This window comes from Quercus lobata, chromosome 6, assembly GCF_001633185.2.
Source record: "Quercus lobata isolate SW786 chromosome 6, ValleyOak3.0 Primary Assembly, whole genome shotgun sequence".
Lineage (NCBI taxonomy): Eukaryota > Viridiplantae > Streptophyta > Magnoliopsida > Fagales > Fagaceae > Quercus > Quercus lobata.
This window is the reverse complement of record NC_044909.1, coordinates 11263482-11335570: the sequence shown is the minus strand read 5'-3', so window position 1 is coordinate 11335570 and position 72089 is coordinate 11263482. Positions and strand designations below refer to the sequence as shown.

Sequence of the window (72089 nt, the reverse complement as noted above, 5' to 3'; positions counted from 1 at the left end):
CAAATTTCAAGACTAGACAAACGAACACTACAAACAGATGCAAGCGATGAATATTGGATAGCAACCCTTTTTGAAGAAAATGATGGAAAGATGAACATTTGTGGATATAAAAGTGGTGCATTCAAGACCTTAGAACTTCATTACCATTCCACATTCAAAGAAATACTTGCGGTAAAGCATGGAATTGAAAAGTTCCAATTTCATCTCCTTAGGCATAATTTTCTACTAGAAATGGACATGTCCTCCTTTTCAAAAATGCTTCAGTTCAAAAGGAAAATGCTCTCACATCCCTAGTTACTCAGATGGTCAAATTGGTTTTCACAGTGGTCCTTCCAAGTCAAGAATATTAAAGGAAGAGATAATTTGATCACCGACTATCTTTCTAGAAAATCCCCAACTATTAATACTACAGTCATTTCTTCACCCTTGTGTGTATACCCTATCACAGACCCATCCTCATCCTCACATTCATATTCCATAACTGTTATGGTAGAAAGTCTTCCCTCAGATATAAAAGACCATATAAAAAACCTGACCCTTGAAGCTAGATCCAAAAGAATTATCAGAGTCCTCCATGATAACCTTAAACAACATTACAACCATTTTCTTGCCATTTACCCTAATCCTGACCAGCCATGGAAAGCACCTTTCGCCTTTTGGACATCTAATTGAACTGTGTTCCATTACCTGTACATGTGGTATCTGCTCAATGAGTTTTATTTATGCCTTCATTTTGAACCAAGATTTTACAAGCTCCTTTTCCCTCACAATAATAAATATTTTAAAAATTCTAGTTTGAAATCCTAAAAAATGATGCTCATAATGGAGATTTAAACCACCCCAGTTCATCCAAGATTTGGACACAAAATTATCACAGGATCTATGATTGTCAAGCTTAATTCAAAAAATGATGTTCAAGCAGAAGGAATCTTCCACCAGCCAGAAGTCCATTGGCTCACTAATCCAAATAACTCTCTCCATGTGCATGTGGACCCTTCTTGGTCATGTTGGCATAAAGCACTTAGGTGGATAGAAACTCTCAACACAGGAATTGAAAATTCGAATCAACCAGGTCAAAGTACTCTAGAAGTCTATCATCAACAATTGCCATGCGTTGAGTCTTGGGAGCTACCCAATCCTCTTCAAGTAGGCCACTATTTTGCATTCAATGGCCCTTATTATGACAACCATGAGCCAGACGTGGATCTTGATGATGATTGGTACCAAGGAAGAGATGGATGGAACTAATAGTGTTCAACACTTAAGAAAAGAAAAGATTTCATCCTCATCCAAATCTGTTGACAGCTTTTATCATTCCCACCTATGTCAGAAGCTTTTATCATTCCCAACAAATCCTACCAGAAGATATGAGGGCACTCCGAAGGAGATTTGTCCATTACCAAACACATACAGTCTACTGTATTGTCGGCAAAGAACTGTTTGTAAATTATGTTTGATTTTAGTTTGAGTTCCATCACCTAAAAATTTTTTACGCTCCTCAATATTTTACATACCAAACACAGGATAATGCGACCTTGAGGTGTGTTAATATTTTCACCTTAAAGATATTTCACTGTAAAATATTTTTCTTTACGTAAAAAAACTAAAAATGACTGATTACAATTATCACCTTAAAGATAGTGTTAATTTTCCTCTCCAAAAAAAAACGATAGTGTTAATTAATACAAGCCTCAAGGTTGCATTATCTTTTGGATAAAGTCCTACCCATTTTCCTTGACATTAGTTGCTTCAATATTGACATAATTACAATATTGAAAAAAATTTCTATTCTGTTTTTTTTAGTATAGGCACTAAATATTGAGAACTTCATTATCAAATCAAATCATACACAATTAATTCCTAATCAAGCTCAACTTGAATTAAATAACTGGTGGGTTTACATCTTAATATAACATTACTTAGTGTATAACTTGTGCATATACATGGTACAATTAAAAACAATCACAATTACATACACATATGAGTTTAAATTATACCTAGTGTAAGAGTTAAACATTTTTTAAGCCATAGATATATACATGAGTTTTACTCTCGTTTTTGTTTATTGGATTTTTCATGATTTATTTATATTAAACTCTATGTCTTTTGCATAACATTAACTAACCTAAAACAAAACTTTAAAAAACTGAGATAGAACACATGACAAAAAATTAGTCAACAATTGGAATTCAATATAAAATCTAATTGAATTTTTAATCAACTTTGAATTTATATATAGATTATGGCCTTACTTTATTTGAATGGGAAATAGAGAAAGAGGAAAGGTAGTCGAATAATAAATTAGTATAATTCAATCACTCATCTACTCTCCTGTCCTTCTATTGAGCTCTTCGTTTCAAACATACACTTAACCATCTCGTTCTTTAGAGCATTAACATTCGAGTATGCAAAAATTAACCTATTTTGCAACCTCAAACACTACTTTATCTATTTACCAACCCATTTTACAACTCACCATATATCCCAGTTTTTATTTTTACATATAATCCAATAAAATAATATATAAAAACTCATTTCTCTCCTCTCTCATCTCTCTTTTTCAGTTTTTCCTCTCTTCCTCTGTCTCTATCTCTCCAGCAAACATCTAGCCAAATCATCGAAGCTCAGCCATCTAGCAAATACCCAGCATCAAAGCTCAAGCACCACCACCACCACCACCCAATCACCAAAAATTGAACTAACCAACCACCATCACCACCACCCAAATCCCAACCCAACTACCTAGAATCAAAACCCACCCACCACCACATACACCCTAGTAGCCACCAGCCAAAAAAAAAAAAAGCAACCCCACCCCACCACCGCTGCACTACACACCACCACCATCAACAACCCACAAATCATCCACCATCATCAATAAACCCATCACTCAAAAAAAAAAAAAAAAAAAAAAAAACCATAACCCCGAGGTCCCCACCACCGTTGCACCATACACACACCACCACCACCTCCAACACACAAAAACCCACAAATCCACCACCACTAAACCCATAAATCCACCATGAACCACCACCAACAACAAACAAAGCAACCCCAAAACACATTAAACCCACAACACCATCAACACAACCAAAACCACCACCATCAACCCACTACCACCAATCACCAAATCCATCTCAAAATTAGGAAAAAAAAAACACTGATATCTTCACTAGATCATCCAAAATCAAATTTTTATCTTCTGCCAGATCATCCCAACATTCCATTGGCCCTCTCATTATCCAACTTGAAACTCACTTATCAGATCCTCCAAGTCAAAAACAATCTAGGTCTTCCTCAGAATCTGATATCTCCACTCTTTCTTTCCTCTTCGAAATGATATCTTCCCTTGCACAGCTTGAGACAAAATCTTCCCAAAATCACAGTTCCTAGAACAACACCAGGTAACCAACAACCTAATTTGATGAAGGTAGAAAGGTGAGAGAGGTAAGAGATGGAGTAAGAAAGGTGAGAGAGTAAAGAAAAGATAGGGCAGTGAGAGAGGAGAGAGAAGCAAGAGGGACACAAACAAGAGAAGTGGGGAGTCAGAGATGAGAGAGGGAAAAGTAAGGGGAAAAAAAAAAACCTAAGTGATTGCTACAGTAAGGTTGTATTTATACAACCATAGAGTATCAGCATCCAGGGATGCAAAAAAAAAAAATCATTCTCAAACACCATTTTATCTATTTTACCAACCCATTTCATAACTCATCCTACATCCCAATTTTTACTTTTACTTACAACACAACAAAATAATATAACTACCTAATAAAATAATTATAGAAAAACTCATTTCTCTCTCCTCTCCCATTTCTCTCTTTCCTCTCTTTCTTTGTCTCTATCTCTATCTCTCTGGTCTATCTCTATCTCTCCAGCAAACTAGTAGCAACCACCACTACCCCACAACTACACACCCTAGCATGGCAACAACCACCAATAAAAATAAAATAAAAATAAAAAACCTAGCACCCAAACACCAATCACAACCACCACCCAAACACCAAACCACCACTAATCCGACCACCCAAACACAAACCCACAACCACTCAAACACCAAACCACCACCAATCCGGTGACCTAAACACCATACCAACACCAATTCAACCACCTAAACACCAATCCATAGCCCATCCCACACCCATCAAGATCCACCAAAACCCATGATCACTAGAAACCCATAGATCACATCTCCACCACAGCCCTATCTAACCCACAACCCACAACTCACGTCTCCACCACAACCCCACCCGACCCACAACCCACAACCAACAAAAAAAATACCAGCAAATCGAGAGAGAAGGATGAAGAAAGAATAGAAAAGAGAGGAGTTGGAGAGTGAAATAATTAAAACACAATAAAATAATATAACTACCTAATAAAATAATTGTAAAAAAAAGAAAAAAACTCACTTCTTTCTCCTCTCCCATTTCTCTATTTCCTCTCTTTCTTTGTCTCTGTCTCTATCTCTTTGGTCTATCTCTATCTCTATCTCTCCAACAAACTAGTAGCAACCATCACCACCCCACCAACACACACACACCAACAAGGCAACAACCACTAAAAAAAAAAGGCCAGCACCCAAACACTAATCACCAATCACAACCACCACCTAAACACCATACCAACACCGATTCGGCCACCTAAACATGAACCCACAGCCCATCCCTCACCCACCAAGATCCACCAAAACCCATAGCTCATCCAACCCACAATCCCCACATTGCTACCATCGCATCACCCACAACCACTAGAAACCCACAAATCACGTCTCCACCATAGCCCTATTTGACTCAACCCATAACTCCACCCGACCCACAACCCACAACCAACAAAAAAAAAAATACCACCAAATCGAGAGAGAAAGATGAAGAAAGAATAGAAAAGAGAGAAGAGTTGGAGAGTGAGAGAAGAATCGAAGATAGAGAGTGAAAGTGAGAGAAAAAGAAAAGAAGAAGAGAGAGAGAGAGGAGAGAAAGAAAGAGTCAGAGACTGAGAAGAAAGAGAAGAGAGAGGAAAGAAAATTTATTATTTTAATTATCCATCCTTACTACAGTATGGTTCTATATACCCATATTTATGAGTTTGGTGAGTAAAATAGCAACTTGGAGGGTTTTACACCCCCCAATGCTAATGTTCTTACTGTAGCTGAGTTGCAAAAATTTTTAGAAATAACAACCCAATTGGAGCTTTTTTTTATGGGTTTGGTGGGTAAAATAGTAACTTGGGGGGTCCCCCAATGCTAGTGCTCTTAGAAAGTTAATCATAATCATAGCATCTTCAATATCAAATTAGGTCACATACAACCATCAACCAACATCTCACTTTGAGTCAAATCTTTGGTGGGTTTACATGTTGATGATGTTATAAGATTACCCCCTAGATCTAGGCCCAAAACTTTACTAAAGGGTTCCAAGGCCCCACATTGGGGAAAAAAAGCCCTAACAATAAAAAAGTCTATATAAATCCAATCCAATTAACATCCATGTATTGTTTCACCAAAAGAGAGTTGTTAAATTTTTTTTTTTTAAATTATCATCTTATTAGATCTCAAAACTGACAAACTGTATTGAACCGATGATCATATTTGCTCTATGCTAGGATTAAAAAAAAAAAAAAAAAAAAAAAAAAAAAAAAAAAAAAGCAAAAGAGGAGGAAAGGTGCATGGTATATTAAAATTGATATATTATGATCACACTTCCCCTCTCCTTTACCTCCATCCAAATCAGCCCATCCATCAAAACTCTTTAAAAGTGCACTCCATGAGACCAGTAGAAAGTAAATTTTTTCTTAATTTTTCCAATTTTTTTATCTTAAAGAGTGCATAGCAATTGCTCTGTTAAAATGTGAATTGATCCGAGTTTTGACATGAGATTCATCTAGAATACACCTTTAAGAGTTGCACTCCAAATAAAAAAGAAGAAACAAAGTGCTTACTTTTCTTTTTCTTTTTCTTTTTTGGGCTGAACAAAGAAAGACCTTGCTTAATTAATTAAAACATAATCGAGATAATAAATATCACATGGTGTTGGAGGGTGCCAATCTTAAGTGGAGATCAAGTTCATCTCCTCCTTTCACTTCTTCTGTCATTGACAAGGCTTTCCTACGGCCCAGATCAGCTGGGCCCACAACAGGAAGCTCACGCGGCCGTCCAACGTACATATGATAAGGGTTCACTGCTGGGAACCGAGCCACACCAACAGGTCCAACAAAGCTTGGTGACCCACAACTACTTGAGGAAACGAACGGTCCTGATCTTCCTGCATGGGCAACGATAATTGGAACAGCTACAAACCGCTGATGATGATCATGATCATTTGGAAATTGGGCCCGCTTGGCTCGTTCACGTTCTCTCTTATGCGCGTTTTGATGGCCACCAAGTGCTTGAGAATTTGAGAACTCTCGGTGACAATACTGGCACTCAAAAGCTCTCTTATTCTTGCTATCACATGGTTCTGTTGCGGGCACATCGTCACAGCCCGTTACAGGAAACCCAAATAGCTTTAACACAGAGGAGCTTCTTGGTTTTTTGTCTGACTCAGAGTCAGACTCAGACCCATATGGGTTAGCATTATCTAAAGCACTCATGCTAGTTGTTCTAGAAAAAACCCTTGTGGCAGTTTTTGGTATGAGTTAAGAGTCTTACTCTTAGAGATGCGTGGGGAAGTGAAATTCTAAAATGGTTGTTTATATAGACAACGTGTGCCATGCATAATAAAAACACGGGTTGCCTCAAACAGTGAACACTGAACAATATGGTGTAGAATCCAAAACTGACCAATAGCAAAGAATCTAAGTGCATCAAAAGCTACAGTTTTGAGAGTAAAGGTACCCAAAAAGCTTTATTAACTGTTAATTTTGTTTGTCGTCTTTTGCTATGAGAGACAGACTGATAGTGAGTCTTGCACTCACGCTAGCTAAACCTAGACCAAGATATCTGCTGAAAAAATAAAGGTTTATTAGCTTTCAACATATATATGAAATATTCCTTTCATACGTTTGAAATTAATTACTTTTGTTAGTTCTACATTTCAGAACTATTTAGGACTAAGGATTGACTGTTGTTATTGTCATTTTTAGTTTTCCATCTATTCAATTCTCCTGGGCCACCCAACAAAAAAGAAAAATGAAAATCGTACTGTCTGCTAGCTCTGCTATAAATATATATATATATATATATATATATCTTATATTGAAGTATAAAGTGATCAAATAATAACATTGAAAATAGATTGGGATCTCTGTGTGTATAAGCTTAAATGGATGTCTTTTTAATGGTTTTGGCAATATATATCTGTCTAACAAAGTATGAACCACATTCTGGTTTTTGTGCCACGGGAAATTGGCCACACATACAGTACTGCAAAATGATCGATGATGGTAATGACAGAAAGTGACTGTCGGCACTAACTATTTTTTTTGGGACGGGTTTGCAAATTGCAATATTCGTATTCCCTGTACGCTTAGATGATGACCCTGTTCCCCGCAATCCAAGCTCATTTGACTTCAACAAAGGCTCGGGTTTTGTGGAACGCTGGGACTTCAATGAGAGACCATTGGAAAAAGGTGTGCATATTCAAGTAGAATCCTTTGAAAGATCCTTCTTCTAAAGAGCCATGATAATGAACCTTTACTTATCACCATTTCCCATCAAAAACTGTACTATATCATGCCATACACACCAAAAAAACTTAATAGTAGCATACGAAGGGCCTTTGTTTTTATCAAGGTTTGGCAATACCCTGGCCATGGAATTATATGCATGATTAATGACCACATAGCAATATATCTGTGTGTGTTTGGATTATCGAAATGTTTGTGTGTATCTGTGTGTAATGCACTAAACTAAAAGACATGAATTTTGTTTGTGTGAAACATCAATTAATTCATGTTTCATTTCATATACGACTTATCCTTAGTCTCAAGGTGTTTGGTATGAATCCAATTCACAGCATTAAGCCAATGGCTTGAAAGCTATTATCATTCTAGTACACCTATTGGCCCACTAATGTGCTTGATAATTTGAATTTCGTGATGATTCCTTTGTCCTTTTATCTTGCCATTGAAAAGTATGATGAATAGAGAATTTCATATCTAGACCAGGGACATTTCTTTCTTGGACTTGACGATAAACCAAAAAGTTGATACACATATATTTTAAGCTGGTGGGGGACGGCTCGTCACAGAAAAGGTAGAAGGGCACCTGGGCATGCCAAGGACTAGTGATTTGTGTTATGTTGATGAAGCAAGGCCATTCATTCAAAAATGCTAATTGTTAAATCATGTCACTCACCTTTTTGTCTGTCTCGTATTACAATTGAGACCTCTGAATGTTAAAAAGGATAAATCATCTACAGTTCTCAAAATAATTTTAGTGTGGAGCGCTTAAAAATATTTTTTCATTTTTGTTTGTTTTAAAATAAGTGCATTAGAATTTAAAACATTGTTAATAATGATGTCAAAAATCGTTAATGAGCTGCACAGTCCTCATGTGCTCTAGACAGAACCTAAGATCTTGCAGAGAGTACCAGTGTGGTATTGGCCAAATACCCTCTGAAGATTAAGTTAGAGAATTTTTACAATTCTAGAGTGCTAGAACTGGGAGAAATTACACATACCTTGATTTGTGAGGGCTTTGGGGTTTTATAGTAGTGCGGAGTTGACCTTAATTTCTTGGTGGAAAATGTATTTGCTTGTAGAGAAGATCCCCATTAATACTCGTAATTTACGGGATTCTTTTCTTATAAGGCTTCCTTCGATTGTAGTTGGGCGTGGATTGCAAGATATTTTCAGTCTAGGATTCTTGGAGACCACTCACGCCACAAAGGTGACGCGTGGGTGCCACGAAGGTGACACGTGGCTTTAGTTGATTGTCTAGCTTTGGTCCGTCTGCCTCGAGGGATCCACCCGTCGCACCTTCTCTCCGTCCATGTCACACGTCCATCTACTTCAAGGAATACAACCTTCGTGTCTCTCATCCATCCAAGTTGTGAGCCCATCCTCTAGTTTTTAGAATGCCAAGACTGTCTATTTTCGCAACTCCGTGAATAATGTTTACTCTCGTTATTTATATCCATCTATTTGGGGATTTTATCCCTATTAGTTAATATCAAAATGTTGCCAGTAAAATTGTTTTAAATGCTGATGACATGGTAAAATAAAATCTAATCTACTCACTTTAAAATGAATGAATAAGATTTTAAGATTTCATATGCAGTAGAGTTATTCTTAAGGGCCCTCATCTTTCTCTATATCCAAAAATATATAGGATAAAATTAATTTTACATGCCAAACTCTTTCATTAGCATTGGTAGTTAGTATCATAGATCTGAGGTTTATTTTTGTTTAATCGGCCCTTGATGGTGTTCCTTGCATATACGAGGTGTCGTTTTAGCAAAAAGTTTTTTTGCCTTTGATCTCAACTTTTTCAGACAACATCTTCACAATTTAAACACACAAAAATCCACACATTGCGCCATTAGGACGAGCTAGCATTTCATGCCCCCACTAGTGCATGTTCTCCTCTCCGATCATATGCACATGGCTAGGGCTTGCATGTGAGACATGTCTTTGTGAGAGGGCACTCTAAATGCCTGTGGTGCCTTCACAAATCTTCTCCACTAGGAAGTTTTTATTTGTAGTCTTATCTAGCAATTTTTTTTGGGATAGTGACAATAAAAATAATTAGTGTAATACTATAATTATAGAAGGTGAAGATACTGCATTGTGAGTTACACACATTTTAGAGGCTTAGAATTTCTGACATTAAATATAAAATCTTTTGTGGATTATTCATATATGCTTGACATAACTTTTGGAAGACCATAAACAGGAATGGAGTTAGGAAATTTTGTTTGGGGTTCTCGACTATAATATCAAAATATATTTAATTAGCATCTACATATTAACTTACATAAATACACAAATATATATATATATATATATATTTTTTTTTTTTTTTTGTGTGTGTGTGAAGATTTCATGCCTTCTAAGAAAAGACAATATCAACATCATAGAGAAGGCTCTTGATTCAATTTCTCTTTTAGACTTCTTAACATTATAAGTTTTAATTAAATGTCACCATTTCATCATTTTCATGTAAGTCAGATAAGCTCTTTTCATATATTTAGCATGTAAAATTGTATAAGCTCAATGAAATTAACAATATTTATAACTTAATAAAGACTTAATTTTTATATACTAGAAAAAAAATTAATATGAATTGGACATCGACATTCGTATCAATTCTATGGGAAATTATTATGTACTCTCGGAATATCATAAATGCGTACTCCCTCCTCTCATATGAATGGCGGGTCCTACTAATTAAATTCATGGTGGGACCCACTATTCATATAAGAGGAGGGAGTACGCATTTATAGTACTCCGGGAGTACCTAATAATTTTCCCAATTTTTCTATGATATATTTATAACTTTATTCTTATTTTATGATAAAGTTTTGAATTAAATGGTTTTTTTTTTCTTTTGAGAGGCAGGAGCTCATAACCCATGGGGTCCACGTACCAAAAAATTAACTTTTATTTATAAAGTTATTCTAAATATACTTTCAAAAAATTTGGGGTCTATGGCCCCCCCCCCCCCCCCTCTCCCAGCATCGACCTCAAAATCTAGCTCAGCCCATGATTGCTAAATCACAAGTATGGTGTACCGTTTTACTTTTACCACTTAATATATTGGTCCACTTCTTGCCATTCACCATCGAATGTGATTTATCGTTGTCTTGTTTGTGCCTTTTGTAGTGCGAAGCTAGCTAGTTAAGGACCTAACCCTATGATAAAGTTTTGTTTTTTATGGTAAGGTCGTCAAACATATCATAGAAATTAAAATTTTTTTGTGCAAATATATAAAGATGTATATTGAAGTACAATGCTTAATGGAGGTAGCTCATTCATTATGTGACAGAATGATGCATTTTTGGAAGGGTAAGCAAAAGTATGTGACATTCTGTACGTGCCACATGGTCACTTAAATAAATCATGTCCCACTAACATATCATGTTACTCTATATCGCAATATTGGGAGAATACTATCATTTTGTACAATGGTGGAGCAAAAAAAAAAAAAAAAAAAAATCTGGGGGACCAAATCAAATATATTAAAAATATTAAATCTAAAAAATAACCTATGAATCACACACACCCATATATATTACTTATGCATAAAGTGTGTCAATAACATGATTTAATATATATTATTTCTTATATATAACAAAAATATTTATATAAAGTTAATCTTTCCATAATTCAAACCTTTTTTTTTATTTCTTTTTCAAATCAGTTTATAAACTATGAAGTATCTTTTAAATTATATTAATCATAATTGATATTCTTAAAATATTTTATATCAAGATTTTTTTTGGTAAAATAAAATAGAAATTACATAGTTATAGTATACTAATAGTTTTTAAAAATATGAAACATATAAATTTAATCAACTTTAACTCATTTAAGTAATAAGTGTCACTTTGCATGCCTATACATGTAGTACAAATCAATATAAGGAAAATAAAACAATAATAAAAAATAAAGGAAAACCTTATTTTTCATGAATGACAAATGCAATAATTTTTTTTTTCTTCTAAATCCTAACTACAAAAACTACAATTTTCTTTCTTCTAATAATAAAAGTATAGTAATGTTACAATCATAAACTATTTTACAATATTTTTATAACTGTTAATATAGCTAACTTATTATTAGTTTTCATCTAGACCCATCATTAACATAAAAGTAAAAAGTAGTATCCCTATCTCTCTACTTGTCCATATAAAAAAAATTGTTTCTTTTAGAAAACAAAGAGGGCTTTAATTAAGAAAATTTACTTATATATTTTTAAGAACATATATATTGAATATGCTTTGGTTTGATAAACTATTTATGTATGGTTAAAAGAGTAATAAATGGAAAAATGATACATTAATAATTTACATAAACTTGCCCATTGAGTTTTATAGCTCAATTGACACCTCTTAGTTTCCAACTGAATATACAAGCTTCAATTTCTCCCTCCCTCAACTATTGAATTATCAAAAAAAAAAATTATACACATAAACTTATATATTTTTTAGGACATAATAAGCTTTGTTTTAATGCTAGGTTTGGTGTAAGAGGAAATAAATGATGCATTTGTATAATTTCTTTAAAATCTAAGGGGGAATTAGTTAAATTAATATTTATAAAAAATATATAGGAGAGCATGGAAATTTTCAAAACCCAAAGGACCATGGCCTCCCTCACTCCACCATTGTTTTTGTATCTTGCAACATAAGAAGATTACATGATGCGACACATAAAAAGATAAAGATGTAGTTAATCAATAAGAAAATACTAGCTTGTTAAGAGTCTTATGACTTAGGGTCCGTTTGGATACAACTGAAAACTGAAAACTGAAAAATATTGTAGCAAAATAATTTTTAAATGTGTGAATAGTATCGTGGAACCCATTTTTAATGAAAAAATTGCTGAAAAGTATATTTTGTGGGACCCATAAACAGTACATAAAAGCACTGTTCACAAAAGAAAAGTCAAAAAGTTACGGCTTGACAAAAAAAAAATTTCTGAAACGTAAACGTGCGTCTGGGAAGCGCAAAACGCGCTTCCCAAACGCACTCTTAGTGACATTACTTGTCTTATTTATGGGAAGAATATGAGTTTAAATCCTCCCAACTTGTAAAAGTAAAAGCAAAAAAAAAAAAAGTTTGAAAATACCAAAGCATTATAATTTTTTTTTTTTCTGAAAGCATTATAAAATTCATATTATCATGAATTGTAAAGCACAAGTGCTTGAGTCAAGTTTTAAGAACCACGACTTATGCAAAAATACTAAAACATAGAATTGTAATCTAAACACCCCTCTCAAAATCCCAGTTAAAGGAGATCAGCACTTATTAACTTCATAAAAAATGATATTGAGATGTAGAACCATAATCCAATCACCTCTATTAGGATTTCACCTAAAACTATGATTAGAAGTTTGCAGGAAAAGGAGATGATAGGAAGATAGGAGGGAGAGGAGTGAAGAGTATAGTAGATATCCCTCAATTTGTTAGAAGTTTTAAAAATTAAAAGAGGGGAGAGGAGAGTAAAGATCACTCCCCTTATTCAGTTTTTTTTTTTGAGAAAGACCCCTTATTCAGTTTTTTTTTTGAGAAAGACCCCTTATTCAGTTGTAGAATGGAAAATAGAGGAAAAGATATAATAAAGAGACAGATGATTATAAAAATTCATTTATTGAATTCTATATATAATATTCATTAAGGGAAAAATTGGAAGTCCATACTAATCAATAAAGTGGGCAAAATTTGCTGAATAGTACTTTTCTCCCTCCAAATTGGCAAATTACCCCACTTTGGAGGAATTGAAAATAAAGAGTTTGAAAGGGTAATGTACCCCTTCAAACCCCTTTAAATCTTTTCTCCTTCACTTTAAAAAAAGCTTTGAAACAAGGGGAATGTAAATCCTCACACCCTCCCCCATACTTCCTTTTCTCTCTTCTCATCCAAACACACTTTAAATTAGATAAGCACTTATTAATGACCATTTTAAATTAGATAAGCATGATATGAATGCTTGCCTCTAGTTTATAATTTGACTTGGTCTTTTCTTTTCTATTTTCCTAAGCATTGATGCTCATGATGATGGCCAAGAGTACGTTTTTCTGTATTTGAAATTTCTAAATAACATGATAGTGCATAATATCATCATGCTTCATGTTGGATAATTACAATTTACTCCATTGTAGTTTGACATAATCACAATTAATCCACAAACTTTTAAATTTTCTGTTGCGATACTTAATTCCCTATGGTTTGGACTAACACTCCGTTTGTTTCAATGAAAAACATTGTATAAAGATAATTTTCCGTGTTTTTCAGTATTTGATAGTATCAGAAAAACGAGTTAAAAGAAAACTACTTTTGGTCAACAGAAAAAGTATAACTTATTTTTAAAAATTGTTTTCCACTAATTTTTTTTGGAAAACAACTCTATTTCATAGTAAGCTAAATAAGAGAAGTTAAAAGATTGTTTTTTAACTCATTTAAGGTTACTACCAAACATAAAAGAATGAGATAGTTTTATAGAAAATATTTTTTGGAAAATGACTCATTTTTTAGAAAATATTATTACCGAAACAAACAAAGCGTAAAATGAAATTGTTAAGGTTTCACCTAAAGTACCTCCAATGATTTCATTTAAGGGAAAAGTTAATGGATCCCCTAAAAACATTGGTTTATGAAAATTTTTTAGAAATTTTTTATGGGAAAAGAAAAAAACAACTGACTTTGTTTTACAACTTTTTATATTCTCATCAAAGTGGTATTAAAACTTTCCTTAAATAATTAATTAAAAAAATTCCCCAATGGCACCTATTAACCGGATCCTTCATTTAATCCAAACTTAGGAGAGAAAATGTAACAAATTTTTTTGAAAAAAAAAAAATTCTCGTGGCACTAAACTATTGTTTAATCAAATCACATTAGGGGTAATTTGTTTGTCTAAACAAGGCAAAATTTAGTAATTTGGAGCAATTCTAATAGTTTCATTTTAATCCAAAATTTATTAATTTAGATAGAATCTTAACCATTTTATTTTAATCCAAATTTTAGAGGGTTAAATGTATTTATTGAAAATGTATGGACGAAATTATAATTGTAAACCACACAAGAGGATGATTTGTAATTTTTTTCCCTTTTAATAAATATATAAAAAATATGAGTAAATAAAATTTGTAGGTGTATACTTTTAAACCTGTCCAAAAAAAGAAATATTATGCTAAAGTCTCTAACCATCATTTTTGGTAATATTACTAAATGTGTACTGTACCTCTTTTCTTTTCCATTTTTGTTAGAACTAATGGACAATGTACGTAGCCACTAGTGGGAGGCTAGCTAGACCGAAGGACAGACCCAAATTTATTCTTTTTTGTCAAGTCTTGTGGAAAATGCTGCAAGTCACTTGTCACAGAGGAGGGTGGAGAAATTTTCTCGATTCAAATTGATTTCAAGTCATGAAACTTATTGTGTAGTGTCTTGGAAAGGAAATTTTGAAGACGTGGAGAGAATTAAGTAATGATACTGAGCCACATGAATATTATCTTTTGACTGTAACACGTACGTGCATAATTAGTCCATTGGAGAATACTATTGTCACCAAAATTTTCACAATAAAATTATATACAATATAAGTTCACATCCAAATTATATCATCTCAAATACTATATAATAAAAATTATGTTCTACTGGCTGTAATTTCACCCTCTCCTTTTTTTATTAAGTTTTTAATTTATTTCTCCTTACTTTTGCAAAAAACACGACCCAACGGTGTTAAAATGAGTCAAAAAATGGTTACTCAATTGACAATACTCTACTTTCGCTTTGAAGGTTTTATATTTGGAGTCATCATTTGATTATTTTATAATAAAATCACAATTTAAAAATTTTTTTTTTTTTTAAAAAAAAAAACATTTTTACTTGAATGAACTTCTAGATTACATTGTCTTTCTTGAAAATTCATAAAAACAAAAAATTACATGGCCTGTTTTCCTAGTTACAATCAAAAAATAAATACAACACTTTTACTCCTAATTACATTCTAAAAATAGAAAGTTACATAAATAGGTCACTAATTTAGACTCCAAACCAAAGTTCGAAAGATAAATAAAAAGATTAGAATGTATTAGACACCCACCCAGCCTACTCAAAAGTTGATCTTTTAGGAATCACTGGTCATATCATTTTATGAACAAGTAATTCATTTCATATTATCTTTACACAAACATGTAAATTCATCAAATTATTGTCAAAGAAAACATAACATTTACAAGCCATTAGTCCAAGAATCATGTTCATCAAGTTTGCATAATAATCTAAAAAATTCTTTTCATACAAAGATCATGGATATTCACATTGCAATTTCATTCATGCATGTTCATTTTTGGATGTTAACTTATTATTATCATGTCACATCCATAACCTAAGAGCATGCTCATTCGAGCTAACAATTTAGCCAATGTCATCAAAAGAAAACACATTACTTGCAAGAATTAAATAGTGTAGATTTTTTTTAAAGGGTTAGAACATTATATGTGCATGCACTAGCTCTTGAAAGGAATATGATAACGGATTACCTTTAAGGATGGACTAAACTCCACTCGAGATGGTGCTATTCCTCACTACCTTTCTTGTCAATCCACGGACTACTTTTCTTTACCTCCAAATAAGGAAGTTGTACCTTCAATCCTCATATATTGGTTTGGTGAAATTTCATATTTATCCTCCACGATAATAAGATAAGAGTACGTTTGGATTGGGCTGATTTCCAGCGCGTCTGCGTCTGCGTTTTTCCCTTCTTCTTTTTTTCACGCGTTTTTGAGACTTGCGGCTACTGTTCATGCACTGTTCAATGAACAGTAGCCGCAAAGTTTGATTTTTCTAACTTTTTTCAGCCAATTAGTGCACATCGTGTACTGTTCACGGGCCCACAAATTTCACTTTTCAGCAACTTTTTTATTAAAAATGGGTCCCATAGTACTATTCACATATTTAAAAATTATTTTGCTACAATGTTTTTCAGTTTTCAGTTTCAGTTTTCATTTTTCAACTGTATCCAAACGGACCCTAAGAGTGGAAAACAGAAAACCAAGCAAAGCGTTTGAAATTTGAGAATTTAAAGGTTGAAGAAATACCAATCTTTTTTCTTTTTGAGAAACAAAGAAGTACCAATCTAAGAGCTCCTTTTCCCAATCAACACTTTGACTTCCAATGCCACTTTTCATTTTTATCTGATTTTGCTTCAATTTTCTGGCTTGCTTTGGGATAATTACGAGTTTTAATCCACCTTTTAAGCCACCTATTGATCATATTATCCTAAGATATAATTAGGATTTTATATATATATATATATATATATATACAAGATAAAAATTCTACTCTAATTTAATCTAATCTAAGTGTATATGTATGTGAAGCTCCTTCCTGGAGACTTAAATCTTGGCCCTTGCCCCCCACACTCCATAAACACTTATACTTACAATTAATTATCCATTTTTACCAGATAATTAATTAAATATTCAAAGATGGCCATTATATATTAGAATTATCCAATGCACACCTATACATTTTTGCATTTAAGCTTGAACCAGTGAGATTTTAGTACATAATTAATTAAAATTGATTCTTTTTGAGAACCATACTTAATTAATTATTCACAACCACATGTTTTTAAATCCAATTACAAGAATGTCTCTTGTATGCTTAAACTTGATGTGACTTGATCTTTTAATCCGATGGTCCTATTTTCATATGCAATGTGTTATTTTAAAATTTAGGAATTTTAATGATGTCTGAACTTAATTATTTACTCATCTTAATATTCTTTCCATAATCTCTAAAAAAATCTTTAATTTCATGTGTGACTGATAGTTTCGTACCTATTCAACTCATTTGTGTCCCTTTTTTTTTTAATTTTATATATAAATGTAATGGTTGGGACTAAACACATGAAATTTTCTCATTCTAAAAATAGTACCACTTACTTAAACATGCAAGATAGATGATAAAGAGAGTGGAGTTAACATGCAAGATAAAAATAGTAAGTGTAGGGCTAAGGGCCCAAATCATATATTGGGCCTTGGGCCTAGTCCGAGAGCATTAGCAGTCCAAGGAGGAGCAAATAGTAATGAATGATTCAGGTTCAAGGTTTAGTGAGCAAGATATGAACGGGAAGTTGGTCCGAGGAGGAATAACTCCTCGGATACGATAAGTACAATTCATATATGTACTCCAACAATTAAGGTGACCTTCTAAGAAACTCTATCGATAGGGACGTGCATCATGAACATACGAAAATGAGGGGAACCCAAAAATATCTAAGGGAAAGCTATTACCACCGCATTGAATGCACTACAGCTACTTTTCTGGACGCATTTATGTGAAGAATACCCCTAAATAGTGCTACCTTGGCCACTACAACTCATAGAAAGCCAGAGAGAGTATTTGATGGGACAGATACTCAAGTAAGGGCTCAAATGACCAACAAGTGTAGGATCAAGATGATCTGAGGGGAACTATATAATGTAAGGGACCTTCCATGAGGAGGGGGATCGGAAAAATAGAAAGAGAACACTGTAGCAATCTAAATTGTCTTTGTATCCAATTGTGATCAATTTATACAAGTGTGACCTCCTCAGACTGAAAGTCCATTGATATCAGAACCTCTTATTTGTGTTTGATCGTCATTTAATTCAATACTAGCCGTTGTCCAACTCATTAGGGCCTAGTTCTTTGACCCACTCTCTACAAATTTATTGTACTGAGCTCATTAGGCCAAGATCCCATACATCTTGGACTTGGGCTGTAAACCGTGTCCTTACAGTAAGTATATCATTTTTCTTAATAATATAGGGATAGAAAAACAAACTTTAAGAAAACTTTAGGGAGGAGAAAAATATTTTTAGGCAAAAATACAATTTACACTCTATAAATTCAGTGAATTGTTATTTTAGTCCACTAAATTTAAAATTGACATTTTAGTCCGTCAACTTTGACAACACTATTGTTTTATTCCTTTCATGTCCATTACCATTTGAAAACACATTAACTCTCTCAAAACAATGTTGTTTTTAAATCATTTTTTTATGCTTCAAATGTGAAACAATATCATTTTAGGAGAGAAAACATCAATAGAAGAATGACTAAAGTAAAAGCATTGTCAAAGTTAAAGGACTAAAATGACAAAATTTAAACTTATTAAACTAAAAGGAAAATTCTCCAAGCCTATAAGATGTTTTTTATTTTTACCATATCATTTATATTTATATATATATATATATAAAGCTAAAATACAAATTGCACCCTTTAAGTTTGACTGAAATTCATTTCAATCATTTAACGTTACTTTTGCTCAATTAAATCCTCTAAGTTTCAAATTTATTCAATTCAAGCCATTCATATTTCGTTAAAAAATTGCCATTAAAAAATATTTTTCTCACATGAAAAAAATTAATAAAAACATTTTTTTATATAGATTTTTTATGTAAGATTTATTTTTTCATTAGTTAATTGCATATTTAATAGCAATTTTTTTAACAAAATTGGATTAAAATCCTAAATTGAATAAATTTGAAACTTAAAAAAATCAATTGAATAAAGTAAAATTAGAAAATTGAAATGAATTTTAGTCAAATTTAGAATGTGCAATTTACATTTTAGCCCAAAAAAATTATACTAAGAAACAAAGATCAACCTTAGACTCTTGCTAGGAGAGGTGCCTTAGGCTGTTTGGATGAATTTTTTTCATCACTCAATTTCCGTCACTCAATTTCCATTACTCATAACTCATCACTCATCACTCATCACTTAATTTTTCACACCCGTTTGGCACCATCACTCACTTTCCATCACTCAATATTTTTCACACTATTTGTGGGTCCCATAACTGTCACTCGATGCAGCTTTTTTTTTTTTTTTTTTTTTTTTTCAGTAGCCAAACTCATCGAACCCAGAGAAAAAAAAAATCTGAACGCAGAAAAACCCAGCCAAAAAAAGAACCCAGTGAAAGAACAAAAAAAAAAAAAAAAGAGAAAGAATTGAACCCAGAAAAACCCAGCCAAAAAAAGAACCCAGTGAGAAAAAAAAAAAAAAAAAAAAAAAAAAAAAAAGACGAAGAACTGAACCTAGTGAAGAACATGAAGAAGCCACTAGTGTGAAAGGAAAGAAAAGAAAAAGAACATGAACACACGCACCGAACCCAGTGAAGAAAAAAAAAAAAAAAAAAGATGGTCAAAAGTTACGGCTTTGACTAACAGTGGGTCCCTCCATGTAGTGTTATTTACGGAAATTTCATTGAGTTATGAGTTATGGAAACTAAAAACAGCTAAAATGTGTTTTTAGTTTCCATAACTCATAACTCAAAAATCAGAGAATTGAGTGATGGAAACAGAGTTATCGTGCGCTAAACGGATATTGAGCTATGAGTCCCACCATTTTTGAGTTATGAGTTATAGAAACTGAAAGTTGAGTTACGGAAATAGGCCATCCAAACAGCCTCTACTTCCTCAAGATTTTGTAATTTTCCATTCACTGATGTTGCTCTCTTAGTTGGCCTTGATGCTGTGGGAACCATGTATGAACGGCTCCAAGTATATGATGTTTCTTAGTTAATCTCAATTGCCCTGTTTACCAAAAAAGAGAAAGAAAAAAAGATCAACCTTTTTTTGAGAGAAAAAAAAAAAAAAAGGATCAACCTTAGACCAAATTCTAGTGATAAAAAAATGTGAGCCCAAAAACAAAAAAGGACCAAATGATTTGATTGGGCCTTTGGGCCAGACTTCAATATATGTTCTACATAGATCTCATATCCAGCCCAATTCTTAATAAAAAGTTAATTAAAAAAACAACAAAAACAAAAACAAAAAACTAGGGTTAAGTCTAACGTACGCCGCTGAGGTCTCTTTTTATTGGTTCGTGCCAGCCGTTCGTTTACCCACAAATCACGGGTTTCCCAAAAGAACCCAGTTTTTAGATCCAACGGCTGAAAATCACTTGTGGGTACTCGATAACCTGGTGCACCCACACGGCGCACGATAGCTATCCCTCCCTTGAAAACAGTTCTTCGTTCTCCCTAGTATGCGCCTTACTCCTCCCCGCCAGTTTCCAACACTCTCTCATTGGTTTTTTGACAGTTAAAAAAACAGTTATTCAGCTGCTCAGATCAAACCCAGGTGTGCATAACTGTATCTATCAATAATTTTGATTTTTTTTTTAGTAGTAAATGTACTCATTCTTCATGTTCGTGTGTGTGGGGATGCGTGTTTTTTTTTTTTTTTTTTTAAATACAGTTTTTCAGGTGCTGAGATCAAATCCAGCTGAGTATGACTGTCTCTTAAAGAAAGTACATTTTTTTTAGGATTTTTTTTTTTTTTTTTTTTTTTGGGGATGAATTTTTACTTGGAAATGTAGCTCATTTTTCATGTTTGTGACTTTTATTTTTGAAAATTGTGGTGGGTTTTTTAAAAGGGTAAAATTTATGGGGATTGGTGATATGATATTGGAATTTGGATCTTGTTGGAGGTTGGAATTGGATGGATCATATTTGTGAGATTAAATGAATTTGTGGGGTTTGATTTATTTTGTGAGAGACCCATATGAGATTGGGATTTAAATGAGATGGAGATCCAAAGCTGCATTCTTTGATACAGTTTTTGTTAATGTAAAGTTCAGTGGGTTCTGTTTTCAGCTGTGTTTGATTGTGTGTTTTGATCCTAAATCATATCTGAACATTGGGTCTTTCTTTTTTCTTTTTTCTGTTGGGAAATCAAATGTTGGACATGATTGGTTAGGAAGTAATTATGGGACCTGTGTTTTTGAGGAATTGTTGAACATTGGGGCATATCTTATGAAAGCTTGTCTTCCTCTATTTCCCTTGTGAGATGCATTAAAAGCATACTCTTGTTGTCCTATTGAAGTAAAAGTTTCACTTGTCAAGGGAGTAGCACACACTTTTTAAGGAAACATATAAGCTCATTAACGTTGCTGCTACCTTCTTGTCTTTAGCTTGTGTACTGAAAGAACACGATTCATTGATGCCACCAGAGTGTGTGAAAATTGGAATATGTGCTTAAAAAAAAAAAGATTGAAGAGCTTTCTTGATCAATTTCTGATACCAAAGAATGTTAGGATGTATAAAAGAAATTTAAGTGGCAAGTCACTCTGACTTGTTTTTCTTTTTGCATATCATATTCTTAAGCTGCATTTTTTTTTTTTTGGTTAAGCTGTTATGTTTGTCCTCACAGGTGCTTAATCTGCAAATTCAGTCATCTGTAGAGGAAAGAATGTCGGAAGGGACAAGTGTAGTGATGGAATCTTCTGAAAATGGCACAGATTTGTCTCAAGATGATATTGGCACCATAGAGGAAACACCCGACAATACAATTTTGTCACGACAGACTTCTGTGAACCTTGTTCCATTTATAGGCCAAAGATTTGTTTCTCAGGAAGCCGCTTATGAATTTTATTGCAGTTTTGCAAAGCAATGTGGCTTTTCAATCAGACGTCATCGAACTCGTGGCAAGGATGGGGTCGGTCGGGGAGTTACAAGAAGGGATTTCACTTGCCATCGTGGTGGATATCCACAGTTGAAACCGTCTGAAGATGGAAAGATGCAGAGAAACCGCAAATCATCACGCTGTGGTTGTCAAGCATATTTACGCATTGTTAAGCGGGCAGATTTTGACCTCCCTGAATGGCGTGTTACAGGATTTAGCAATATCCACAACCATGAACTTTTAAAACCACAACAAGTTCGTCTCCTTCCTGCCTATTGTACAATATCTCCAGATGACAAAAGTCGGATTTGCATGTTTGCAAAAGCTGGAATGTCAGTGCGGCAAATGTTAAGATTGTTGGAGCTAGAGAAAGGTGTTAAGTTGGGCTGTCTACCATTTACAGAAATAGATGTGAGAAATCTTTTACAATCTTTTAGAAATGTTGATAGAGATAGTGATGCTATTGATCTTATCGCAATGTGCAAGAAACTGAAAGATGAAAATCCTAACTTCAAGTATGACTTCAAAATAGACTGCCATAACAGGCTGGAGCATATTGCATGGTCTTATGCTTCATCAGTTCAATTGTACGAGGCATTTGGAGATGCAGTGGTTTTTGACACAACACACCGTCTGGATGCCTATGATATGCTATTAGGCATTTGGCTTGGAGTGGACAATCATGGAATGACATGTTTTTTCAGTTGTGTGCTTCTACAGGATGAAAATATGCACTCTTTTTCCTGGGCACTGAAGGTAAGAAGTTTATGGACGTACATATGAAGAAACTGAGGACCATCATCTTTTCCTGCTCTATTTCCTCATTTTGCACGTAAGCCCTAAGTATGAATGTTTGACAAAGGGCTAACTTTAGAATGGGCCATAAAATAGACAGTTAATGTACTTGGCCTTTATCTTCCAAATAGATTTAAACTTAATGCTGGCTTTTGAATGGGGTGCAAAATACAAAATTAAAAGGCATAAGAAAAAGATTTGTGCTTTTTTTTTGCCTTAGGAGTGTGTCTGATCCCGTGCTTTTTTGATATGTTACTTTGCAGCATCTGTGGTATAATGAAGTTGTATTTGATTCCCCCCAACCCCCCCCCCCCCCAAAAAAAAAAAAAAAAAAGATTTCCACCATGTTATCTTATAAGATTCTTGGTTAAATTGAACTTGTTTTCGCTAAGCTTAGTTCATTTCTGGAATGCAGACGTTCTTGGGCTTCATGAAAGGAAAGGCCCCACAGACAATATTAACTGACCATAACATGTGGTTGAAAGATGCTATTGCTATTGAAATGCCTGAAACCAAACATGCCTTTTGCATTTGGCACATCATTGCAAAGTTCTCAGATTGGTTTTCTATACTGCTTGGATCACATTATGATGATTGGAAAGATGAGTTTCATCGGCTCTATAATATGGAATTTGTGGAAGATTTTGAAGGGGGGTGGAGAGAAATGGTGAATAAATATGGATTTCATGCAAATAAGCATATTATCAGCTTATATGCATTACGATCATTTTGGGCTTTGTCATTCTTGCATCGGTACTTCTTTGCAGGAATGATGGGTACATGTCAGTTAGAGTCAATTAATGCTTTCATCCAACGGTTTATGAGTGCACAGTCTCAACTGGATCATTTTGTAGAGCAAGTGGGTAACGTTTATTTCATTTTCTTCCATTCTTTAATTATTTAATAAGCCTAGCTCATTAAAAAAATTTTCCCCACCTCAGGTAGCTGATATTGTTGATTTCAATGACCGGGTTGGAGCAAAGCAAAAGATGCAACGGAAATTGCAGAAAGTCAGCCTGAAAACAGGTTCACCAATTGAATCTCATGCTGCCACTCTTCTTACTCCCTATGCCTTTAGTAAACTCCAAGAGGAGCTTGTGTTGGCTCCGCAGTATGCGTCTCTTCTGGTTGATGAAGGTTGTTTCCAGGTTAGACACCATACCCAGATAGATGGAGGGTGCAACGTGATATGGATTCCTTGTCAAGAGCACATCAGCTGTAGCTGCCATCAGTTTGAGTTTTCAGGCATACTCTGTAGACATGTCCTACGTGTCCTGTCAACTAATAACTGCTTTCACATTCCAGATCGATATCTACCTAACCGTTGGCGTAGTGTCAATTCATCTTGCTCCAACCCCTTCCGGACTGCAACTACAAGGGAGCATTCTGAGAGGATTCAGTTATTAGAGTCCATGGCTTCAACACTTGTGACAGAATCAATTGAAACGGAGGAAAGGCTTGATGTTGCTTGTGAGCAAATGGCCATGGTGTTATCACGTATTAAAGATCTTTCTAGGTCAACACATAGCATGAATGAAATTGCGTATAATTGCCCATCTGACTCGTTGATTCTACCAGAAGTGGAAGATGCTGATGGAATTGTTCAGAGTTTTACAATTGGGAATCCTCATGATAATATCACTTTGGGAAAGCTTAAAGAGAGAAGGCCAAGAGATGGGATTGATACCATTAGAAAGCGGAGGCATTGTCCGGGGCCTTGCTGTGGGCATTTTGGACACGATGGATCAGCCTGTTCATTAATAGGAGATGATGATTTGCCTGAAGATGCACTAGGGTATTTGTAGTTCAACAAGTGGGAACTGGTACTAGATGTACAAAGCAATAGTATCACCTTTGTAAACGTCCATTACCTTTCTTTTTTTCTCTTTTTGATGAATCAGAAAATTACATTAATGCAAACACCATATGTTACACCACTCTCAGCAAGAAGCTGTTTACCCTGCCAGTACAACCCTTACACAATAGAACTATCAAGCACAAAGAGATGTGCTGGCATGCAGTAAGACATGCTCATTTACCAATAGATTATAACTGCTTTAACTTAGCAAAAAAATATTACAACTAATTTTGAACAGATGTCCAAAACCTTCGCATGGTGTTTTTTTTTTAGTCTTTTTCCTCTCATTCTCTCTCTCTCCATTCCAGATTCAATAATACTAAAAAAATTGTCACTCTTTACTAAAGATGTGAGCTATATTGTAATTGCATGTATAAACTCTTCAAGGTTTAGCTTAACATTCATGATACTGCGACTTCCACATTTACACTGCTTGAATAAATAAAATATTGAAATGAAACATTTTTGCTTCTATTTTTGCAATCATGGCCTTCATGAACAAGTTGAGTTTTTCTTGCAATCATCAGTTGACGCAATATTAGTTATTTCCATATTAAACTTTACTCTGTGGAAAGTAATAGGTGTTGCCTGTAATGTGTTTTCTCAGTATTTTGCTTTGCTTATGCTCTGTTGCACACAATTGCACTTTAACCTTGCTTTGCTATAGGAATTGGGGACCCAGGACTCTGTAGTTCAGATTATTAGAGAAGACTAAAAATTTCCATTTGTTCTAATTTTTTTATTGTTGTCATGTATAAGTTCAAATTACTGCAGATAGAATGGTTGTTTATATTTTTTTATCTAATCTGTGTCTATACTCTTTCTTGATAACATCTTCATGGTGTTGCGTCCCATATTTGCTCCTGAGTCCCAATTCCTTGTAAGTGCATTTGGTCGGGTTTTGTGTTGAATGGGACGGACATGGCAATTTCCCTTGACACTAAAAGTATGGCAGAAATTCTTATACATGTATGAAATGGGAATATGATATATCAATACTTTACATGGCAATTTTCCATAACACTAAGGTTACAGCTCTTTTCTAAATCCTTACAAACTTCATGCTTTAATTGAGCTGTCAAATATGGTTCTGCCTGTTGTTTCTCTGACAAGTGTACAAAAGTATATCTTTATTGAAGTTATACCTGCTTACATACATGTAAAATTTCTACAATTCATTACTTCTTCTACATCACAACAGTAAAGGACCAAACTTTTGCATTTTGTGGTCTTTGAGGACAAACAGAGATTTTTATATTCAAAATGGTGCAAAAGCTATACCTTAGTCAACTGAATCTTCAGCCAAAGAAACTTTGCTTAGCCTGCTTGGAAGCGATTTAGCACTGCTGTTTGCAAATTTTCTTCTCCCAACACGATGATTCTGCGACCCAGAAAGTGCTCTCTGTGCCAATGCTTTCCCTAAATTGGTGTTGGTTGTGCCTTTTGTGTTAGGCTTTTTGTCTGATGTTTTTGCTTGGTTGCTGCTGGTGCAGGCATCAAGATCATTGGCATTGGCCTTTTCAGAAGCCATTTTTTACAAGTTGAAGAACTGCAACGAGGAAGGAACTCTTAGAAAAGGCTTTTATGGTAAAAGTGCGAGTTTTAATGGGTGGCAACCAAAAGAATATGTTAGAAGCAAGTGGGTGGAGGAGGAGTTATCTTTTTGTGTTGCAGAAAGAATCCCCAAAAATATTCTTGCTCTTGGAATAAGTTTGTGCTGTCTTGTCTTTTAAGAAATCAAAGATGCATCCAAGAGACCATCCAATCTTTCCTTAAGAGTTTCCAGAGAAGATTGCTATTCCCTTGTGCAGTGCAGTATGTTATATTTGATTTGTGGAAAAGAGATCTTTATAGTTGTAATGCTGCACTGTATCAGATTCAATTTCTGCGGTTTGCACTGGCATTCTGAAAAGACATATAGTGAAATATTTGATTTGGGGTGCATGAGGCAAGTCATGGTCAATAGTGCTATCTTTTATGGATTCCTGTAACACAAATCTTTAAAAGCATGATATAGCTCAACACCTGAACTAGACTCATGACAAAGATACTCTTACAGTTGCAGTACATGTTATTGAATGGAGAACTAAATAGAGACAGGCATGTTGTGCTTACTGCATGCACAAATTTATCTGCAACGTGTCAACGTTTCTGCTTGCTTATTTTGCTATTTAATTACTTTTTATGTGAATTTTCTACTTCCAGATTAGAAAAGTTTGTCTGATTTAGGCCTTTACCTCTTAAAGGACAAGTAGAATATCATTTGGCTTGGATGTTCAGGGCAACTTGGTTTTATAGAGATCACTTTCTAACATGAATCAGTTTGAAATGTTCAATTGGACAGGGAAAAAAAAGGCTTTAAAAAGTTCTACAATAAAAAATAGCTATAAGCTATTGGGGAAAAAAAAAACTAATTCTAATTTATTTATATATTTCTAAAAGTTGAAGTGTAGCATTTATTATTACCACACTTTAATTGAGCCACATTAGCATTCATGTCATTATCTTCTTTTTCTTTTTTTATCCAAATTTCCTATAATTGTTTTTAACATTTATTTTTTTAATATTTACACTTTTCCAACCTTTCTCCCTCCCTTACTTCTTCATCTCCCCACTACTTCTCCAGCCTTTCTCCCTTCCTTATCTTTTCATCTCCCCACTACCCTCTAAATTAATATCATTCTTTCTCTTTCCCCCCATCTTCCTTTATTTTTGTTTTTTTTTATTCATACCCTCTTACTATAAATTTGTCGCTATCTCTTCCATTCTATGCATAGTTTTCCCTTACAACAAAAATGTTGTTTCTCTCTCTCTCTCAAATTTTTGGTGGATTTTTTATTTTTCTTGCATATCTGTTTTGTGTTGATAATTTTTTTTATATTCTTTAAAACTCTACTTTGGGTTAATGTGATTTGGCTTTGTTTTTTATTTATTTATTTATTGTGTTCTCTTTGATTGTTAAATGTTATCCTATTGCGTTATAAAGAATTATATATAACATTTAAAAATATAATATTATTCTATTACATAGTATGATTTGAATAATTTGTTATTTATTGTAAATTGATATTTCTTTTACTACATAGCATGATTTTTTTATAGTGCTCAATTTAAATGTTAAACTATGAGACTTTACTAATTTTTGTTTATTCTTTAATCCTTTGTGGTTGACAAAGTACTCTTAATAGTTGTATTAAAAATACATTATAATGTCATTTATTTAGAGAAAAACAAAGGTTAACCAAACGAAAATAATCGGATAGGGAACAAATTTAAGCTTTTGCAATTTTATTTTAATTATTATTATTATTTTATTACAATGCATATATAGAAATTTAATTATTAGATTTTGCTAATAACTGCTTATTTGATAATATGTTTTGGTTGACAAAGTACTCTTAATAGTTGTATTAGAAGTACATTATAATGTCATTTATTTAGAGAAAAGCAAAGGTTAACTAAACGAAAATAATCGGATGGGTGACAAATTTAAGCTTTTGCAATTTTATTTTTTTTATTATTATTATTTTATTACAATGCATATATAGAAATTTAATTATTAGATTTAGCTAATAACTACTTGTAAGGACACAATTCTCTGGCGGCCCAATAAGGATGTTGGGCTCGCGTACGAAAGATCCCTCACAATATGATTTGTAGAGAGTGGGCTTGAAAAGCTAGCCGCTGGTCACGGGGCGATGTCCGATCCTGGCTTTATAGGAATTCAGGTAGAAAAAGGAGTTGGGCCTGAACATTTAAGCCCTAAGACGTCGCATCCTATGGGATGGGACTCCTCGGAGTTGATCCGAGGACCATTGAGGCCTTCCCCCGGTTATCCAACGACGGACTTTCTTCAGTGAAGTCCGGTGTTGTTGAGATGTTCTCCCCCATGTGATCTTTCTTTCTTTTGGAGGTCAGATTGGATCCCCTTTAGATTTATTTACTTTCTTCTTTTATACTCGTCCGTGTTCATTGTCCTTCGTCCACGTGTAGGGTCAATCTTTACAAGACTGATATTTGTCCCATCAGTCTAATCCCAGAATTGTTGGGTATGGTTGATAAGGCTGCAGAGTACGGCTCTGTCATGTGTTGGGTCTTATCTGGAAGGGTAGTAAGGATAACTTCCCCAAGATATTTTGGATCTCCTTACAAATTCGTCCCTATACCAGTTTTATCCCTTCATTTCGGTGGGATTCAGGATCTGCCGAGGACCAAACTGTCCTCGGCTGCCTTCCAAAATTGTTTTGTGCTCTGTACTGTAGAGCTTGGGCCACAGCTCTCCTCGGATTGGGCCTTCGGATTTTCCAGGAGCAATTGGGCTTGGTCCTTAAATTATTGGGCCCCACACTACTTATTTGATAATATGTTTTGGGTGGATGAAATTACAACAAATCGTTTTCCTAATTGGTCCAATTAATCATTGTTAAGTTTTATTAATTTTCTTAGTTACATTTTTCGGTATTTTGGATTGTAGGCAGAAAAAATAAGGTTTGAGAAAATTTGTTTAAAACTAAAAGAATAATTTCCAAATTTTATATTCTTTTTAATGATTCACAAAATGTTATAAATAAATTTTATTAAAAAATGAATGTTTTTGTTAACTTGTTTTTTGAATTTCTGAGAAAAATTGTATTGTTTTGATTTTGGTACGATAAAATTTATATTTATGATTTATAATTGTTCTTATAATAAATAAAAATATGATTACGATTTACGAAATACATTACTCTTTATTAAATTAGCTTAAATTGTAAAAAAAAAAAAATTAATAAAATCACCATAAAATAATTATCATGTGTATCGCGTGGATTCATGGTTAATTTTGATTAAAGTTGAGCTTGTTGAAAATTAATACTCCAACCAAATTTTGGAGCATTCACAACCACTAGATTCTTCACCATATTTATCATGCTCAAACCTTAGCAATAATTTAGGGAAACCACCCCACCCACATACCGACGTCTAATATTCTTCATATGTCAATTCTGTCATTTGCAATTAGCTAATAGTACTTCTGCCTTTACTTCCATCCCACAAAATGCACTTTTCAACTTGATGCCTTGCTCTGTCCACATTTGAAGGCTTAAAATTAAAGAATATCTTATTCCTATGAGCAACAATAATCGTCCATTCATTTTGACTAGCCACTAAACTTGGTCAAGCAAGAAGCTAGATTGACCTTGAGGCCATCCTCTTGTTACTTTCACTTGGAAGTGAGAAGTAAACCAATGGATGTTGGCTGCCAACTATGTGGAGGGTGCAGTGACTAGAAATAGGATTAGATAATCAACCCGTATGATGAAAAGAAAAATGTTAAGATATACAACATTTTCATAATTTGTTGAGGAGGTAAGTTGTAGTTGGAGCAACATTATCTTTATATAGACATATAACTAGAATTCCAAAAATTAGAGATTATTTTTATTTATTTAAAGTAGATAATAGAAAAATGGTAGATGAGATTTGAACCACAGATATGGAATACAATAAAAAATGCTATTAACTCTTTGCTATCACTTTGAATCCCAAAACTATGTATAATTTCGAGTAGCCAATAATTCTACTATTGCTACACTTAAACTATTTACCATATGAATTGAAGCCTGCTTGTTTGTTAAAATTGGGATTCAAAACCACATACGATGGGAGCACCATTTCATAACAAACTTAAAAATAAAAATCCCCCTCAAAAAAAATAAAAATAAATAACTTAAAAATAAAAATAAATCTGACTAATCACCAACATGGTCGACCTGTTTTAGAGACAACATTCTTGAAAGTTTCTGAACCATTAAAAAGAAAGGTGGGCTGGGAACAGAATGGTTTGATTATGAAAATGATGGAGCTCACTTTTTGACATTTCAATGTTGTTTTCTTTGACTATAGAGATCTGTGGTATTAATCGGTTCCCACTTGTTGTTGCAACAAAGTCAGGCTAGAAAAATTTTCAGAAAATTTGAGTGGTATAGAGCTGTTCCCCAAAGTCTTTAGTAACATATAAACAGTACAATAACCAATTTAACATCATTCCAGAATGTACTTAGAGCCCAAAAAAGACAAAATAGAAAAAGGGGATCTTTAGATGTACACGTGTCTGTCCAATTCATGTGCAACAATTCGGAGACTTATCTTTAATGAGCAGCAACAACTTTAGCCTTTAAGCAAAATTTTAGGACCAGAAATCGTACTTTGTGTGAATACTTAACATTAAAGACCAGACCCCTCGAATCTTTGGCACCCCAAGCAACCTTTGGTTCAAGCAATTCTACAATTCTCTCAATGTGTCTCTCTCTTTTTAACTCAAAAAATCCCAAACCCCATGTTGTCTTTCTTCTTGGGGTTACATGAATTGTAGCTATTGTGGACATACAGAATGCCAGGCAAAATGGCAGTCACACATGCTGACCTTGAACCAAGCCGTCGAAGCACAGACTTGGGTAGCAAAATTGGGGTCCTTCTTATGATCTTAACCATTCTCTGTGGCTTGTTTTGCTTCATTCTCTGCCTCGTCTCAGAAGCCACACGTTCTGAGGTATATATTTAATGTTTGAGCCAACTATGATCTGAACAACCATATAGTTTGATAGTACAAAGTTTAATACTTTGTGTTGAATTTTATTGCAGGTCACATGGGTGGGGACTAATGAAAAAGGAAAAGGAGCGAAATATGAATGTGTATATAGTGGCAGTGGGAAAACACCATTGTTGTGTGCTGCTGCTGCATTTGTTGGACTAGCAGTTGCCATGGTGATAGAACATACCTACATTTTGATTGCAGTCACTAATTCTCCACCTCCAGCTTTGGTTTCATGGGACCCTGACTCTGCTCCTGCCAATTATCTAACATGGCAAGCCGGCTTTTTCTTTGTTACAACTTGGTAATAATAATTTTTCATTATCCTATCTTCATCATGTTAAAGATGTCAATTTGCATACCTAGGATGAGTGGTCCAGTAACAAAGTCTTATTCTCAGTTTGCAACTTGGCATGACAAGTCATGTGCATTTTGCTTTTACTTTTCTGAAAAATCAACATGTTAAGAACAATTTTCTTGGGTTTGACAGCAAATGAACATTTATTTTCAGCTTTCAAAACCAAGTGCATTCAAATGCTTATCCAACAGTATACCAACAATAACAACGAGCCTTAGTTCCATAATTTTTGAATTGGCTATGGATTCTTAACTGTCTAATCAGGATCCGTCATTTGTATTTTTTTCCATCCTTCTATTTTATCCAAAGTTACACTATTTTATACATTTTTAATTGACATGCCCTTTTTAACTACTTCTATAAATGTTATCCGACTAACTGAACTTAATTTAGCTTTTATAATGTTTTTAACGATTTTGAATCTCAAAAATAGCAGCAGTATGAACATATAACATGTGCAGCGATTATGACACAGCCATCAAAGAAATCTTTGCATTATTATTTGTCAAATACTAGTCAAAATATATATCTATATCAATTGTCACTAACAAAAATTTATCTGGGTTCTTATAGGATTTGTTTTGCTGTTGGTGAGATTTTGTTGTTGATTGGATTAAGTGTAGAGTCAGGCCATCTCAAAAATTGGAATAGGCCAAGACCAAATTGCCTAATTCTCCGAGAAGGCTTATTCTCTGCAGCTGGAGTTTTTTCATTGACTACAGTCTTCCTTGCTGCTGGTCTATACTTGACAGCATTGCGTGCCCAAATAATATCCCAAGAGCTAGCAAATGTCCAGCGTGAAGTGCTTGAGGCCTCGGCCCTGTACGCGACTCCACCATCTTCACCCCCACATGGAATCACAACCATTGCAAGGGAGAATCCCATTACTAGAGAGAATCATGATCAGCAACCATTGTTTGTCTTTCCACAGGCTTTTAGCAAGCACTCAAATTTAGTGTGAAGCAAGCAAAGGATAGTTTGTGCCTCTAGCTAAGCTAAAGGCACAAGTTAGGTCTACATCTTATACAAGTGCAATGGAGAAGCTAAATGTTCATAATCATAACTATGTAATTACAATTCATTTAATTTTGTAAATTAACTTTTGTAAAGTTAACAGAGATTTGTTGAGATAAGAATATATTGTTACCATTCTCAGCCTTTTGGCTAAGATCAACTCCAACATAAAGTTCTATATATTTTTCCAGAGGAAAATGTACACCTTAATAATTATTTGTCCAATAATGTAATAAGGTTTTGATCCTTGTGTTTGAATGGTTGCCAACTAAACATATACGCAAGGTATTATATATTTAGCAGCTAATGCTTCCTTGCATGATCAAAATGGAATGGCCTGGCCCTGATTTTATAGGGACATACAACATTATTTCAACCAATATAGTTGGTTAATGTCTTATGGCAAAGCAAAAATGGCTTTTATTCTCTCACACGTCCACTTTTCAAATCACGTTACAGTTTTGTTCCACATTATTAAATTAGTACAGACAGCAGCCCATTCACTTCCATATTTTCGTCCAGCAAGTTTGTTTTGGGGTTAAAAAAAAAAAAAACCTGAGACAACTCCACTTTTTTCCAAAAGCATATGAAAATTTTAATTGCCCTTAAACAGACCTACACATTAACGACTTAACATAGTCCAAAATATATGGATTAAACATTCTTTTTCAAACATATGAATAATTTTAATATACCATCAACGCCCCAAGAGTCTTGAATTTATTAATGTTTCCAACAAAGACGTTAAGGGTTCAAATATCACCTATCCAACCGTCAAATTATCATAAATATACTACCAATATACACTTGAATTGAGATTGCTAGCTTTTACACACACACAGGTGCTAGCTTTTTTCTATCAATTGTCCAATACTTTATATAGGTCTCTTAATATACCATCAGTGCCAAGAGTCTTGAATTTATTGATGTTTCCAACAGAGACGTTAAGAGTTCAAATATAACCTCTCCCACTATCAAATTATCATAAATATATTATCGTTATCCACTTGAATTGAGAATGCTAGCTTTTACACACACAGGTGCTAGCTTTTTTCTATCAATTGTCCAATACTTTATATAGGTCCCTTAACTATATTGTTAAACTGTAAGTCGAAAGAATGAGTCACACCACTAAACCCTTTCAGATCTAATAATCACTACATTTGTTGTAAGTTGTAAGTATGCAAGCAATGTTTTCAAAAAAAAAAAAAAAAAAAACTATGCAACCTATGAATAGTCAAACCAAATTAATGGGATGTTGGGAACTAAATCTAACACTTCGGAGGGAAAAAAAAAATCTTCAATAATCACATAAATCACATTGTAAATCTGAATAACAAAGAATTATCGATTAACATGTGCCTAAAATCAATTACTAGCCAAGATCCAACAGCGTGGATCATATTAAATTAAAAAAAAAAAATTAATGTCCTAATTACAGGAAAATTCCGTTAAAAAAATTACTGGTCAAATGGTTAAAACCTTAAATTCAAAGCACTGGAGAGTAGAGAGAGAGAGAGAGAGAGAGAGTAAAGATGAAGAAGCAGAAGAACTAATTGAAGTTGGGCATGGGCATCGTTAGATTGAGTTATTATTGTCTAGTCCAAAAATGATTGGAACTAGGAAAATCAATCCAGCCAAGCAGGCCTAAGACAATCAACCCAACAAGATAATGGGTCCGAAACCTCATGTCAATGTTGAAGGGGCTGGCTGGGCATGACTATCTCTAACCAACCACCCAGGCTCCAACACAAACTCCAAAACGGGGTCTCAAATCGTTTAATTATATTTACTTGGATACAACTTATTTTAGTTGAAATTGAAAACTGAAAATATTATAATAAAATAATTTTTAAATATGTAAAAATTTTACTATTCACCTATTTTTTACTGTTCATATGCCTTGGTGCACTGTTCATGTCCCATGAACAGTACACCAAGCGCTGGTTTTAAAAAAAAAAAATTTGAAAGAAACGCAAAACATGTGTTTGGGAAGCGCAAAACGCGCTTCCCAAACGCACACTCAAAATATCTATTACAGCAAGAAGATTGTAAATAAGGCTACGTTTGGTTCATGTAAAATATTTTTCGAAAATGCTATTTTCAAGAAAGGGAAATATTTTCAAGTGTTTGATTGCATTTCAAAAAATGCTTTGGAAAATATTTTCTAATGTTTGGTTGTTTTGCTGAAAATGCTCTAGAAAACCCATTTTTATCATGTTTCTCACATTTTCTTAAGATCCAAACAAATATTATTACATAGAATCAAAATATATAAACAACACAAGAAACAAAAAATCAAAACAAAAATATCATTTATTCAAAAATTCAGTGAGAGGGGGAAGAAAGAGTGAGAGATTGAGGGAAAGAGAGATCTGGAAAGAGAGAATCGGAGTGGATGGAGGCGGCGGCGGTCAGATCGGGTGGGTTTGGGGGTGGAGTGGAGTGGGCTGGTGGTCGGTGGCGGCCAAATCAGCGATCGGTGGTGGCGGCCAGTGCGTTGGAGAACCTAGTGGAGCACAGCCTGCGGTCAGTTGTCAAGATTGGAGCTCGTCGGTGCATGGCTGGCGATCGAAGAGGTGGATCGGTGATGAGGGAGGGGTGGGCTGAGATCTGGGTGGACCGGTGTTTGTGGGTCTTGGGTGTTTGGCCGACGCATGATCTGGGCAGTGGACCGGCGTGATCAAAACTTAGCTGGGCTAGCCGGAGCTTGGCTGAGGTGAGGCATGATCTGGGTTTTGTGGGTGTGCTCATGCTCGAGCTCTCTCTCTCTCTCTCTTTGTGCGTGAGTTCGAAAATGGTTTGAAGTGAAAATTTTGACTGAAACCAATTTCCAGGTCAAAGCCATTAAAACACACAGTCAACTGAAAATATTTTCAAAAAAATTTATTTTCCATGCGCAACCAAACACCCGCATTTACAGAAAAGCATTTTCGGAAGTGATTTGAAGCCAAAACAAACACAGCCTAAGAAGAAGAAACAAAAGCTCAGAATGTTTAGAAATTACACCCATTCTTGCAAGAGCACCAGCTGCTCTTATCTCCCAAAAGCAGTGTTGGGGCTTGAATTCCTATAAAATTTGGAGAATGTTCCTAAATTTAGCCACAATAGGTTTGGTTTTAGTCTATTAAAAGCAGAGCTATTTGTTACAAGAGTATGTACATCATTGGCATCTAACTACACAAGAAGCTTGGAAATTCCAAGCGTACTTCTAAGTTCTAACCATAGCTAAACCATCCCACAAAGCCCAAAGTTCAGCATCAAGCCTGGTGGTGATTCTGATTGCTTTAGAGAACCCACAAATCCAAACCCCATTTGAATTTTGGAGAAGCCTCCTCCTCTTACTAGACCCGAATTTTGTAGAGCGAAACCATCTGTATTGAGTTTACACCAACCTAAAGGCGATTTAACCCACTTAAGGCCATGAAGAAGTTTTTGGGAAGGAAAGAAAATGAAACTCTAAAGCCTTTAAAGTACACTCCTTATGTAGATGCGAGTTAGGCTCTTTGGAATTGAAATGAATTTTGTTCTATTTAGCCATCCCATAAGTACCACAACCCCCATTAAGAAAGACAATACACCAAGGTATATTGTGGTGTTGGGAAGTACTAGTGGAAGTGCCATTTAAATGAAGCCAATTAGGGAGAGGCTTAGAGAATGAGGAGATTATCAATTATGCCGAGAGGCATAGGAATTCAATTCTAGAAGGTCATCGAGAAATGGCAATCATGTAAGAGTTGGACGATAGATTCAGAACCCTAGTTGCAAACAAGGCAGTGTAAGTGTTGATTAAGGTTCAAACCCCTTGTACCCAAAACTTCTCATTGGATATTGTTGTAAGCACAAAGTCAATTCTCTAAATTGAGTAGCTTTCCATTAGATGAGAAAGTTTTAAGGAGTTTGAACCTTAGTTGAGACTAGAGAGAGAGAGATTGATCCAATTAGGTGAGAGCTTAAGGTTGTATAAATAGGGCTGTAAACGAGCCGAGCTTTGTCGAGTAGTGAATTTTAAAGCTCGGTTCGACAACAAAAGTAGAATGTTCAAGCTTGGCTTGAATTTGATATAAGCCTACAAATAATGTTCAAGTTTGAGCTTGTTATAAAGTATAAAAGATTGAGCTCGGCTTGGTTTGGCTTGGCTTGGCTTGGCTTAGCTTGATTCATTGGTCAAGCCAAGTTTGAGCTTAATATTAAGCCCAAACTCAAGCTCAATATCATGTTTTTGAGCTTAAGATCCAACAGAAGTATATTATCAAACCTATATCAAGTTTATTATTTAGCCTATTTGGTTTAGATGAGTGGTCTCAACTTATAATTAATTAAAGTCTTGGAAGGATATGAGTTTACTTGTCAAGCTCATATCAATTTTCTTACCAAACTCATAAATAAGCCTAGGCTCAATTTGTTTTGTTACTTTTGTATTGAGCCTTGGTGTTCACAAGCTTGTTCACGAACAATATTTTTTACTTGGGCTCGGCTCGTTTATTAAACAAGCCTAAAACTAAAACTTTAGCTTGACTTGTTTATAAACAAACATGAACGAGCTTTTTATTGAGCCAAGCCCAAGCTATTTATGAATGGATTGGTTCATTTATAGCCTTAGTTGTAAAGTTTGATCCAAGCTCTTCATTTTGAGACTTATCTAAGCACATTATTATCTTTTTCAATGTGAAAGGACCACATAAAAAATAACAACTTTAATCACAACCGTTCACGTGGTAAACAGCAAATGGTAGGAAAAAAGTAGTAGATTTATATGAAAGCCAACTAATCACAATAAACTACGTAGGATAGTTATGATAAAAATTGTGATTTTTTTTTTTTGTACTAGAATTACTCAAATTACTAAAATATTTGAGCTGAGGTAGCTAATAAGTCAAAATCTCAGTTGTTGGTCCCCTAGTCAAAGCTTTTACACTTTGACAACTAGACCACTTTTTCATCTCAATTTTTTTTAATCATCTGACAAGTTAAAATGCTCCCATCCCCATATATCAATGTATAAAAAGTAAAAACAAAGAAAGTCGAGACACACCTAGCTCCACACCTAAATCTACAACATGCTTAAGTGTCATATTGTTATTGGTGCACTTAATTTTTTTATTTATTAAGTTTTTCTGATGGTCCTATGTTTAAGTACTAAATCCAATCACAAAATGACACTCAAGCAAGTTGTGAAATTGGGTGTAGTAATAGACGCTTTGATATAAAATAATAAAAAAATTAAGAGCATTAGTATGGAATGCTCTAAAAAAATCATACTTTAACACACCAAAAAGTTAATTTACATATTTTAATATATGATTTAACACATTAAAATAATATTTACTCAAAACAAAACCCAAAACAAATGAATTAAAAAAAAAAAAACTCATTTCTCTCTCTTCTCACATCTCTCTCTTTCCTCTTTTTCTCTATCTCTATCTCTCTAGCAACCGCCAAAAAGATGAGTTCAACCACCTAACGATGAACTCAAACCATAGCACCGCCGATCTACCCAGACCCAAACTTCGCCACCTCCATGGACCCACCATGCTCAGCCCCCCAAAATTTTGAAAAATTTTAAAATATATATATAATTATTTTAATGTTTTCAAAATTTAGTCTACAAAAATAAGAATAGACCCCCCAAGTATTTGAATTAGTCTAATGATGCTTTTAAAAAAAATAATTGGTTTAATAGTTATAGGGACATAACTTTATTTTTCGCAATTCTATTTTTTATTATAAAATGTGCTCTTATATCTGTTAAATATTTGAAAGTTTGGCACCAAACATGTTTGAATTTATATTTTTCAACCCATTATGCGGCGATTTACTAGTCATTGACTCATTAAAAAAAATATTGTCACTAAAACTACACATGAAATGTATTTTTAGTTGCCACAGAATGGGTTAAAACAAGATAACTTCAAATATGTTTGGAGCATAACTTGTTGCTCCAAGTTTTGAATCATTCATGTTTTTTAAAATTTCATTAATTCATTTGAATGATTTTTTACTTACATTAGTATAAAATCTGATAATTTGTATAAAAAATGAAACTTTTTAAGAATTTCACTATGAAAATGGTAAAAATGAATTTTATTAATTTTATGAAAGATCTCCATTAAACATAATTTTGATTGAAAGTACTAAGCTTTTTTGTTGTTGTTGTTGTTGTTGTTGTTGAGTGTGTGTATATATATATAACTTATCAAATAAAAAAATGTGTATATAATAAAAAAAGCGTGTGTATATATGTGTGTAGGGGGTTGTCTTGATAAATATATTAATGCTACAACTTGGCCCTCCCAAACAAAAATTCCTGGCTCCACCCTTGTGCTCAGCCACATCTACACAGAGCAAGGTCTGAGAAAGTGAGAAAAAGAGCGGCCAATCTACCCGGACTCAAACTTTGCCACCTCCATGGACCCACAATGCTTAGCCACCATCGATTTACATAGAGTAAGGTCTAAGAAAAGAAGAACCAGAGTTGCCAATCTACCCAAACCCAAACTTCGCCACCTCCACGAACCCACCATGCTCAGCCATCACCAATTTATGCAACGCAAGGTTTGATCCGGTGGTTGGTGGTTGGAGAGAGAGAGAATAAGATTTTACTTATTTATTTGGAGAGAAAGTGAAAATAAAATATTATTTTTTGTTTTACATCCTCAGCTACAGTGGATTCTATATTTAAGAACTAGGGGTGTGCAGAAAACTCACCGACCCGCCAAATCCGACCCGACCCGACCCGCCGGGTTGGGTCGGTTTTTAAGGCTTGGTGGGTTGGGTTGGGTTACAAAATTTTTTTTAATGGCGGGTCGGGTTGGGTTTGGGTCATAAAATTACAAACCCGCCAAACCCGACCCGACCCACCCATATTTAATATATATTTAAAATATATTTTATATTTAATAATTTTTTTTAAATCAATTGTAGGGCACTTATATATATATATATATTATATTTAATAATTAAAAAAAAAAGCTGTAGAGAAGCATTTCCTCAATTCCTCCTACTAATACTAATTTAATATATATAAAAAATATATTATATAAATAATAAATTTTTTCAAATAGTCAGTTCTTCCTATTTTATATAAAAGTCAATTAGTTCACACAAATCCTAATAAATTACTATTGTTATTTTGTTATTAGTATTGTTTGCCTTTAAAGAGTTACATTGATACTAATATTAAGGTTTTTTTTAATATATTAATATTTTTTTTTCTACTCAATTTAATAATAATACTAAAAAAATTTGTCAAACCCATGGGTTCAACCCGACCCATGTGGGTTGGGTTGGGTTGGGTTGAACTTATATGATGGGTTGGGTCGGGTTGAATTTTTTTTGACCTACCATAGTGGATTGGGTCAAAAAATCCCCTCAACCCGACCCAATCCGACCCATGCACACCCCTATTAAGAACCCACCATTCACACATACCAGGATGGGGCTAAAATTTGGCTTGTTGGTGGGTAAAATAGCAACAGGACGGTTTTACTTTTTACGCCCATGCTCTCAATGTGCTAGCTCAAATGTAGCACTTGTATATTTAGCCTTTATAATCATCCTTGTCCCAAAAAATAAATACAAACCTTCTCACAGCTCCGTCAATCTGTGTCTCATCATCATCCTTGTGCCACACGCCTTTCAATCAAAATTCAAATCCCTCTCTCTCTCTCTCTCTCTACTAGGGTTTTTCTTTCTTCATCCCCAATTTCAATACCTATATCCATACACTCAAAACCTATATATACACATACACAACACATATATCTATTTACACCGATACATATATATATATAGAGAGAGAGAGAGAGAGAGAGAGAGAGAGAGAGAAAGAGAGTAGTAGTAGCGCTAGGGTTTTTGAAAGAATCCAGAAGCAAAGCCTTAGTAGCCATGTCGCTGAGGCCAAACGAGAGAACCGAGGTCCGCCGTAACCGATACAAGGTGGCGGTGGACGCCGATGAGGGTCGCCGGAGACGCGAGGACAACATGGTGGAGATCCGCAAGAGCAAGCGCGAGGAGAGCTTGCAGAAGAAGCGCCGCGAAGGCCTTCAAGCCACTCACCAGCAATCCTTCTCTTCCTCTCTCCACGCCTCCGCCACCACCACCGTCGAAAAGAAGGTAACTTCTTCTACTGCTACATCTCATCCAATTCAATGTTGTTGATGATGATCCGTGCTTTTCTAGGGTTTCACTGTGTTTGATCTTTTCTAGGGGTTTTGGGTTTCTGGGTTTTGATTAAAAACGCTGCGTTTTTGGTTTTGATTGTTGTGGTACAGTTGGAGAGTCTTCCTTCGATGGTTTCTGGGGTCTGGTCTACTGATAACAACTTGCAATTGGAGGCCACTACTCAGTTTCGGAAGCTGCTTTCTATTGGTATTTTTTATTTATGTATTCTTATTGATTGTTTTTCTAATGTAAAATAATGAATGTGATTTGATAATATATATATATATTTTGTGAAATTATGGAATTACAGAAAGAAGCCCTCCAATTGAGGAAGTAATTCAATCTGGGGTTGTTCCTAGGTTTGTCGAGTTTCTAGTCAGGGAGGACTTTCCTCAACTTCAGGTTTGTATGGGATTTTTTTGTTGTTGTTTGTAATTTGTGTGGAGGATGTGTATCTTCTTTTTTTGTTTTTGCTTACTCATTTATATATATATATATATATATATATTGTTTTCTGGGTTTGTTGTGTAGTTTGAGGCTGCTTGGGCACTTACAAACATTGCATCAGGAACTTCGGAGAACACGAAGGTGGTGATTGACCATGGGGCAGTTCCGATCTTTGTTAAGTTACTGGGCTCTCCTAGTGATGATGTTAGGGAGCAGGTATATATATTGGAATGAATGAATTTTTTCTAATTTTTTAAAGCATAGGTTGTGTATTGTTTGAGGCTTTATCTGAGCCCTTGTGGAACCTGTGTATTTGTGACTGTAGGCTGTGTGGGCATTGGGAAATGTTGCGGGGGATTCGCCTAGGTGCCGTGATCTTGTACTTGGTCATGGAGCCTTGATTCCATTGCTGGGGCAGTTGAATGAGCATGCAAAGCTTTCAATGCTAAGAAATGCTACTTGGACTCTGTCTAACTTCTGCAGGGGCAAGCCACAGCCGTCATTCGATCAGGTAGTTTTCTCATCCTGTTCATCTGATTTCAAGCATAGCTCTGTCTTTGGCAATTTATAACCTTTTAATTTTGATGGGCAGGTGAAGCCAGCACTTCCTGCTCTTGAGCGTCTTGTCCATTCAAATGATGAAGAAGTCTTGACAGATGCCTGCTGGGCTCTCTCTTATCTCTCTGATGGTACAAATGACAAAATCCAAGCTGTTATTGAGGCAGGCGTCTGTGCCCGACTTGTTCAGCTCCTCCTGTGAGTATTTCACATTTTGTTGATCTCCTTGTATCATCTTGTATCCACTTATGTGTGATATATGCCAAATAATCTGAAACATATGCCTGTTGTTTCAGACATCCATCTCCTTCGGTGCTTATTCCTGCTCTTCGCACAGTTGGAAATATTGTGACAGGAGATGATATTCAGACTCAGGTAAGAGCTTTTCAATTCTGTTTCTTACCTTTGAACTATTTGCAACATGTGATTTAATTTTTAAATTAATGTGGCGCCAACTTCCTTAATGAAAATAAGTTTGTTTTCACCTAAATTAGCTTTCCTTTATATGTGTGTGTGTGTTTCTTTTTCTTTTTCTTTTTTTTTTGGGGGGGGGTTAGAACAAATTTAAGACTTATTTTGATTCTGTTCATGTGCTCCAGCTATGTTAGACTTGCCAGTAGTATTGTTTGTACATAGTTTATGTCATTTTTGAATTGTATGAAACATGATTACTACATTTCATTATGCTTGTGTCAATGCCACATTTATCATTCATACTGCACAATCAAAAAAAAGAAAAAAAAAAGGTGATTATCATGTTGAATAGAAATTCAACTAAAGCTAAAGAATGAAGTACTAAAAAACCTAAACTAATTATGTTGTAACAACTTATTTCTTAAGTGGGGTGCTTTTGAAAGTTGAGAAGAAGTTTTGGCTTCTAATAAGTTTGGTCCTTTCCTCAAAGAAATTATTTATGGTGGCTTAGAAAATATAAAGATGCTAAAATATTTGCTTAGAAAAAGACTGACTGTCATACAGTGGTACGTACTGTTCCAACTGTAAAAGATTAAATCTAGAAAATAAAAAATTAACATTGGGTCCAGTTAATGTATGCCCTTAGGGCATACATTAATCATCCATTTTGGGAAAGTTTTTATGGGGAATTGAGAAAATTATCAAAACAGTGAATCAATTTTTCATTTTTCCATAAAAAGTTTCTTAAAATGGTTTACTAATGTATGCCCTAATGGCACACATTAGTAAAATCCTTCTTATAATAAGTAGAATAGAGAGAATATTTAATAACTCAGACTTGTCTTTTCACATAGGGCATCTACCCTTCTTGCCATATTGTAGTCATCTGACATCTATGAAGCAAAGAAATAAGGGGAAAATATATTACAGAACTCTACAACTCCATTTAGTGGGATTCCGTGGCCATTGCCAAAAGTGTGTGAAGCATTGCTACATGGGCATAACAGCTTATATCTCTAAATATATTAGTTTTTTAGTGGAGCTTCTGTATGATCAACGTTGCTATCAAATTCAAATTTTCAATGCATTATTATTTGTGCTTTTGTGCAAAGCTTTTGGGGCAAAAACACTTTTGGAAAGTATTCTTGTTGTATAATGTGGACAACCTTTGACAAGACTGGAAACTCTTAAAAACGTAGAGTTAGAATAAAGATTTAAAAAAACTATACCCTTGGTCAACTTCAATCACAGCCAGTGCAGATGCCTCTGATTTCAAATAAGAAGGGGGAAAAAAACTAGGTTAAGAGATGCAGAAGTAATTCTTTGCGGTGTTGATTGATTAAAATCTCTTTCCCTGTTGATTGGTTATTCTATACCTATATGAATGATCTTTTTGCTAATCATTCAATTGCATTTCTTGTTTGTTTGTTTGTTTGTTTATCTTTGATTTTAATGGTTAACCTTATTTTATCAGTGTATAATCAACCATGGTGCACTGCAATGCCTTTTGAGCCTGTTGACCCATAATCATAAAAAGAGCATCAAGAAAGAAGCTTGCTGGACTATCTCAAACATTACAGCTGGAAACAGGGAACAAATACAGGTATGATAGTAAATGACATCAAGGTCATATTTTTTTAAGTAATGTTAAATCTGATTCTCATTGTGTAATAATAAGGGATGTTGATGTAAGTTATTTATAAAAAAAAGGGGGATGTATATATAAGTCTTCACTTTTAGATCAGTACTGCATCAATTTGAATTCTTTATGAAAAGTTCAAGTTTTTTGAGTTATTGGACCATCAATCATTGATAAAATCTTAATGTGGCAAACTTATTAAGCTAAAGAGTAGATGTCTTCTCTATGCATCTTATGCAGGCTTCCCCTGAAGAAGTTATTTTCAGAGGCATAGATTTATACTTGAAAGTAATATTAAATCAATTTTGAAACAATGCAGGCTGTGATTGAAGCTGGTTTAATTGGTCCCTTGGTCAATCTGCTTCAAAATGCTGAGTTTGATATAAAGAAAGAGGCAGCATGGGCAATTTCAAATGCTACTTCTGGTGGTACTCATGAACAACTCAAGTAATGATCTTTTACTCTCTTTTTGCTCCTTTTAATTCTCTTTTCAATAGATAGATTATATGACTAACCTTGTCTTTTATTGGTGATAGGTACCTGGTGAGTCAAGGGTGTATAAAACCATTGTGTGATCTTCTTGTTTGCCCTGATGCAAGGATTGTCACTGTTTGTTTAGAAGGGTTGGAAAACATTCTGAGGGTTGGGGAAGCAGAGAAGAGTTTGGGTAACTCTGGAGAGGTTAACTTATATGCCCAGATGATAGATGATGCTGAGGGATTGGAGAAGATTGAAAATCTACAGAGTCATGACAACAATGAGATCTATGAAAAGGCAGTCAAGATTCTGGAAACATATTGGATGGAGGAGGATGACTCATTACCTCCAGCTGATGGTTCCCAGCCTGGCTTTGGCTTTGGGGGGAATGAGGTTCAAGTTCCATCAGGTGGATTCAACTTTAGCTGAAGGTAGTATAACCATTCAACTCTGTCTATGAATATCTACTATCTAGGATAGCCTAGATAGGAAGTCATGATGTGTACCTTGTGTTTACTTACCTCATTTTCTTTGCCCAAAAAAAAAAAGAGAAAATTGCAGGGACTAAATTCCTGCTGGGGAAGGCAAAGTATATGTTGGGTCATGTCAGGTCAGGTCAGGGCACTTCGCGGTGTCTCATTTCAGTCTGGTCCTGTGTCCGTTGTGGTCTTCAAAGAGGTGCCAAGGTGGGTCGGTCTAATACTACCGTGTCCAAATAAGGAGGGGGTAGGTGGGTTTCATTGTGGCATGATGGCCTAGTCAGCTGTTTTTGGTGTTTTCACCTGGTACCATGATGCTGTGGAAGGTGTCCCTAAGTTCATTATTGCATACGCAGGGTCCCAATGGATGTACTGGTGGTGGGTGGGGGTTTGAATGCGTTTTGAGTCAATTTTTCCCCAGAGTCATGTATTAGTAGTTCCTAGTCTGCATTTGTTTTGTCTTGTTGGGTGGATATATAGTATCCAGACACAGTTTCTGGTGTCTTGAAGTAAGAGTTAAATGCTATTTTTTATGTGTGATGATCTTCTCATAATTGTTATAGTTATTATATCTTTGATTTAGCCTCTGATAAAAATAAAACTATCCTACCTCCTAGGAGTTGTTGAGTAATAAAGTGCTTCAAATCACTGAAACTTGACAGTTATGGTTTGGATATGGGGGAATACTTAGGTAGTCCGAGAGCAATGCTCTCTCCTCTCACATGAGGGATGAGCTTCACACGGGGGACCCACAATGGGGCTCACTCCTAATGTGAAAGGAGGGAGCATTGCTCTCAGACCACCTAGATATGGTGGAATAGCCGAGTCATTGTGCTCGTGCAATTACTATTTGGTTATGTAAAAGTTGAAATAGCAAAAACGGGGGAATTTTGTTTTTTAATTTTAATCTTTTTACTTTTTAACCATTTTAACTTATTCATCTCATGACAAATGGTAATAGTATGGTGCAACTCCTCTGCAAGTACAAGTTTGCCTATTCACTAAAGGTGTGTCTGATCAGCCATAATGTAATTTATATTATAGTCGCATTATGATAATATTTACATTATGGTGTTTGAATCCTTTTTTTTTCACTTAAGATTACCAAATATTTTTCATATTATGGTCTTATTGCTTTATTAAATGGTTGTAATCTTATATTACCTATTTGCGGAAAATATAATAAATATCCAATTGACACGATTGCCCATGCTAATAAATTATATTTATAAAATTGTTCAAATATATTTTCAAAACCTAGCCTATCTTTTTTTTTCAAATTCAAACCCTATTCTCCTTTCGGATTTAACCCTATGGCCTTGATAACTCTGAGTTCCTCTCCACCATTGGTTGCAAATTTTGTTGGTGGAGGTCAAAGATCTAGCTACTTGGTAGATCGGGTTGTTCAGTTATAGGGGATGATCTAATTGAGGTCTTTGAAGAGGACCATATTGACATTGTTGCTCTTTTTCCTAGCGACTTCGATTCCAACAGTTAACTCATATTTTCAGGTACATCACACACCACAATCTCTCTCTCTCTCTCTCTCTCTCTCATTGAGAAACAGAGGGGTGGAGTTACTTCTCTGAACGATTGGAATGTCTATGAGGACGAGTTTTGATTTTTGTAATCTTGGATTTTCAATAATTTTGTTTGAGGAAGAGATAGTTCCTAGTGTTTGAGAGTGTCGGAAGGGAGATGGATGAAGGGGGATTTTTTTTTCCCCTTCTATATGAATTCAGTTTGGATTGGGGCTGTCCAAACAACCTACGGAACCGACCCACTTGGCCAAGCCGATCAAACCCGAACCGTCTGCCGCTCGATCCGATTGCTCCAGCGGTCGACGACAGGTCCATGCCTTCCAAAACAGATTTCGGCAGGTTGAGTGTGAGTCTTTTCCTCTAAAACCAGAGCCACCCTACCTGACCATGATATAAATGGATTAAAGGTTGTTTTTCATAACTCACTCTTAGTTCTTCTACTCTTATTCTCTTCTCTCCCGATCTTTCTACTCTTTGCTGATCTCTCCTCTTCACCGATTTTTGCTCTTCGCTCTTTAACTGCAACGTCGCCAGCTCGTCTTCACCTCCATCTCTCAAGTTCAATCTTTCTTTATCATCTTGTAGGTTCGGTTATCTGTGGAATTGTTGTCTATTGTTGTTTTCGTTCTTTGGATTTGTGGATTTGTTCTTTGGGTTTATATATTTGCTTTTTTGTTTTGTAGATTTGTTGATTTTGTTCTTCAAGAATCAAACTTCAATGTTTGATCTTTGTATTTCAGTTGAAATCAAAGCCAATAGTCGTCCACACAAGCCCGATTTAACTCGACCCGTAGCTATTCGCAGTCGGCGGCGGGTCTGGAATTTCTCCACCTGATCTTATCGGGTTGATTATGGGTTGGGCACAAACCTAACCCGGAACTACCCATGAACAACCCTAGTTTGGATGGTGAGAAAATGAAAGAAATTTAATTTGTTTTGAGTTGTTTGGTTTATAAGAAAGTGATGGAAAGTGAAATTAAATTTTGTTTAGTTATTTCTGTGGATTTTTTTTAAAATTTTTAATTTTGAATGGATATTTTTGGATATTCACTGTATATGCATTTAGCTTGGATAGTGAGAAAGTGAAATGTTAATCTTAAACTCTTCTTAAAATAATGTAATTATTTGTAACAAAGTATAGTCGATACAATATATTAGATTTTCTAAATTAAGCTATCTATATTTGCTTTTTGAAAGTATTTTATATTTTTTAAGGTTTTTTTTTTTTTTCAAGGAAATATGATGCATTTTACCTTCAATTATTCTGTAAGACAAGATGTTTTGCAAATAATGTAATATGTGGTTGGAATTTGTTTCTAGTACTCCTTACAAACGGTTCTTCTTCTATACGTCTTAAATGACCTAAAAAGTAAACAAATACAAATCACTTATATTAGAAAAGAAAAATACAGGACTTTAACAATATAATAAATATGTAATTTTATAAATATCCTACCAACATTATGCTAAAAATGTGACTTAATTGTCAATGAAGCAGTTTTTTTTTTACATAAACCTCTCTTCTCATGACATCTTCGAAGCTGATCGAATGAATAGGAAAGTATAAAATGGATCGAATAGATCAAAATGGACCAAATAGATTGAAATGGATAGAATGGACCTGAATGGTATGTTGATATGGCTTGACAATAGTGTTGTAACAATAAATGTTATACTTTAACTTTTAAAAATTATATAAATTATGATCAAAATTTAGATATGAAGGAAAAAGGTTTAGTCAAACAAAAACTACCTTACAATTATAATAACTTATATGCATGCTTCTATTTGAAAAAAATATATCCCTAAGAACATCATAAGCATCACATATATTGTGATAAAACCATCTATCTGTGTTAGTGACCTCATAAAATGTAGTATCAATTACCATGGAAAATTGGATGATAAACCAATTATTTATCTATAATTTTGGGGCTTTTTGTAATGATGGCCTTAGACCTCCTAAGCCTTAAGTTGGCAATGTTTGAAAGAAATCATTAGCATTTTTGCTTAATAATAAAGAGTAATTAGAGCATTGGCATCAAGTGTGCCAAATGCTAAATATTTAGCATTTAGCACACCCAACACCAAAAAACCTTGTCATATCAAGTGTTTTAAATGCTAAAAAATTTAGCATTGATGAATAATATTGTGTTCAAATTTGAAATGGTAATGGTAAAAAAAATTGGTTTATTTATTTATTTATTATTCTCCTCTCTCTCTCTCTCTTATGCTTTTCACAGTTAACCTTTCCTCTCTTCTTCAGCCTCTCCAATCTTGACATTCTACCACCAAGCTGTCGATCTCGCCATTCTGGTCGGTGATGGTGATCTTTATGTGTGGTGATGGATCATAGTGGGTCGTCAGCAATGGTGGTGGTGGTAAGTTGTGGGTTTGAGTCTTTGAGGTGGTGGTGGTGTTGATGGGTTTTGATGGTGGTCATGGTATTGATGGGTTTTGATGGTGGTGGTGGTGGTGATGAGTTTTGGGTTTGATGATGATGGTAGTGGTGTTGATGGGTTTTTGGTTTGATGGTGGTGGCGGTGGTGGTGATGGGTTGTGGGTATGATGGTGATGGTGGTGGTGATTTTTGTGAAGATGGTGGTTGTTTGGTTTATAAGAGCGATTGGGATGCAATCATATAGAAAATGTCATATTTTCTAAAACCTATTGTGAGAGACCACAGGGGTGCTCTCAAAAAAGATATTTGGGTGCTTAGGGCACCTCTCTTTTGGGGTAATTGTGTGGAGTCGGCACTTATTTTTTTTATACAAAAAAAGAAAAAGAAAAAAATAAAATACAATTACATGCCCAAAAATACCTCAAATGTTATTAATTGATTATGGAAATACAATTAAATCATGGTAGAATAACTTTACATGGCTTTGGTCCTAATTCAATCTATGTAAAAATTACGAAGCTATAATCTTAGTTACAATCTACCAAAAACAAAAGACAAAATACTAATCCATTTATCCAAAAAACCTAAGTTCAGGGGCTAGGTTACGGAATGGGAAGGTTCCGCCCAGACAGAGTATGGTCTTCTAGACTCTAATGACCATTATATACATTTTTGTATGACATTGAATGATATGCTGTAATACATGTAACAAACACTTTACTTGACAAAATTAATTTAAACAAATTTGTTTTATAAATATGCCCCCTTCTTAAAGAAAAATCATATTTGTTTTTGTAAGGTTGAGAAAAATGAAATTTGATGAACAAAAATCAGATTTGTTTTGTAAAGGATAAAAAAAAATGGGATTTGATTAATAAAAATCAGATCTGTTTTGTAAAGGATAAAAACATGGAATTTTAGAAGAGGATTCATATTCATAATTCAAATTTATTATGCATGCATCACATATTTATGGAATGACATAAAATAAAATAAAATAAAATAAAGAACTTTAACCTAAGTATTAATTCATCCTTTGAAAATTCGAAATCTGCAGTTTTTTATTTGAGAAGAAAACTATTTCAGAAACATTTTCAGATCTATATTTAATGAAAATACTGTACGGTCATGGGCCCATTATTAGTAGGCCCATTTTTGGGGTGATTAGATAATAACTCTATGGTAGGCCCAACGTATGTTGTTTGGCAGATTGAACCATGGATTGGGTAGTCTTTGGGAGTAGCCATGCGTGAATCCATTCCGATACACGTCGGTACTACCTTGGGGAGTATCATTGCCAAGCACCTACTGATGTCTATTGTTAGTTCCAATGATTGAATTCCTATTTCCAAAGTGGGGCCCCCTCGTCAGGGATAATCCAAACGGGCCCCACCCGCACGAGAATTGTTGGAAAACAATCATTGTTGACCCATTAAAGAAAGACTATAAATAAGGGAAAGGTAAATGGAAAAGGGGTTAGACACTAAAAAGGAAAAAGCTAGAGAATAGAGAGAGAACGAGTAAGGAAATACCAGAGTAAGAGTGTTCGGTTAGCCTGGTTAGTAGTCCTTTTGGGCCTAAACCTTTATCCAGAGAAACTACCTATTGTAAGATATCCATAACCCCCACATCAATAAATTAATTATGAGCTCAATCGTACGGTTGGCCTATTAACTGAGAAGTAGGTCACGCACAATTGGCGCCGTCTGTAAGGATCTCCTACTCAGCTATAGTTCCATCGAAATTCGACTGACTAAATATGTCCGATCATCATTTGGCAAGCTTTGCAAATAGCAGATCTGGGGGCTCGTCCAAGGGCTCGAGTTGGCGAGAAATGAGGAATAAGAGAGAACAGGACCGGTGGTATGAACAGGCTAGGGGAGCACTCAGGCTTGGGAGAAGGATCTTGACAGACGTATCAGTCAGCGTCCGAAGTTCCTGAATAGAAGCATCATGACAGGAGAGATCAGGAACTAGAACGCTTGCGCAGATTAGTTATGGATTTGGAGTTGGAAGTACGAGGTAGGCGTCGAAGAAGGAATCATGGTGAATCCCCTAAAGGGTCTGTAAATAACCGGGATAGGCGTGGAGAAGCGTCCTACCAAAGTGGATCCCGCTGATCAAGGGAGAGAATACGGGACTTTGCTGATAGAATGTCAACCTCTCCCGAGCGGCGTAGGCACTGAAGCACGATGATGGATGCCATGAGCTGAGCTTTATGCAAGGTGGCACGATCACCGTTTTCTGATGAGATTGAACGTGCACAGATGCCGCAGAGATTTAACAAATTGCCATTCGTTTCATATGATGGAAAGGCTAACCCTGTTGAACATGTTAGCCATTATATCCAAATGATGCCAATGTACAGCCAAAATGACGCGCTTATATGTAAAGTATTCCTCTCTAGTCTTGGGCCTACTGCTTTAAGGTGGTTCAATGGGTTAAAGAAGGGATCAATTCATAATTTCGAAGAGTTAATACAAGAATTGGGTGCTCAGTTTATGACGTGTAGTCGGGTGTCACAACCGGTGGACGCACTACTGTCTATGAAGATGAGAGGTGGGGAAACTCTTTGGAGCTATTCTAATAGGTATTGGGAGTTATATAATAAGATTGGGGGAGGTAACGAGAAAGTAGCAGCTAGCATTTTCAGATTAGGACTTCCAGAGGACTCATAATTACAAGACTCGTTAACCATGAGGCCTCCTAAGAACATGCGGTAGCTGATAAGGCGGATTGAGGAGTACAAGAGGTTAGAGGATGATCGATAACAAAATAAAGGCAAGGCTCCTGTCAATTCGCAATATGCAAAGGATTCATGAACAAGGGGTTTTTAGTCAAGACCGAGAAAGGAATTAAGAATTAGTGAACCCAATGTTCGGATCAGGGAAGTCAATGTGGCGTTCAAGGAGCCTGTTCATAAGATCCTAGAGCGGATTAAGAATGAGCTGTATTTTCGGTGGCCGAGTAAGATGTCAGGTGACCCGACAAGAAGGAACTAAAGCTTGTATTGCACGTTCCATTGTGATAAGGGGCATACTACTGAGCAATGCATGGTATTTAAGGATCATTTAGAGCAATTTTTGAAATCCGGGCATTTAAAGGAGTTCGTCATGGCACCCAAAGGTGGAGCTACAAGGCAGGTGCCGAAGGCTCAGAGGGACACGCTTCCACCGCCACTGGGGGTAATCGAAGTTATCCACGCGGCATTAATGGGCACGAGTGTGAGTCGACGTAAAGGAGTGTTAAGTGTGGTCTCGATGGAGAACGCCGAATGTGAAGCTCGGCCCGAAAAGAAATTGAAGTTGGCTCAAGAAAAGATTGAGTTCAGGGATGAAGAATTGGAAGGAACAACCCAGCCGCATGATGACGCTTTCGTAGTTACTGCTAAAATCAATGGCTTTATAGTGAAGAGGGTGTTAGTAGACCAGGGAAGCGATGCTGAGGTGATGTACCTCGATCTATTTAAGGGATTGGGGTTAAAGGCGGAGGATTTCTCCAGATACGATACCTCCTAGTAGGATTTGATGGCAGGATGGAGGTTCCAGAAGGCCAGATTTCCCTTTTCGTGAATACGGAGGGAAAAAAAGTGATGGTGAACTTTATTGTGGTGAATTCCTTCTCCCCATACACTGCCATTTCGGCAGGCCTTGGATTCACGCTATGGGGGCGGTCCTGTCCACTTTGCTTGTAAAGGTGAAGTTTCATACCGACCATGGTGTTGTCGTGGTAAGAGGAGATCAGCAGGTAATGCGACAATGTCTGGTAGCGGTTGTTAACCGAAAGATTAAGTATAAGGAATCCGCTAAGTAGGATCCTTCATAGCAATTACAGGAGCCCCCAGAGGGCCAGAGAGCAGACAATGCCGAGGACCTAATTAAAGTAAGCATACTTCCATACGAGAACAGGAGTTTCCAAGTAGGGGCTAGTATGAAACATGAAGATCGAACGAATTTGCTATTGACATTATTGCAGAATTTAGACATTTTTGCTTGGAGTCCATATGAGGTGCCCAGGGTGGACCCAAATTTTATTACCCACAAGCTCAATGTAGATCCTTTGTTTCCCCCAAAGAAGCAAAAGCCGAGGAGGTTGGCTAAGCAACACGTTGAAGCTGTGAAGCAGGAGGTTGAAAAGTTAAATCAAACGAGGGCAATCAAGGAGGTTTTCTTCCCAGAATGGTTGTTTAACATCGTGGTGGTAAAGAAGAAGAATGGTAAATGGAGAGTTTGTGTTGATTTCACCGATCTCAACCAGGCATGTCCAAAAGATTCGTTTCCGATGCCAAAAATCGATCAGCTAGTAGACGCTACGTATGGGCACCCAAGGATGAGTTTTCTAGATGCTTACCAGGGCTACCATCAGATTGCTCTGGCTGCTGAAGATCAAGAAAAGACATCATTTATATCACCTGAAGCTAATTATCACTACACAGTAATGCCTTTTGGCCTTAAAAATGCGAGGGCTACTTATCAAAGGATGATGAACATGATGTTCAGGGATAAGATTGAGAGCACGATGGAGGTGTATATAAATGATATGGTCGAGAAGAGCTGAGAAGATCGGAGACACGTGGACGATTTGTCGGGGGTATTTGAAATACTTAGGCAGCATAGGTTGCGTCTCAATGCTGATAAGTGGGTCTTTGGTGTGGGGGCCGGTAAGTTCCTTTGGTATATGATCACCCATTAGGGAATAGAGGTGAACCCCGATCAAATAAGTGCCATAGAGTGGCTCAGGCCTCCAAGCAACCCCAAAAAGGTGCAGAAATTGACTGGGATAGTGGCTACATTGAACCAATTTGTGTCGAAGTCTGCTAATCGGTGCCGCCCTTTCTATCAGCTGCTTAAAAAGTGGAGAGAATCCCAGTGGACCGAGGAGGGTGAGCGGGCTTTTCAAGATCTGAAGAAGTACTTGATGGGCGCGCCGATATTGTCTTGTTCGAATCCGAGGGAGGATTTCTTTATGCAATTGGCAGTATCTGAGCATGTTGTGAGTGCAGTATTATTGAGGGATCAGGGGGAGTTCAGAAACCGATCTACTACATTAGTAAAACATTAGTTGATGCAAAGACAAGGTACTTACCTTTGGAGAAACTTGCACTAACACTAGTTCACACAACAAGAAAGTTACCCCACTATTTTCAAGCCCACACGGTGTATGTATTGACTGAGTATCCTCTACAATCTCTGCTCAAGAGGTCCGACTTCATAGGCCGTATAGCTAAATGGGGAACCAGGCTTGGATCGTTTGATATTCGATACAGGCCTAGAAGCTCGGTCAAAGGTCAAGTGCTCGCCAATTTTATTGCAGAGTTTACTCCCCGTGAAGGGGGCCAGGGAGTTGTATGCAATGTGGAAGTCCGTCCATGGAGGCTGTTTGTAGATGGTGCATCCAATGCAATAGGTGCAGGAGTTGGTATTGTTGTAATATCACCGAAGGGAGTGAAGTTGGAACACTTGTTGAGGTTGGTTTCAGGGCATCAAATAACGAAGCCCAGTTTGAGGCACTTCTCGCAGGGCTCAGGGCCGCACGTAGCCTAGAGGTAGCCAGGCTGGAGGTGTATTCGAATTCTCAGGTAGTGGTTAGCTAGGTTGAAGGAAGCTTTGAGGCCAAGGATTCTCGAATGATTGAGTATTTGAAGCTTGTAAATCAGATGATGAGCAAGTTTCAGAAGGTGAAGATAATTCAAATTACCCGAGGGCAGAATAGGCATGCCGACTCATTAGCAACATTGGCATCTTCCTTAGCCAACGAGATACCCCGATTGATCAAAATGGAAGTGGTGTAGGAACCCAATATTGACCCAAAGGTGGAAGTTTTAGCTGTTCTGCCAACCGAATCTAGCTGGATGGACCCAATTGTAGAGTTTCTGGTCAAGGATTGTTTACCGAATGAAGGCAAAGAAGCTGACAAAAGCCGCAGGATTGCTGCTCGATTCTGGTAGTCCAAGGACTGCAGGTTGTATCGAAGATCTTTCGGGTGACCTTACCTGTTGTGCCTCCATCCTTCCAAAGTTAATGAGCTTTTAATCAAGCTGCATGAAGGAGTGTGCGGCAGCCAAGTTGGAGGGCGGTCGTTGGCCCACTGAGCAATGACGCAAGGATTTTGGTGGCCCAAGATGCAAAGGGATGCTGCTGAGTATGTGAAAAGGTGCAAACAATGCCAAAAGAACGCCCCCACCGATACACCAACCAGCGGGAAGTTTGAATCATATCAGCAATCCATGGCCTTTTACGCAATGAGGGCTAGACATCAGTGGCCCATTCCCTAGAGTGACAGGGAATAGAAGGTTTGTCTTGGTAGCTGTTAATTATTTCACTAAGGACAAGGTTTGGAATACCAGAGTCCTTGGTGTCAGATAACATATTACAGTTTGATAATAAGGCTTTTCACAAGTATTGTGACCTTGGCATAAAGAATAGGTATTCAACCCCAGCATATCCCTAGAGCAATGGCCAGGTCAAGGCTACAAACAAAGCAATTGTTAACAGGTAGAAGAAAAGGCTGGAGGGAGCGAAGGGTAGATGGACCGAGGAGTTGCCAAACATGTTATAGGCATACCGAACAACACCGCAAAGATCAACTAGTAAGACTCCTTATTCCTTAACATACTGTGGTCCGGTGGCAGCGATGGAGGTTTTTTTTTTTTTTGCTGTGGTTTGTGGTGGTGGTTTTGGTTCGGCGTGGGTCATCAATCTATTGGGTTTATGTGTGTGATGTGTTTTGGTTCACCAATCTGGTTTTGGTTCTTGTGGGTTTTGGTTCGGCGTGATGGGTCTGCTGGTAGGTTTGTTGGTGGGTTCAAATCAGGGTTGAGGTTCAGATTGGGGTTGCTGGGATGGTGGGCTTTGGCTGCAGTTTTATGGTGGGTTTTGGCTGTGGTTTGTACCGTGGGTTTTTTTTTTTTTTTTTTTTTTTTTTTTTTTTTTTTAATTTTGGTGGTTGGGGGTTGAGGTTGTGGTTAGTGATGGTGGCTGTGGTTGCGACTGTGGTTGTGGCTTTGGCTGTGGGTGGTGGTGGCAGTGGGTGTTAGCAGTGGCAATGGATTTGTTGGTAGTGAAACAAATGTGAATGAGAATAAAAAATAATTAAAAATTAATATTTTAATGAAGTGTTAAAAAATATAAATTTTTTGATATTGAGTGTATTGTAAAGTCAGGTGTTAAAATTGATAAAGTAGGTTTTTGAGATGATAAATGCTAAATTTTTTGAAATCTTTGACGATGATGCTCTTATAACAACACATATTTCTAAACTGGTACTTAAACCGACCAACGTCTTCTATTTTCATAAAATGACTATAACACCCTTTATTGTGTCAAATTGAAAAAATAAGACATTCACATATTGTTATTAGAACTGTACGAGCACTATGTAGGAACAACATAGATTGAAAGTAATAGATTATTATTGTTCACAACAAATGTTCAAATATATAATTTAATGCGTGGTTATACATAAGAATGACTTAAAAATATGATTTAGTTGTTACTTTGATTACTTATTTCAAGTTTAAACGCAGATTACTAAAAAAAGAACTCATAAAAAAGTGACAATTTGGAGGAAATCAGGGTTATTTGATCAAAATAATTTAACATTAAACAATTTGATGGTTCGAGTAAAACTTTACAGTGTGGCAATTTTTGGGGGAAAAAATGCATCTACAACATTGTCACATAGTTTCACGACAAATCTTAGATAGTAACTTATTATTGGTTCTAATATGAACCCGTCACTAACATTGATTTTTTGCCTACAATAATAACTTTTCGTCTAAAATTTGTTGTGAAAATGTTGTGAACATATTTTTCCCTTTTCATGGTACCTGAAGTGTCTGATTCGAACCCACTTAAAAAATAAAAAATTAAAAAAAAAATTATGTGTTTCAATTGCCTTAACCATACATGAATAGTAAAAAATGCTTAATAAATATTACCTACGGTCAAGAAGTTGTTGCATTTAGGAGAAAATATCTTGCTAAAGGTTTTTTTTTTTTTTTTTGGTATTATATGTAATTGGGACTTTAAGATAAATTTAAATCTTAAAAAAAATCTAAAAATTTTGGATTCAAGTTTTATTTTGAGTAAATTACAACTTATCCACATGTGGTTTGGTTGAAATTTAAGTTGCCTAACTGTGATTTGAAATTTGGCACTTTACCCACTCGAGATTAGCCCAGTTAGATTTTTTTTTTTTCGAGAAAAGCCCAGTTAGATTTTGATAACCTATCTTTGTTCAAAACAAGGCTAAATATATAATTTTGCTCCACTTTTATGTCTCTCTCCTCCAAAATCACAAAAAAACATTAAAATACTAGATCAAATAAGATCAAACAGAATACTTGCATCATGGGATTTCAAACCACATGTAGACAACTTAAATTTCGGTCAATCTTCAAGTGGATAAAGTGTCAAATTTTAAACCATGGATAGACAACTTAAATTTTAGCCAAACCATAGGTGGATAAATTGTAATTTACCATTTTATTTTTGTTGTTGTATGTATAATTGGAATAAAAAAAGAAATGAAATGTTATGTTCATAATATTTTCACAACAAATTTTAAATGACATGTTGTTATTGACTGTTACGAGTAGGCAAAAAAGTAATTTAAGTTGTGGATTCAAATTACAACCAATAATAACTTACTATCTATAATTTATTGTGAAAATTTTTTGGACGTAGTAATTCTATTAAAAAAAAAAAACCGTTTTAGTTTTTACCCCTTAGTATTGGATTATGTGATCTTCTTTACAATTTACATATATATTAGACTACGCACTTTTCTAAATTTAAGAATTGTTCAAATTTCAAACTACTTAACAATATTAATTTTTGGAAAAAAACTAAGAAAAAAAGAAAAAAAAAATTGTTTGGAACCTCGTATTGTGATAGAAATATACTAGTTTTCTAGGTCACTTGTGAGTAATGACGTCGAGTTGCTACACTTGGTTACTTTTTAGTGCCTCTATTCTAGCATCTACCCTACTCCAACTGTTGTGAACTTTTTTTTTCTCTCCCTTAAAAATATTTAAAAAGAAGAAAAAGGAAGAAGGTTGGACATGATTTCAGAAATTTAATTTAGTTAAGTATAATTAATGCTATATTATTTAAAAATGTAATTGATGTCATTATTAACTTTTAATTTTTTTATCAGTAGATAAAATAGGTTTTAGAAAATATGACATTTTCCATATGATTCTATCCCAATTTCTATTTTAACACACAAAAATTTACTTTTTCTACTTTAATATAGTATTTGACAATACACTTTGCATCAATTTTTTTATTCTTTTTATTATTATTATTTTTTCTCACTCTCCTTCTCTTCCTCTCTGGCTTTCTCTTCTCTCTCTTACCTTTATTTGACTCACCTCTCTTATAAACCAAACAACCACCATCTTCACAAAAATTACCACCACCACCATCAAAGCCCATCAATACCATTACCACCATCAAATCCATTAACACCACCACCATCTCAAAGACTCAAACCCACAACTCATCACCACCTCCGCTGACAACACACTACAACCCATCACCATCCCTTCCGAAAAAAAAAAAAAACCACATACAAAGATCAGCCACTGTTGACAAGAATGGTTAGATTGGTGGCTCAGTGGCGAGATTGGAAAGGCTAAGTGAGAGTGAGAGAGGAAGAGAGGAGAGGCTGATTGTGGAGAGAGAGAGAGAGAGAGAGAGAGAATAAAAAAAAAACCAAAAAAGTTTACCATTTCTTTCAGTACCATTCCAAATTTGGAATAGTATTGTTCTTCTATGCTAAAATTTTTAGCATTTAAAACATTTGATATGAGAGGTTTTTTTATATTTGGTGTGCCAAATGCTCTAATTACTCTTTTTTATTAAGAAAAAAGGCTAATGACTTCTTTCAAACATCGCCAACTTAAGGCTTAGGAGGTTTGAGGCCATCATTATAAAAAGTCCCAACTACATTTTGTGTGGTCACTAAAACGAAAGATGGTTTTGTCACAATATATGTGATGCTTTTGATGTTCTTAGGGATACATTTTTTCAAATAGAAGCATTCATATGAGTCATTATAATTGTAAGGCAGTTTCTGTTTGACTAAACCCTTCTCTTTCATATTTAAATTTTGAACATAATCTATATAATATCCAAAAGTTGAAGCGAAACATTTATTGTTACTATGCTATTGTTGAGCCATATCAGTGCACCATTTTGGTCTATTCTGTCCATTTCGATCTATATGGTCCCTTTTGATCTATTCGTTCCATTCAATCCTTTTCAGTTCATTCGTTCAACTTCGGAGATGTCATTAGAGGAGAGGTTTGTGTAGAAAGAAAAGCTGCTTCATTGACAATTAAGTCACATTTTCAGCATAATGTTGATAGGCTCTTCATAAAATTACATTTTTATTATATTATTAAAGTCTTGTATTTTTCTTTTCTAACATAAGTGATTTACATTTGCTTACTTTTTAGGTCATTTAAGACGTATAGAAGATGAACCGTTTGTAAGGAATATTAAAAACAAATTCCTACCTACCACATATTACATTATTTGCAAAATATCTTGCCTAATATAATAATTGAATGTAAAATGCATCATATTTCTTTGAATAAAAAAAAAACTTAAAAAATTTAAAATACTTTCAAATAACAAATATATATAGCTTAATTTAGAAAATCTAATATATTGTATCGACTATACTTTGTTAAAAAATAATCACATCATTTTAAGAAAAGTTTGAGACTAAACTTCACTTTCTCACTATCCAAACTGAATGCATATACTGTGAATATCCAAAAATATCCATTTAAAATTAAAATAAAAGCCACAAAAATAACTAAACAAAATTTAATTTCATTTTCCATCACTTTCTTATTAACCAAACAACTTAGATACGCATTTCTTTCACTTTGTCACCATCCAAACAAGGGTTGTCCATGAGTCGGTTCGGGCCGAGGTTGTGCCTAACCCACAACCCACCCGATCAAATCGAGTAGAGAAGTTTCATACCTGCCGTTGACTGTGAATAGCCATGGGTAGAGTTGGATTGGGCTTGGGTGGACAACGATGGGCTTTGATTTTGATAGAAATACAAAGATCAAACACTGAAGTTTGATTCCCGAAGAACAAAATCAACAGATCTACAAAACCAAAAGAGTAGATCTACAAACCCAATGAATAGATCCACAAATCCAAAGAACAAAACCAATAGAAGACAATAATTCCATAGATAACCAAACCTAAGAGACGAAATAGAAAGATCTAACTTGAGAGATGGATGTGAAGATGAGCTGGCGACATTGCTTTTAAAGAGCAGAGATCGACGACGAAGAGTAGAGATAGGCAAAGAGTATTGAGAGGGAGGGGAGGGCTTTGTGATGAGATTTGGATGAGTATAGGACTATCCATGATGATAAATTCAATTTTATCTTAAAAAAACTGTGAATTTTCAAGTCTGAACAAGTGTCAGTATTTTGGCCTTAAATGTTTCTCTTAAAAACAATATTGAGATGAAATTGCTACCACTTCAACGATGATTCGAAACACAACAATTTTGACATCAATAATAAAGTCCAAATTCCAATGTTAACTATGCCAAAATTAACCAGCAAGGTGAACTTCAAAATTGTTCTTGATTTTTTATTTTTTGCTTTTGTAGCAATTTTCTACGAAGTTTTTGAATTCCATTTGAATTTTGAACTATAATTTAGCCATTTGGGATCGTTTAAGGGTAAAGGATATTTAGAAAATAATTAGTTTTAATTAAAAACTTATTTTTTAAGATACTAGTTATAGGCCCGTGTGTTGCACGGTTTTATGGAAAAAACTTATAAAATATATGTATAAATAATTATATATTTTAATAATTATTATAACAAAATAAGTACTAATTTGTTAGTGATTTGAAGTATTGTTAAAAATAATATTTTTTACATTCGGAAAATCTTTGAATACCTATTTGTACACTATGTTTTGAGAGTATCCTTGTTCTCTTTCATCATTGTTCTTTATTAAAATCTTTAGACATAGTATTATAATTGGCCACTTTTAAGAGATAGAACTATTCAGAGAATAATAACATTTAATTTGTTCTAAACATAAATTCATATAATACAAAATTTATTTGAGAAACAAAAAGTAAATGAATAGTTTGAATTGTAAGAGAGACACTACGTGTAAATGAAAAAAAAAAAAAAAATTGCAGAGCTCTACATATAGATTACACACCTTTCTTAGGATGCTTGAAATCTTTTATGACAAACCTGGAAATCAAAATCAAGAAAAAAATTAAACCGAGTTAAAAAAAAAAATTGAACCATATAGATTGTAAAATTGCATACTATGACCAATTAACCAAGCTTTAAAATAATTTTTTTTTCTATACAGAGCTATCATTTCCACTTTGATTTTACTACTTTAGTCAAATAAGTTCCATAATCGCAAGGAAAAAAAAAAACTTATTTTATAACGATGGCCCAAGAGTAAAAATAATCAATACATAAAAACGATTGATATTGGAAGAATGACAACTATAATTCTTTTAAAAAAAAAAATGATGACTTTTTAAAGATTTCGAAAATTTGGGAATTAAATTTCCAAAATTTTGCAATTTAAAACCAAAAAAATAAAAAGATTAATGAAGAATTTGTTGGGAATAGAAACAGCCATTAGACCCACGATCCATGACCACAATCACCGGACCATAGCTATCGGCAGCCCACAATCGTCGGACCACAATCATCAGCAGATCGATATCATCGGCGAACCGCAATGAGAGAAAGAAGTAAGAGAGGAAAGAGAAAGAGCCGTTAAGGTGAATAAAAAAGAATTTTTTTTTTTTTACAATCCAGCTACAATCCGATGTCAAATACAGTTTGGTGTCAAAGATTAGATTGTACTGTAGCTGAATGTTAAAAATTTTAAGATTTAATATATTTAATGTAAATGTGTTTTTATCATTTGAGGTGCTAAAAAAGCTAAAAAAAAATAGCATTTAACATTTTTAGGACCTTTGATAAGAATACTCTAATTACACTTAAAAATAGGAATACGACTTAATTACGAATACGAATTACGAATAGGGTTTCTAACGTGAAAAAGAAGCTCACCCACTTTATAAATAGGGTTTCTATAGTGAAAAAGAAAAACAAATACTCTGGAGATTCAAGTACGGTTCTAAGTTCTAACATGAAAATTGAAGGATCTCCTTCACAACGAAAGCCATGGGAGGAGGAAAATTCAAGTCCTTAGCGCGCAAGTTACTAGGTGTATGTATATATGAACTACAAAACTTTGTTTTTGTTTTTGTTTTTGTTTTTGTGTTTTTTTATGATTAAACAGTTTTTAACTATCAAGCTTGGTGAGTATATATGTGTGTGTGAAGTACAAGTCAAACCAGTTTAATTTTTTTACATGTTACATAAGATTTTTCACTGTATTTCAGAGTATATTCTTTTTGACTTCGTTAGATGTAATAGTTAGTATGTTGTTTCTATTTCGATTCTTATTTTTTATATATCGTCTTGGTTGTAGGAAAGCAAATATCAAAAAAGTTGAAAACCATAGCCGTAACAACACAGTAAAAAAGATTCATCAGATTATGAACTGGAACCAAAACTACTACAAGCTAAGACTACGAATTCATTTATCATCATCTCGATGATGTTGAGGATGTAAGTGGCCAGCAATCAGACGCAAACACAATAAAAACCCTAGCTATGCCTCAACAAAGTACTGAAACTATTCAACATGATGATTCCCGAGAAGAAAGATTGTCCATTGAGCCACATTGTCCTCAGGATACAACTCTAGCTGTGTCTTAACAAAGCACCGATACGGTTAACCATGATGATTCCTTAGAAGAAAGATCATCCATCCAGCCGAGTTGTCCCCGGGATACAACCCCAGTTGTGCCTCAACATAGCACTGATATGGTTCACCATGATGATTCCTTAGAAGAAAGACCATCCATCCGGTATTTAATTAATCCGACAATGTTCGATAATGAAGATCCTCGGTATAAGGCTCCACCCTCGTATTAGAATGTTGATATGAGTATAAACCACCCTTATTTTCCTTACGATGCTCGTTGTCTCCCTCGTCAGACCGAGTGCTCTTCTGCTAGTGATCATAATTTAGGTCAACAACTTTTTGATCAAATTTTTGTTGTTGAATTTTACTATTATTGATTAAGGTTTTGATTATTTTGGATATTATGTTTTCTCGTACCTAAAGTTGAAGTTGAATTGGATGCTTATGATAATATGTTAAGTTTTTTTGTTATTTGATTATCTGAAGGTGCTTACTTTGAATGGTCAATTTTTATTTCAATTACCATATTGTATGTGCATTCTTTAGTATGGTATGTTTATGAGCTATTTATGTGTGAGCGGTTTAATTAATCCGACATTAATTTATAATCACACAAGGGCCTTCTTGCTACTTATTGGGCATTAGATAGATATATCTCTTGTTCTTGGACGCTTCACGTGAGCCCAAAAGGACAGGTTTTTGTGTTCATTTAGTCCTTTAAGAATCTATATCGTTTCATAAATTAATTGCCTATTAGCTCAAATTGCGATTAATGTGATTGCTAAAATTTTATAATCAACCCTATAGGGTTAACATATCTAGTAATGTATACTGTATGGAGTAATCACCACCATCTTCTTTCTGATTTTTGTTACTTCTTAATCGCTTTTTTTTTTTTTTCTTTTTTCTTTTTTTTAACTGAGGACCTTGATAAATATCCAAAACTTTTTTTTATCAAATGTAATAATCGATCCCCTAAACATCTGTTCATTTATATTTTTTTAATGTGGGTCTTCTCTTTAAAGAGAAATGGGATTATTATACCCCTTATACTCAGGACGTATATAAATGAATCTTTTTTTTTTTTAATATAATTATAATATTATTACTAACCTTCAAATACTTTCCCTTTTAAATTTTCAATTTCTTTATGTCTGAGAATGTATCAATTCAGTTAAAAGACTTTTAGCATGTATATAACAAATCTATAAAATAATATTTGTAAAATATATATATATATATATATTGACATATATACTACTAAATATTTCACATCAGACAACGATATTTGACAATTTTTCAAGTAATCAAAACTCGGATGCTTGGGAGAGAGAAATTATATATCTTTGGTTTTCAAATTTGTCTTTTTTAGAATTTGATTTGGGTGCTGAGTGGTAGGGAATATGAGAGGAAAACAAATTTTAAGGCTTATATCCCATGCCCATCAAGCATCAATAATTATGTTACTACTATTATTGGAGAGGCCACAGCCAACAGATCATCATTTCATATTATAATACATGTCTTTTAGCCAATGTTACAACTTTCAACTTTCAACTGCTGTAAAATTATCAAAAAAATGGTAAAAACAAAAGGGTGTGGAAGCCCAGAGCTTTTGCTACCATGTGTGTGGTCCTTGTACATGTCTGATCTTGAAGACAGATCAAATGGTCTCATGAGCTTTCATTTTCCTTCTCTAACAAATAATATCTGGCAATTATTTGTCTCTTTATTGTTTATTTGATTACCAAACTCTCCATCTACATCTGGGCCTTTCTTTTCTTTCCTCCTCTTTTTTCCACTTGTGTTGTGCACCACACACACCACTAGAATACAATCCTTCTTCTTAATCCTAAAATTGAAATTAGAGGGCAACTACTCTTCTTTAGCATGTCTTTTATGCTCTGTCTTCTTTTGAAGAAAAGACACATTTTGATTGATTTATCTTATTCTGATCAATGAGATAATCATAAGAAAAACCTCATCTTTTAGTTGTGGTTTTTATGGAGCTACTTGGTTAATCCAGTGCCACTCACCCTCTCTTTTGGGTTGTGATCCACATGGATCATTTTTTTTATGGTTTATCTTTCTTCTTATTCATATTCTTCTTTTTTATTTTTCCATATCTATGATCTATATATATAAAAATGAATACTTATAACTTTTGATTAAGCTAATAATAATACCTTGCAAAATAAATTTTTGAGACATTATAATTTTATATGTTATTATTTTAATTAATTAATATATATTTTTAAATAGATTTAGATTTTATTCTTTTTATAAATTCTCCATTAGAATATTACCATATCATGTTTCCTTTAAATTAATAGTAAATAGATAATTCCATTTGCAAACACAATCCTAATAAATATCTATTAATAATTATAATTATGATCATATTCCAAATTTAAAACAAAAAATAAAATATAGAAAAAATTATATGTTTTGTAAGACTTTCTAGTGAATTTTACAAGTTGTTGAGACGTGTATATATATAATGTTAATCAGTTTTTTTATTGGCATACTTTGTGTAATTTTGTATATCTTTTTATATTCATGGTTAATACTTAATATTGCATTCATTTATCACATCAATTAACTTTAATTCAAAGTCAATTGTTCAAAGTTCAAATCTCACCTCTCCTTCTCACTTTTATAATTTTTTTTATTAAAACAAAAAAAATCAAAGTTAATTAGCAATCATCCAAATAAAAGATATGCAGGAAAGTTGTCCACAAAATGTACAGCCAATGACATTTTCATTCAAGTCAAGACAACAAAATATTAATTTCTTTCCTTGCTACACTTCTCAAGGTAATATAAGGAAGGAGAATTGAGGACCATTCTGCTACAAGCAAATTTAATATTCTCCTGTCTGTATACATGACAAAATGTCCGTTATGATGATTTGCCTTTTTGGTCCGTTCAGGTCAGCTCAAGAGAGTCAGTCTCAGTTATCAACATTTCACATCATAAAATTTTTGCTTTGCATTGAACTTTTTTCCCCCCTAAGTAATTCCATTGAACCTAAAAAATATCCTTCTATGAAAAAAAAAAGGCCAAGAAAAATATTTGAGACTTCAAACAAAGTGGTGAAGATAAAAAGAAATACGTCGAACTCATTTTGCACTGCCTTGAAAACTACAAAATGCCTCTTGTGGGGTAATTAAAAAGGTTGTCGCTATGTATAAATTTTTTTTTTTTTAATCTTAAAATGTAAAGTCTATATTTTTAAGTTGGCAACCATAAACAAATGTAACTTTTTAAAACTTAGTTTGCCTAGTTTTTTTTTTTTTTTTTTGAGAGAAAAATACGTCAAGCTTTATTAAGAAAATCCAGCAATGCCCTCTAGGACTACAGGAAGTAAGGGTGGTGGAATATCCTCCATCCACACCGAAAATTCTGAAATATTAAGAACGTGTCTACCTAGCTTATGCGCAACTTTATTACCCTCTCTCTTTACATGAGAGTAGCGTAATTGAATGAAAGGAATAGCATGAAACTTAATATCCTCCATTAGCAAACCATCCGGGGAAAGGAAGGTGCTGTTATTCCTCAGTGCCGTGGCTAACGTGAGTGAATCAGACTCCAAGATAGCCCGATGAAAGCCCAACTGAGATGCAAATGATAGTGCTGTTGAAGCAGCCATTGCCTCCACCTCCAAAGTCGAGTATAGCTGTGGTAATTGCTTGGAAATTGACGCCAAAACCATGCCGTTGTCGTCTCAGATCACCACACCAACACCAGAATTTTTTTGATCTCTGAATGTAGCCCCATCACAGTTAATTTTCACCATTCCATGTGTTGGAGGATGCCACCTGGTCTGAGTGGAATTTGTTGCAAGGCGCGGAAACGGTGGCAGAGGTACCGTTTGTGCAAACTCGGCAACCAACTCTTTTGTCGTTGCAGCAAGCTGATGAGAGTTGGTGCTGGGTTTGTTCAAGCGTACCTGGTTCCTCTAAGTCTAGATTAGCCAAGCCGAGGTTGAGAATAGCTCCAAGTCCTACTGGTTTTTAATGAGCCACGATAAAAGTTCCTTAAAGTCCACAAAGGTGAGATTTCTTCGACAGTGCCACTACGAGTTATCCTCCCAAACCACATCTAATTCTCCACAAGACCATAGAGCATGGAGTGATGATTCTGGTACCTGTTTACACCGATCACAGATTGGATTGTTGATGACAGTCCAATGCACCAGGTTCTCTTTGGTTGGCAGAGAGTTGCGGCATGCCCTCCACACTAGATTTTTAACTTTGTTAGGAACTTGCATAGACCAAAGTGTCCTCCACAAATGTTTGTCTTCTATCCTCTGCTCTTCCTCCAATTTGGTTTACTCCTCCGCTTTCAGGAATCTATAACCAAATTTAGAATTGTAAATGCCATTGTTTGTGAAGGGCCAAAACAGGCTATCCTCTGCCTCACACCATGAGAGTGGGATGGCTTTGATCATATCAGCTTCCATAGGGGTGAAGATGTCATCTATCATCTCATTGTTCCACTGCCTTGAAGACTCATTAATTAATAAAGCCACTTTTGCCTCTGCTAATGACTCCACCATCGGTGAAAGGACTTGTGGTGGATTTTTTCTTGGTAACCAATGGTGTTGCCATATGCTCACTGCCTTGCCATTCCCAATCCTCCATCTACAGCCTCTGAGTAAAACATCCCTCCCATGCAATATACTATTCCAAGCATGTGAACCACCACTTGTGTGTTTTACCTCCATGATTGTGCTATTTGGAAAGAAGCGAGCCTTGAAGACTTTGTAGAATAATGACTTAGGATTTTTCAAGAGTCTCCAAGCTTGTTTTGCCAGCAAAGAATCATTGAACATGGCAATGTCTCTAAATCCCATTCCTCCCTCCAATTTTGATTTTGTTAATTCATCCCACTTCAACCAATGTATCTTCCTTTTATCCCCTCTTGGCCCTATCAAAATTTTTTGATCATGGTTTCAATTTCATGGCATAGACCCAATGGAAATTTGAAACATCCCATAGCATATGTAGGAATAGCTTGGATAATAGCTTTTATGAGTACTTCACGACCGGCTTGAGACGAGCTTTCCTTCCCATCTTTGCAACTTTCGCCATACTTTTTCTTTAATAAAATTGAACCCTTCCTTCTTCCTCCTACCCAGCAAGGAAGGCAGCCCGAGGTATTGCTCAAAATGTGCAATTTCTTGTAGACTCAAGGCTTCCTTAATCTCTTGTTTGGTTGCTTCATCAGTAGATTTGCTAAAGAATATGGCTGTTTTGTTCTTGTTTACTTTTTGACCTGATTCCCCTTCATATGTCTCAAGGATCTCCATGATTTTTCTGTAGTCATCTCCCGTTGCCCTACAAAAAAGGAGGCTATCATCTGCAAACAAAAGATGGGTTAGTGCTGGACCCCTCCTGCAAAGAGAGAAGCCTTTAATTTCCACCGCACTTGCTGCATGTTGGATGAGACCATGAAGCCCCTCCGTGCAAAGGAGGAAAAGAAAGGGAGATAATGGGTTGCCTTGACGGATTCCTCTAGTGGGGTGTATAAGTCCTTGAGGTTCACCATTAACCATGATGGAATAGGTGACTGTTTTTACACACACCATAATCAGTCCAATCCACCTCTCATTAAAGCATATCTTCCTCATGACATTCTCAAGGTATCCCCATTCCACCCGATCGTATGCTTTGCTCATGTCAAGCTTAATTTCCATGTACCGTGTCTTTCTTGAACTCATATTTTTCATACTGTTTAATGACTCAAATGCAACAAGAATATTATCAGTAATCAATCTATTCTTCGCAAAAGTGGATTGGTGCTCAGTGACGATGGTGGGTAAAATTTTCTTAAGTCTATTTGCAAGAACTTTAGAAAAAATTTTATATAGGACATTGCACAAGCTAATGGGGTGGTATTGAGTGACATATTCAGGATTTTTTGTCTTAGGAATGAGTGTAACGAAGGTGTGGTTTAGGGGGTATGGAATTGTACCTGAATTAAGCCATGAGAGGACAAAGTTGGTTACATCATTATCAACCAAGCCCCAGAAGTGTTGGTAGAACAATGGTGGCATGCCATCGGGTCTGGGTGCTTTGAGAGGAGCCATTTGCTTGAGTGCTATCTTCACTTCCTCAACTTGAAAGGGTGCAACTAGGGCTGCATTCATGTGGTCAGTGATAACCCTTGGAATACATTCCAAGGCCGCCCCATGAGAGATTGGATTGGAGGAGGTAAAGAGTTCTTGGTAGTACTTGATCAAGTAGGTTGCAATCTCATCCGGTTCCACTCTCCAATTGTTGTTCTCATCCATGATCCCACGGATTAGATTTTTCTTGAATCTTTTAGTGGCTCGTCAATGAAAGAACTTTATATTATTGTCTCCATTTTTCAGCCAAAGTGTGCGTGATCTTTGGCTCCACATGCGTGCTTCCTTATCCAAGAGAGTGTTAATTTCTTCTTTAAGGGCCCTAAGCCGTGCATTCTGCCCATGTGTTTGTGCTTCCATTTTGGCAACCACCAAAAGCTCCTTCTTCTTTGCCAATTCCTTTCTCACATTACCGAAAAAATTATGGTTCCACCATGTAAGGGCTTTACCACATTGTTCCACTTTCCTAATGATTGCATCGTCTCCATACTCATGGGAATAGGATGACCATGAAGCCTCCACCATCTCCGCACACCGTACATCCGAAAGCCACATCTCCTCAAACCTAAATATCTTCTTTCTTGGTGGAATTTCCAACCCTAACAAATTGATACAAAGAGGCAAGTGATCTGATGAGGTGCATTGAAGATGATGTACAATTGTACCTGGAAATTTAAGAAACCAGTTAGCATTGGCCACACCCTAATCAGGTTTCTCCCAAATAGAGTGGCCGTCTACAAAATGCTTACTCCATGTGAACCTACTACCCACAAAACCCAGATCAAGAAATCCGCACTCATCCAAGACATCCCTAAAAAGTTGCATCTGCCTATGGTTGCAGGTTGCTCCACCAAGTTTTTCTTCCTAACGAATAATCTCGTTGAAATCACCCGCACACATCCAAGGCACGTCAGGATGATGGTTTAAAGTTCTCAAACTATCCCATGCCTCATTTCTTCTAGATGTTTCTGGTTCTCCATAAAAGCCGGTAAACCTTCACTCATTGTCGAAACCTTTATCAATCCAAGTATCAATGTAATAATTGGATGAATCCATCACCATTAAATTCAATGATGACCTCCAAAAAAGTGCTAATCCACCACCATGACCAACCCTTGATACAATCCACTTGTGTTCAAAGTCTAAGTTTGCTCGAATCATGTCTAGCCTTGCTTCATCTGCTAGTGTTTCAACAATGAACATGACAGAGGGATCTTTAGCCCAGACTATCTCGCCAAGCTCTTTCCTTGTATGCAGGTTCCCAAACCCGCAACAGTTCCACACTAAGCAATTCATGGCAACTGGCGGGGTTGTCTCTCAGCCTCCGCCAATTCAATACAGTCATCTGCCTCACTCCTTGAAACCTGGCAACGTTTGTTGGGTAACTTGGAATGTTCATCATTGGTTAGGAAGGGTCGTTTCCCATAGTTCAGAGTACCCTTGGACGCATCCTCAGATGGTGTTGTAGTTACACGGCAAACTCTAGTCCATCGTGGCTTGGATAAAGCGGTAGAAGGCCTAGCACTTTGGCTGTCACGTGTTGCATTGAGTGCATATTGGGGAATTAAGTCCGGAATTACCTCCTGATTAAATTCCTGAGTAAACGCTCTTAAGATATTTCCTTTTGGGGCTGGGATTGTAGTAACAATTTTCGCGGATGTATTTGGACATAATATTGGAAAAGGGAGACCTGTAGAGTTACCGTTTTGGGTGGGAGTCTTAACGGGATCAAAATCATTTAATGCTATACCAATCTCTTTAAGGTGCAAATCCGTGTTATGCATATTTATTGGAGGCAGATAATTGCTCTCAACGGATTGGGGACAGGTGGGATTTACTTCCGTTGGACAATTAGTCCATGTAACGGACTGCATTAAATTTTGAGATTTCCCCATCACTGTTGGTTTGTTCCGCTTCTGCATGTCTTCTCCAGGCTCACAGTTGCTCAACGGTGGTGATGATGGTGCTTCCGCCTGGGTTTTGTTTATATTCTTCCCCTCCTCGTCATCCTTATTCCCATCTGAACCCTTATTCATCGAGGATGGAGCATGGCTCAGCTTGGACTTGTAAAAACTAGGAACTGTAAGTACCTGTTTACATGAATATGAGAAAGGGGCTGCCTTGAGACTTGGACCGAATTGCCTCTGCTCCTGAGAGAGTGAAACTTCACTATGTAGCCAAATCTCGCAATCCTTGTCATTATGGTCAAAGCAACCACACCAATAGCAAATATTCGGTAATCTTTCATATTTGAAACTAATCCAAACTTGTTTCTCTCGCCCTAATGATACCAATCGCCCACGGCATAGAGGGCCATTGACCTCAATTGAAACACGAACCCGGATAAAATTCCCTCCTTCTGCTTCATTCGGATTGACAATAGGTACAACCGTCCCAAGAACCTCACAAATCTTCTCCGCTGCCTTCACATTCATGAACTTAATGGGAAGACCATGAACTTGCACCCAAAAGTAGTCTTGTCTAGTGTAAGTTCATCAATGGAAGAGCCAGGATCATACCTTTCCATTACTATCAAATGCTTGTCAAATATCCACGGTTCACTTTGGATCACTTTGTCAGCCTCTGCTTTGTTATCAAAAACGAATAGTATCTTATGATCACCTAGATTACGCACCTTGAACCCGTTTCTAGATCGCCAAAGGGGAGTAAAAGTTTTTGCGATAGCATCAATGTTCAACGGTCTCTTTGTCAGGAATTTTGCGGCGATGATGAACTCCGGGGAGCTCAGTTCCTCATCTAGGGAGCAACCTGGGCCTTCTTTTTCTGATAAAGTAAGACAATTCCAATCAATGGTCAAATCCTCCATGTTGATGAGATACACAAAGGATGAATAGAGAACCTATACTGTTTCCCAGTAACCCTAGAAAAAAAAAAAACCCCACAAACCTTAGAATAACAGTGTTATTCCAAGGAGTACTATCACACCTTCCTAAGGAAGGGACTTTTATTCTACTGTATAAGAGAAGCTAGAGAGAGAGCTTTCCTACACAGAGAAACTTTCCCTAAAACAACTTTAACTTGATTTTAAAAATTAATGGTTTAAATTGACTAGTTTGTCTAGTTGATTAGCGTTGAAACTATCCTTGGAACAAAAGAAATGAAATTGAAAACAAATGAAGACTCAACAAATCAGAAAAGTGGACTATTGAAGATTGCATTTCAATTGCAGGCTTGACTAATCGAGATCCACTTATCTCAACCAATCGAGATGAACATCTCAACCGATCGAGATTCGTACATATTGCAAATCTAGTTTTCTTATCAGTCATTTGATTTAGGGTGTTGATGGATCTTAAGTATATATAAATACAAATCCTAGACAGTGCGGAGCAGGAAAATTTTTTAAGGGGGC

The 72089-nt window shown here is 35.3% G+C and overlaps 4 protein-coding genes across 5 annotated transcripts; 3 read left to right on the top strand and 1 right to left on the bottom strand.

Moving 5' to 3' along the window:
• Positions 1-5952: 5952 nt before the first annotated feature.
• Positions 5953-6634, bottom strand: LOC115994136 (zinc finger protein 6-like). Its single transcript, XM_031118172.1, has one exon. The coding sequence runs from the start codon at positions 6583-6585 to the stop codon at positions 6016-6018; it is 570 nt and encodes a 189-aa protein (XP_030974032.1). The 5' UTR covers positions 6586-6634; the 3' UTR covers positions 5953-6015.
• A 13860-nt stretch (positions 6635-20494) lies between these two features.
• Positions 20495-26851, top strand: LOC115994860 (protein FAR1-RELATED SEQUENCE 11-like). 2 transcript variants are annotated; one of them, XM_031119165.1, is made up of 4 exons: positions 20495-20737; positions 21809-22816; positions 23271-23714; positions 23797-26851. In XM_031119165.1, the coding sequence occupies exons 2-4, from the start codon at positions 21848-21850 to the stop codon at positions 24658-24660; spliced, it is 2277 nt and encodes a 758-aa protein (XP_030975025.1). In that variant the 5' UTR covers positions 20495-20737; positions 21809-21847; the 3' UTR covers positions 24661-26851. The 2 variants fall into 2 exon arrangements, with proteins under 2 accessions (XP_030975025.1, XP_030975026.1); XM_031119166.1 differs by having other exon boundaries at positions 20516-20737; positions 21788-22816.
• Positions 26852-30895: 4044 nt separating this feature from the next.
• Positions 30896-32783, top strand: LOC115995467. Its single transcript, XM_031120044.1, has 3 exons — positions 30896-31245; positions 31338-31591; positions 32219-32783. Exons 1-3 carry the CDS (start codon positions 31087-31089, stop codon positions 32604-32606), a joined length of 801 nt encoding a protein of 266 aa, XP_030975904.1. The 5' UTR covers positions 30896-31086; the 3' UTR covers positions 32607-32783.
• Positions 32784-40186: 7403 nt separating this feature from the next.
• LOC115994736 (importin subunit alpha-2-like) lies at positions 40187-45409 on the top strand. The gene is made up of 11 exons (XM_031118969.1): positions 40187-40774; positions 40933-41029; positions 41133-41224; positions 41354-41485; positions 41595-41780; positions 41862-42025; positions 42124-42202; positions 43716-43844; positions 44200-44327; positions 44417-44788; positions 44907-45409. Exons 1-10 carry the CDS (start codon positions 40547-40549, stop codon positions 44784-44786), a joined length of 1605 nt encoding a protein of 534 aa, XP_030974829.1. The 5' UTR covers positions 40187-40546; the 3' UTR covers positions 44787-44788; positions 44907-45409.
• Positions 45410-72089: the final 26680 nt, after the last annotated feature.

What these genes read in the sequence shown, in the direction of transcription:
- LOC115994136 (XM_031118172.1), bottom strand. Translation starts at nt 6,585, where the DNA reads ATGAGTGCTTTAGATAATGCTAACCCATATGGGTCTGAGTCTGACTCT.
- LOC115995467 (XM_031120044.1), top strand. Translation starts at nt 31,087, where the DNA reads ATGCCAGGCAAAATGGCAGTCACACATGCTGACCTTGAACCAAGCCGT. An exon ending in CAGAAGCCACACGTTCTGAG is followed by an intron (nt 31,246 to 31,337) that starts GTATATATTTAA and finishes ATTTTATTGCAG; the next exon opens with GTCACATGGGTGGGGACTAA. An exon ending in TTTTTCTTTGTTACAACTTG is followed by an intron (nt 31,592 to 32,218) that starts GTAATAATAATT and finishes GGGTTCTTATAG; the next exon opens with GATTTGTTTTGCTGTTGGTG.
- LOC115994860 (XM_031119165.1), top strand. Translation starts at nt 21,848, where the DNA reads ATGTCGGAAGGGACAAGTGTAGTGATGGAATCTTCTGAAAATGGCACA. An exon ending in CTTTTTCCTGGGCACTGAAG is followed by an intron (nt 22,817 to 23,270) that starts GTAAGAAGTTTA and finishes TCTGGAATGCAG; the next exon opens with ACGTTCTTGGGCTTCATGAA. An exon ending in TGGATCATTTTGTAGAGCAA is followed by an intron (nt 23,715 to 23,796) that starts GTGGGTAACGTT and finishes TCCCCACCTCAG; the next exon opens with GTAGCTGATATTGTTGATTT.
- LOC115994736 (XM_031118969.1), top strand. Translation starts at nt 40,547, where the DNA reads ATGTCGCTGAGGCCAAACGAGAGAACCGAGGTCCGCCGTAACCGATAC. An exon ending in CCACCACCGTCGAAAAGAAG is followed by an intron (nt 40,775 to 40,932) that starts GTAACTTCTTCT and finishes GTTGTGGTACAG; the next exon opens with TTGGAGAGTCTTCCTTCGAT. An exon ending in CGACTTGTTCAGCTCCTCCT is followed by an intron (nt 42,026 to 42,123) that starts GTGAGTATTTCA and finishes CTGTTGTTTCAG; the next exon opens with ACATCCATCTCCTTCGGTGC.